Genomic DNA, 72,089 nt, shown 5'->3' on the forward strand with positions numbered 1-72,089 from the left:
TCGACTGGCCGCTAGGGACAGGCTCCAAAAGGGAGCAGAATCTCATCATTGAGCCCCATGTTAAAATGCCCATCTTTACAGTAGAAAGAAAGAAAGAAAAAACATGTTTACAGCCTGGTACAAATTGTGGTTTTGGTCTATATATCTCATTTTGCTCTTCATGACAACTGTGAGGGGACGAATTTTGTTTCTCTCATTGCCTTTTATTACATAAAGCATCATTAAAGGGGGTGTGATGGTGGTCCAGTGGTCTATACCATAGAACTCATGTGCAGAAGGTTGCTGGTTCAATTCCAGCGGCCACCACCAAGTGTCACTGTTGGGGATGACATTGCATTATAACCAACTTGACTTACAACTAACTAGTAAAGTAACGGCATTACTTTTCAAATTTACAACTAAATATCCAACTTACTTTTTCCACATTCATTTCATTGACAGCTCTCCTGCCCCCATGTTGACAAAAATAAGTGCAGAGGCGTTGTGCGGAAACATCATGCTTATTGTAGTTCTAGACTAAATGTCAGCATTTATTTCTCTCACTTGCACAATAAACATTCTGTACTCCTCAAAATTAATAACATCAGTCAGATAAAAAAAAATCCCAATTTTTTTTGTTTTTGTTGCATGAATCGATTAATCAACCTCAGTCCTGATCAAAACTACTAATTGTGGGTTTTCTTTCTTTAAATCCAGGATTTGTACTCTTTAATTGACAGTGATTTGGGGAAGAAGAAAAACCCACACAAAAATCACTTATTTTCAATATAAAAAGTGATTGTGGACTGGATATATATATATATATGCATTCTTCCGTATTTAATCATGCATTCTGATTGTTGGTGGTTTTCCCTGTTGGGCAGAGGTAAAATGTGTCATTTTTACTGTTGATCACCAGGTGGCACCATTAACCCTTTAGATAGACCTGTGCAACAAAAAAAAAGAAGCTTAGTTTCTGGCTTTTATATGGAGTATAACAGCATATAAATGAGGGAGAGAAAAAATAAAATCTGATGCTGCACAAAAACTAACAATGCATCAAAGCCACTGTTGATACTAATCTTTCACATGTCCAAGACTGCGAGGAAAGGTTAAAACAATAAAATTAGTAATTTTGTTCCCCCCCCCCCCAATCAGTGACATCATTTGTGAATTTGGCAATTAAAGAGTAAAAAATCCAGATTTTTTGTTTTTTTTTAAACATTTAGTAGTTTTGATCAGGACTGAGGTTGATTAACAGATTTATTCAATTCAATTCAATTCAAATTGATTTGTATAGCGCTTTTCACGATACATATCGTTTCAAAGCAGCTTCACAGAAAATGCATCTGCATTACAATTGAAATTGATTTGTACATGTTATGCATTTCAGAAATGCACATATACAAAGCACACAGATTAGCTAACTATCTATTATTAATCAATACAATAACTATGGCACAGAAATAAGAATACATGTTGTTAATGAATAGGGTATAGAGATGAGCATGAGTGCGTGCGTGTTGATGCAGAGCTGTGTCATCTGAAGTCCTCGCAGGAGTTGAGTCGTCTCTTCACAGGTGGTGGTCATCTGAAGTCTTTACGAGAAGCTGGATCCAGACTGGAGCTGACGGACTCTCTAGTTACCTCGGGATGGGCGTCGCGAGATAAAACAGAACAGAAAAATAATTAGCGTAGCTGCTGTTCAAGGCATTAAGTAAAGATGATCATGTGCATTGATACAACTACAGAGTACAAGGTTAGGAGATGCATCATGTGAATGAAAGAGATGCGTCTTTAATCTAGATTTAAACTGGAGGATTGAGTCTTAGCCCCGAACATTATTAGGAAGGCTAGCCCATAGTTTAGGTGCCAAATATGAAAACGTTCTTCCTCCTTTAGTTGACTTGGATATCCTCGGTATTACCAGAAGCCCAGAGTTTAGTGATCTTAAAGATCGTGATGGGTTATAAAGGCGATAGAAGATCAGTTAAATACACAGGAGCTAAACCATTTAGGGCCTTATAGGTCAGTAGCAATACTTTATAATTGATCTGTACGAAACTTAACAGGTAACCAGTGTAGAGATGTTAGAATTGGTGTTGTGTGATCATATTTTCTTGACCTAGTAAGAACTCTAGCAGCTGCATTTTGGACTAATTGTAGCTTGTTTATTGAGGAGGCAGGACAGCCAGCTAGTAGTGCATTACAGTAATCTAGTCTAGAGGTCATAAATGCATAAACTAACTTTTCTGCATCAGAGACAGATAGCATGTTTCGTAGCTTAGCGATGTTTCTGAGGTGGAAGAAGGCTGTTTTTATAGTATTTGAAATATGATTTTTTTCAAAAGACAAGTTGCTGTCTAATAGAACACCCAAGTCTTTAACTGTAGCAGATGAAGTAACAGTACGTCCTTCTAAATGTCAATTATAATTTAAGAGATTCTGTGTACCAGTTTTTGGTCCAATAAGTAATACCTCAGTCTTATCTGAATTTAGGAGGAGAAAATTACAGGTCATCCAATATTTTATATCTTTAATAACACTCTGTTAGCTTGGATAATTTAGAGATTTCATCTGGTCGTGCTGAAATATATAACTGAGTCTCACCGGCATAACAGTGGGAACTAATGTCATGTTTTCTTATAATATTACCAAGTGGCAGCATATATAAACAGTGAGGAAAACAAGTATTTGAACACCCTGCTATTTTGCAAGTTCTCCAACTTAGAAATCATGGAGGGGTCTGAATTTGTCATCGTAGGTGCATGTCCACTGTGAGAGACATAATCTAAAAAAAAATTTAAAAAAAAAATCCAGAAATCACAATGTATGATTTTTTAACTATTTATTTGTATGATACAGCTGAAATTAAGTATTTGAACACCTGAGAAAATCAATGTTAATATTTGGTACAGTAGCCTTTGTTTGCAATTACAGAGGTCAAACGTTTCCTGTAGTTTCTCACCAGGTTTGCACACACTGCAGGAGGGATTTTGACCCACTCCTCCACACAGATCTTCTCTAGATCAGTCAGGTTTCTGGCCTGTCGCTGAGAAACACGGAGTTTGAGCTCCCTCCAAAGATTCTCTATTGGGTTTAGGTCTGGAGACTGGCTAGGCCACGCCAGAACCGTGATATGCTTCTTACAGAGCCACTCCTTGGTTATCCTGGCTGTGCGCTTCGGGTCATTGTCAGGTTGGAAGACCCAGCCTCGACCCATCTTCAATGCTCTAACTGAGGGAAGGAGGTTGTTGCCAAAAAATCTCGCAATACATGGCCCCGGTCATCCTCTCCTTAAAACAGTGCAGTCGCCCTGTCCCATGTGCAGAAAAACACCCCCAAAGCATGATGCTACCACCCCCGTGCTTCACAGTAGGGATGGTGTTCTTGGGATGGTACTCATCATCATTCTTCTTCCTCCAAACACGTTTAGTGGAATTATGACCAAAAAGTTCTATTTTGGTCTCATCTGACCACATTACTTTCTCCCATGACTCCTCTGGATCATCCAAATGGTCATTGGCAAACTTAAGACGGGCCTGGACATGTGCTGGTTTAAGCAGGGGAACCTTCCGTGCCATGCATGATTTCAAACCATGACGTCTTAGTGTATTACCAACAGTAACCTTGGAAACGGTGGTCCCAGCTCTTTTCAGGTCATTGACCAGCTCCTCCCGTGTAGTTCTGGGCTGATTTCTCACCTTTCTTAGGATCATTGAGACCCCACGAGGTGAGATCTTGCATGGAGCCCCAGTCCGAGGGAGATTGACAGTCATGTTTAGCTTCTTCCATTTTCTAATGATTGCTCCAACAGTGGACCTTTTTTCACCAAGCTGCTTGGCAATTTCCCCGTAGCCCTTTCCAGCCTTTTGGAGGAGTACAATTTTGACTCTAGTGTCTTCGGACAGCTCTTTGGTCTTGGCCATGTTAGTAGTTGGATTCTTACTGATTCTATGGGGTGGACAGGTGTCTTTATGCAGCTAACGACCTCAAACAGGTGCATCTAATTTAGGATAATAAATGGAGTGGAGGTGGACATTTTAAAGGCAGACTAACAGCTCTTTGAGGGTCAGAATTCTAGCTGATAGACAGGTGTTCAAATACTTATTTGCAGCTGTATCATACAAATAAATAGTAAAAAAAAAAAAAAATCATACATTGTGATTTCTGGATTTTTTTTTTTTTCAGAGATTATGTCTCTCACAGTGGACATGCACCTACGATGACAATTCCAGACCCCTCCATGATTTCTAAGTGGGAGAACTTGCAAAATAGCAGGGTGTTCAAATACTTACTTTCCTCACTGTATATATATATATATATATATATATATATATATATATATATATATATATATATATATATATATATATATATATATATATATATATTGAGAAAAAACAGAGGGCCTAACACAGATCCTTGCGGCACTCCATAATTTACAGACGTTATCTTAGACTGTTCCCTGTTTAAATAGACAAATTGGTAACGCTCTGATAGATACGATCTAAACCACTTTAATGCCCATCCCTGAATGCAAGTGTAATTTTGTAGACGATCTAAGAGTATTTTATGATCTATGGTGTCGAATGCTGAACTAAGATCAAGTAAAACTAGTATTGAGCCTTGGTCAGCAGCTAAGAGTAAGTCATTTGTGATTTTAACGAGCGCAGTTTCTGTGCTATGATGGGCTCTGAATCCAGACTGAAATTTTTCATCGGTAACGTTTTCTTGCAAGTAAGAGCATAATTGAGCAGACACCATTTTTTCTGGTATTTTAGACAGAAATGGAAGATTTGAAATAGGTCTGTAATAGTCATTAGGTTTAAGCCAGGTTTCAGTCAGACATAGTAAATTAAAGCTATTATCTGTGATCATTTCATTTACAATAACTGCTTTAGGTGCGAGCGATCGAATGTTAAGGAGACCTAGTTTTAGAGAATGTTTTTGTTCATTTCTTTCAAGATTATCTGGTTTGATAATGATCAGATTTTCTCTAGATCCTATTGAGGATTTTGACCTAAATATTCGTGGAACAGACACAGTTTCTACACAATGCACTACAGAACAAGAACTGTCAAGTGTAGTTTGACTTACTAGTCATACGGTGCGTAGCGTCTAGGAGATGTTGTCGGACAGAAGATCCGCGCCGATCCTGCCGGGGTGCAGGCCATCAGCACGGAAAAGCCTTGGCCGCTCCCAGAAAAGATTCCAATTATTTACAAAGAGACAATAACCATTCATTTAGAGCAAATAGTCTACTGAACCTTTCATGCCCTCGTCTGTATGTGGGAAGCGGTCCGGACACGACGATCCTCGTCGCGGGTGATGTTCTGCGTACAGTCTCGATCCGGCTCCTGAAGTCTGTCTTCAGAACCTCCGTCTGCCGCAGCCTGGTGTCGTTCAGCCCCGCGTGAAGCACAACAGCACCGATGCTCTCGTCGCCATTCATAATTGCCGGTACCTGCGCAGCGGCATCGAGAACACGAGCACCAGGAAAACAGTGACTGCGCACCTTACCTTTAGCCGAGGCGGCATGTACATGCCGGACAACGGTGATCACAGCGTCGCGTTCCGTCTCGAGAAGTCGGGTGGAGAAAAAAACATTTATGCAAAAAAGAAAAGAAAAAAATATTCATCTGATACATTTTTACAGCAGTTTAATTTAGTGGACTTTTGCCATCCCAAACATAACGAAAGGGTCGTGAATTTGAACAATGCTCAAGGGTTAATAGTTATTGTTATTTTTAATATATATATATATATTTTTTTTTTTAAATATGTCCATATAGCTTTTATAAACTTTATTTTAGAGCAGTGGTTCTCAAAGTGTGGTACTCAGGCTCCCTCTAGTGGTATGCAGAGGAATCACTAAATTAAAGTCGCTGTAAAGACGATTCTAAAATTTGTTTCTGTACTAAACACATTATAAATGTTAGAAATGTATTGCTGAAACACGTTACAAACACTGTGAACTGTGTTGTACTAAAAAGGTGGCTCGATGACGCACTGCAGCCACTGAGCCTGGCCCCTCCCCTAACACCATAACAACTAACGTCATTCGCATCAGGTCGCCCGTTCAATCGCGCGTTGCTGTCACTACCGTTAGTTACTACAGCCTACAGTTAGCTAGCTAGTTATGCCTTCATCGTGTAAATGCATATTACCTAACTGTAAAACCTATAAAAAGCTTATAAATCCAAATCGCTGATATCAAGAAGAGGTGGATTCATTTTGTGAACAGCTACCTTGAACACCACCAACACCTGCCTCTGCAGTGATCGTTTTACACCGGATAGTTTTACAAACGTTCATCGGAGACAACTGGGATTCACTGATAATCCGCTGCCGGACTGACACAGGACTTCATCCGCCCGTCCCGCCAACATCTGGTGCCATCATTGCAGTTCGTGCCAGTGGTGGCCAGTTGTCTTGTGTGCTTCTTACCGCTGCTTTCCCGCTAGTGGGCGTGGTTTCAGCGCAGACAGTGTTTATAATTTAAATTTGGCACACATTTAATGATACATTTTTTCTGTGGTGTGACAAACTCAGAACAAATATTGAATTTTGACTTTAAATATAAATTAATGTTAAAACAATACATTTTAATTGTATCTTTATTTGAGTAAAGTTTTTTTTTTTTTTTTACATTTAAGTACATTACAGTTTTAATTAAACTTTTAGATTAACACAATTTAATTTAATCATTATTTAATTATTTGATTTACCTGTATGTAAGCACAGTGCAGTGTTAATGTACAAACTGTGCATTTACAGTGTTAAAGTGGCTGACAACAAAAAAATATTCCTATTAGGATGGAACTGCCTCTTTTTTGAACTGTGCAGAGCTGTAGCTGAATAGTAAGGCCTACTACACTACTGTATTTTAATGTTGGTCATTATGGTGGTACTTGGTATAAAAAGTTTGAGAACCACTGTTTTAGAGCATCAGGTCGAATTCAAATGAGAAATGTTGCTCTGGCAGCAAGCAAAAAAACACAGTAATTATTTAAGAGTTATTTTATAATGTAAGGGAGAGGGACAACACCTGCGACGTGTGCATGTGGTCCGGCTGCAACAGCATGAACTCTCTCACCCGAATGATTTTAACTGTAGCTAATTTAATAAAATAAAATAAATGCGTATGTATTTAAATACAAAAGGTAAGGGAGAGGACAGGCCAGATCATCCATCATACAAGCAAGGAGATTTGCGCTATCCCATCCATATTTGCTTGCAGGGAGAACGTGGGGGTCCTGATGCATCTGCATAAAGTCCCTTACCAGAACACATTGTATTTTCGCCGAGTATATAAACCCCGGTAATTAGCTCTGTTTCTCGTTGACGGTAACATACAACTTAGCCTGCGACTTTTACACGTTTGATATACTTGCACCAATCAAATATAGACATATGAAACATAACAGGAATGCAAATTCTACGTTTATTTGCTTAATATGCCGTTTTCAAATCCACAACGGTCCTATTACCCATAATGCTTTGCGGCTTATGCAAACACGCAGCCTCGCTATTGGCGCAAGCGTAGTGATGACGAATACGAAGCAGAAAAATGGACAAAGATTCTTTAGCTTTTGTGAAGTTAGTTCAACTCTTTCGAGTGTACTACCACACATGTCCGACTAGTCTTGGGGCTGGTCCCACACTGCTGTGGTTAGAGGGGTCGGCGCACCATGCGATCAACTCCTAAATCCAAACGCTCTCGCGCCGCGTTGACTCGCTGACTAGTTGGCGCTGGGCCAGCGACAGACGCGCTCGTCACATATACAACAACTATCCACGGTTTTCAACCGCGTGTTTATTATAGGTTTCAGACATTTATTAAATATACATAAGTAGCAGCAAACCAATACAGGTGTAGAGTTTGTAAAATACATGCCGATGTCTATAAAAGCAGTAAAAACAACCCCTGTTCCATTATACTTAGACAACGAGTTTTATTCATATCAGATACACATTGTGTAAGTAACTTTAAAGTTTCCTCTATTCTTCTCCCAGTTCACCGGCCACTTACTTTCATGTATTTCGGCAGAAGTGGATGTAATGTAAATTCAATAGATCCGATTCTCAACAGCTCCAATAACGCGATCGTTGTGATTAAACAACAAAACACACCAACTGTAATAACTTGCGAGAGACAGATCTGTTCAAGACGGTTCTTTTAGTCCGGGATATCAGCGGCAAGCGCTGCAGTGCACTTGATGGCATCACAGGCGGATTCACCTACACCCAGCGGCAACGAGGCAACCTCCCCCCGGCCATGAAGCCAATACGGAAGTGACCCAGACTGCAATTCATCGACTGGCCGCTAGGGACAGGCTCCAAAAGGGAGCAGAATCTCATCATTGAGCCCCATGTTAAAATGCCCATCTTTACAGTAGAAAGAAAGAAAGAAAAAACATGTTTACAGCCTGGTACAAATTGTGGTTTTGGTCTATATATCTCATTTTGCTCTTCATGACAACTGTGAGGGGACGAATTTTGTTTCTCTCATTGCCTTTTATTATATAAAGCATAATTAAAGGGGGTGTGATGGTGGTCCAGTGGTCTATACCATAGAACTCATGTGCAGAAGGTTGCTGGTTCAATCCCAGCAGCCACCACCAAGTGTCACTGTTGGGGGTGACATTGCATTATAACCAACTTGACTTACAACATAATATTACTTTTTACAACTAACTAGTAGAGTAACGGCATTACTTTTCAAATTTACAACTAAATATCCAACTTACTTTTTCCACATTCATTTCATTGACAGCTCTCCTGCCCCCATGTTGACAAAAATAAGTGCAGAGGCGTTGTGCGGAAACATCATGCTTATTGTAGTTCTAGACTAAATGTCAGCATTTATTTCTCTCACTTGCACAATAAACATTCTGTACTCCTCAAAATTAATAACATCAGTCAGATAAAAAAAATCCCAATTTTTTTTGTTTTTGTTGCATGAATCGATTAATCAGCCTCAGTCCTGATCAAAACTACTAAATGTGGGTTTTTTTTCTTTAAATCCAGGATTTGTACTCTTTAATTGACAGTGATTTGGGGAAGAAGAAAAACCCACACAAAAATCACTTATTTTCAATATAAAAAGTGATTGTGGACTGGATATATATATATATGCATTCTTCCGTATTTAATCATGCATTCTGATTGTTGGTGGTTTTCCCTGTTGGGCAGAGGTAAAATGTGTCATTTTTACTGTTGATCACCAGGTGGCACCATTAACCCTTTAGATAGACCTGTGCAACAAAAAAAAGAAGCTTAGTTTCTGGCTTTTATATGGAGTATAACAGCATATAAATGAGGGAGAGAAAAAATTAAATCTGATGCTGCACAAAAACTAACAATGCATCAAAGCCACTGTTGATACTAATCTTTCACATGTCCAAGACTGCGAGGAAAGGTTAAAACAATAAAATTAGTAATTTTGTTGTTTCCCCCCCAATCAGTGACATCATTTGTGAATTTGGCAATTAAAGAGTAAAAAATCCAGATTTTTTTTTTTTTTTGTAAACATTTAGTAGTTTTGATCAGGACTGAGGTTGATTAACAGATTTATTCAATTCAATTCAATTCAAATTGATTTGTATAGCGCTTTTCACGATACATATCGTTTCAAAGCAGCTTCACAGAAAATGCATCTACATTACAATTGAAATTGATTTGTACATGTTATGCATTTCAGAAATGCACATATACAAAGCACACAGATTAGCTAACTATCTATTATCAATCAATACAATAACTATGGCACAGAAATAAGAGTACATGTTGTTAATGAATAGGGTATAGAGATGAGCATGAGTGCGTGTGTGTGTGTTGATGCAGGGCTGTGTCATCTGAAGTCCTCGCAGGAGTTGAGTCGTCTCTTCACAGGTGGTGGTCATCTGAAGTCTTTACGAGAAGCTGGATCCAGACTGGAGCTGACGGACTCTCTAGTTACCTCGGGATGGGCGTCGCGAGATAAAACAGAACAGAAAAATAATTAGCGTAGCTGCTGTTCAAGGCATTAAGTAAAGATGATCATGTGCATTGATACAACTACAGAGTACAAGGTTAGGAGATGCATCATGTGAATGAAAGAGATGCGTCTTTAATCTAGATTTAAACTGGAGGATTGAGTCTTAGCCCCGAACATTATTAGGAAGGCTAGCCCATAGTTTAGGTGCCAAATATGAAAACGTTCTTCCTCCTTTAGTTGACTTGGATATCCTCTGTATTACCAGAAGCCCAGAGTTTAGTGATCTTAAAGATCGTGATGGGTTATAAAGGCGATAGAAGATCAGTTAAATACACAGGAGCTAAACCATTTAGGGCCTTATAGGTCAGTAGCAATACTTTATAATTGATCTATACGAAACTTAACAGGTAACCAGTGTAGAGATGTTAGAATTGGTGTTGATCATATTTTCTTGAACTAGTAAGAACTCTAGCAGCTGCATTTTGGACTAATTGTAGCTTGTTTATTGAGGAGGCAGGACAGCCAGCTAGTAGTGCATTACAGTAATCTAGTCTAGAGGTCATAAATGCATAAACTAACTTTTCTGCATCAGAGACAGATAGCATGTTTCGTAGCTTAGCGATGTTTCTGAGGTGGAGGAAGGCTGTTTTTATAGTATTTGAAATATGATTTTTTTCAAAAGACAAGTTGCTGTCTAATAGAACACCCAAGTCTTTAACTGTAGCAGATGAAGTAACAGTACGTCCTTCTAAATGTCAATTATAATTTAAGAGATTCTGTGTACCAGTTTTTGGTCCAATAAGTAATACCTCAGTCTTATCTGAATTTAGGAGGAGAAAATTACAGGTCATCCAATATTTTATATCTTTAATAACACTCTGTTAGCTTGGATAATTTAGAGATTTCATCTGGTCGTGCTGAAATATATAACTGAGTCTCACCGGCATAACAGTGGGAACTAATGTCATGTTTTCTTATAATATTACCAAGTGGCAGCATATATAAACAGTGAGGAAAACAAGTATTTGAACACCCTGCTATTTTGCAAGTTCTCCAACTTAGAAATCATGGAGGGGTCTGAATTTGTCATCGTAGGTGCATGTCCACCGTGAGAGACATAATCTAAAAAAATTTTTTTTTTTAAAAATCCAGAAATCACAATGTATGATTTTTTAACTATTTATTTGTATGATACAGCTGAAATTAAGTATTTGAACACCTGAGAAAATCAATGTTAATATTTGGTACAGTAGCCTTTGTTTGCAATTACAGAGGTCAAACGTTTCCTGTAGTTTTTCACCAGGTTTGCACACACTGCAGGAGGGATTTTGGCCCACTCCTCCACACAGATCTTCTCTAGATCAGTCAGGTTTCTGGCCTGTCGCTGAGAAACACGGAGTTTGAGCTCCCTCCAAAGATTCTCTATTGGGTTTAGGTCTGGAGACTGGCTAGGCCACGCCAGAACCTTGATATGCTTCTTACAGAGCCACTCCTTGGTTATCCTGGCTGTGCGCTTCGGGTCATTGTCATGTTGGAAGACCCAGCCTCGACCCATCTTCAATGCTCTGACTGAGGGAAGGAGGTTGTTGCCAAAAAATCTCGCAATACATGGCCCCGGTCATCCTCTCCTTAAAACAGTGCAGTCGCCCTGTCCCATGTGCAGAAAAACACCCCCAAAGCATGATGCTACCACCCCCGTGCTTCACAGTAGGGATGGTGTTCTTGGGATGGTACTCATCATCATTCTTCTTCCTCCAAACACGTTTAGTGGAATTATGACCAAAAAGTTCTATTTTGGTCTCATCTGACCACATGACTTTCTCCCATGACTCCTCTGGATCATCCAAATGGTCATTGGCAAACTTAAGACGGGCCTGGACATGTGCTGGTTTAAGCAGGGGAACCTTCCGTGCCATGCATGATTTCAAACCATGACGTCTTAGTGTATTACCAACAGTAACCTTGGAAACGGTGGTCCCAGCTCTTTTCAGGTCATTGACCAGCTCCTCCCGTGTAGTTCTGGGCTGATTTCTCACCTTTCTTAGGATCATTGAGACCCCACGAGGTGAGATCTTGCATGGAGCCCCAGTCCGAGGGAGATTGACAGTCATGTTTAGCTTCTTCCATTTTCTAATGATTGCTCCAACAGTGGACCTTTTTTCACCAAGCTGCTTGGCAATTTCCCCGTAGCCCTTTCCAGCCTTTTGGAGGAGTACAATTTTGACTCTAGTGTCTTCGGACAGCTCTTTGGTCTTGGCCATGTTAGTAGTTGGATTCTTACTGATTCTATGGGGTGGACAGGTGTCTTTATGCAGCTAACGACCTCAAACAGGTGCATCTAATTTAGGATAATAAATGGAGTGGAGGTGGACATTTTAAAGGCAGACTAACAGCTCTTTGAGGGTCAGAATTCTAGCTGATAGACAGGTGTTCAAATACTTATTTGCAGCTGTATCATACAAATAAATAGTAAAAAAAAAAAAAAATCATACATTGTGATTTCTGGATTTTTTTTTTTTTCAGAGATTATGTCTCTCACAGTGGACATGCACCTACGATGACAATTTCAGACCCCTCCATGATTTCTAAGTGGGAGAACTTGCAAAATAGCAGGGTGTTCAAATACTTACTTTCCTCACTGTATATATATATATATATATATATATATATATATATATATATATATATATATATATATATATATATTGAGAAAAAACAGAGGGCCTAACACAGATCCTTGCGGCACTCCATAATTTACAGACGTTATCTTAGACTGTTCCCTGTTTAAATAGACAAATTGGTAACGCTCTGATAGATACGATCTAAACCACTTTAATGCCCATCCCTGAATGCCAGTGTAATTTTGTAGACGATCTAAGAGTATTTTATGATCTATGGTGTCGAATGCTGAACTAAGATCAAGTAAAACTAGTATTGAGCCTTGGTCAGCAGCTAAGAGTAAGTCATTTGTGATTTTAACGAGCGCAGTTTCTGTGCTATGATGGGCTCTGAATCCAGACTGAAATTTTTCATCGGTAACGTTTTCTTGCAAGTAAGAGCATAATTGAGCAGACACCATTTTTTCTGGTATTTTAGACAGAAATGGAAGATTTGAAATAGGTCTGTAATAGTCATTAGGTTTAAGCCAGGTTTCAGTCAGACATAGTAAATTAAAGCTATTATCTGTGATCATTTCATTTACAATAACTGCTTTAGGTGCGAGCGATCGAATGTTAAGGAGACCTAGTTTTAGAGAATGTTTTTGTTCATTTCTTTCAAGATTATCTGGTTTGATAATGATCAGATTTTCTCTAGATCCTATTGAGGATTTTGACCTAAATATTCGTGGAACAGACACAGTTTCTACACAATGCACTACAGAACAAGAACTGTCAAGTGTAGTTTGACTTACTAGTCATACGGTGCGTAGCGTCTAGGAGATGTTGTCGGACAGAAGATCCGCGCCGATCCTGCCGGGGTGCAGGCCATCAGCACGGAAAAGCCTTGGCCGCTCCCAGAAAAGATTCCAATTATTTACAAAGAGACAATAACCATTCATTTAGAGCAAATAGTCTACTGAACCTTTCATGCCCTCGTCTGTATGTGGGAAGCGGTCCGGACACGACGATCCTCGTCGCGGGTGATGTTCTGCGTACAGTCTCGATCCGGCTCCTGAAGTCTGTCTTCAGAACCTCCGTCTGCCGCAGCCTGGTGTCGTTCAGCCCCGCGTGAAGCACAACAGCACCGATGCTCTCGTCGCCATTCATAATTGCCGGTACCTGCGCAGCGGCATCGAGAACACGAGCACCAGGAAAACAGTGACTGCGCACCTTACCTTTAGCCGAGGCGGCATGTACATGCCGGACAACGGTGATCACAGCGTCGCGTTCCGTCTCGAGAAGTCGGGTGGAGAAAAAAACATTTATGCAAAAAAGAAAAGAAAAAAATATTCATCTGATACATTTTTACAGCAGTTTAATTTAGTGGACTTTTGCCATCCCAAACATAACGAAAGGGTCGTGAATTTGAACAATGCTCAAGGGTTAATAGTTATTGTTATTTTTAATATATATATATATATTTTTTTTTTTAAATATGTCCATATAGCTTTTATAAACTTTATTTTAGAGCAGTGGTTCTCAAAGTGTGGTACTCAGGCTCCCTCTAGTGGTATGCAGAGGAATCACTAAATTAAAGTCGCTGTAAAGACGATTCTAAAATTTGTTTCTGTACTAAACACATTATAAATGTTAGAAATGTATTGCTGAAACACGTTACAAACACTGTGAACTGTGTTGTACTAAAAAGGTGGCTCGATGACGCACTGCAGCCACTGAGCCTGGCCCCTCCCCTAACACCATAACAACTAACGTCATTCGCATCAGGTCGCCCGTTCAATCGCGCGTTGCTGTCACTACCGTTAGTTACTACAGCCTACAGTTAGCTAGCTAGTTATGCCTTCATCGTGTAAATGCATATTACCTAACTGTAAAACCTATAAAAAGCTTATAAATCCAAATCGCTGATATCAAGAAGAGGTGGATTCATTTTGTGAACAGCTACCTTGAACACCACCAACACCTGCCTCTGCAGTGATCGTTTTACACCGGATAGTTTTACAAACGTTCATCGGAGACAACTGGGATTCACTGATAATCCGCTGCCGGACTGACACAGGACTTCATCCGCCCGTCCCGCCAACATCTGGTGCCATCATTGCAGTTCGTGCCAGTGGTGGCCAGTTGTCTTGTGTGCTTCTTACCGCTGCTTTCCCGCTAGTGGGCGTGGTTTCAGCGCAGACAGTGTTTATAATTTAAATTTGGCACACATTTAATGATACATTTTTTCTGTGGTGTGACAAACTCAGAACAAATATTGAATTTTGACTTTAAATATAAATTAATGTTAAAACAATACATTTTAATTGTATCTTTATTTGAGTAAAGTTTTTTTTTTTTTTTTACATTTAAGTACATTACAGTTTTAATTAAACTTTTAGATTAACACAATTTAATTTAATCATTATTTAATTATTTGATTTACCTGTATGTAAGCACAGTGCAGTGTTAATGTACAAACTGTGCATTTACAGTGTTAAAGTGGCTGACAACAAAAAAATATTCCTATTAGGATGGAACTGCCTCTTTTTTGAACTGTGCAGAGCTGTAGCTGAATAGTAAGGCCTACTACACTACTGTATTTTAATGTTGGTCATTATGGTGGTACTTGGTATAAAAAGTTTGAGAACCACTGTTTTAGAGCATCAGGTCGAATTCAAATGAGAAATGTTGCTCTGGCAGCAAGCAAAAAAACACAGTAATTATTTAAGAGTTATTTTATAATGTAAGGGAGAGGGACAACACCTGCGACGTGTGCATGTGGTCCGGCTGCAACAGCATGAACTCTCTCACCCGAATGATTTTAACTGTAGCTAATTTAATAAAATAAAATAAATGCGTATGTATTTAAATACAAAAGGTAAGGGAGAGGACAGGCCAGATCATCCATCATACAAGCAAGGAGATTTGCGCTATCCCATCCATATTTGCTTGCAGGGAGAACGTGGGGGTCCTGATGCATCTGCATAAAGTCCCTTACCAGAACACATTGTATTTTCGCCGAGTATATAAACCCCGGTAATTAGCTCTGTTTCTCGTTGACGGTAACATACAACTTAGCCTGCGACTTTTACACGTTTGATATACTTGCACCAATCAAATATAGACATATGAAACATAACAGGAATGCAAATTCTACGTTTATTTGCTTAATATGCCGTTTTCAAATCCACAACGGTCCTATTACCCATAATGCTTTGCGGCTTATGCAAACACGCAGCCTCGCTATTGGCGCAAGCGTAGTGATGACGAATACGAAGCAGAAAAATGGACAAAGATTCTTTAGCTTTTGTGAAGTTAGTTCAACTCTTTCGAGTGTACTACCACACATGTCCGACTAGTCTTGGGGCTGGTCCCACACTGCTGTGGTTAGAGGGGTCGGCGCACCATGCGATCAACTCCTAAATCCAAACGCTCTCGCGCCGCGTTGACTCGCTGACTAGTTGGCGCTGGGCCAGCGACAGACGCGCTCGTCACATATACAACAACTATCCACGGTTTTCAACCGCGTGTTTATTATAGGTTTCAGACATTTATTAAATATACATAAGTAGCAGCAAACCAATACAGGTGTAGAGTTTGTAAAATACATGCCGATGTCTATAAAAGCAGTAAAAACAACCCCTGTTCCATTATACTTAGACAACGAGTTTTATTCATATCAGATACACATTGTGTAAGTAACTTTAAAGTTTCCTCTATTCTTCTCCCAGTTCACCGGCCACTTACTTTCATGTATTTCGGCAGAAGTGGATGTAATGTAAATTCAATAGATCCGATTCTCAACAGCTCCAATAACGCGATCGTTGTGATTAAACAACAAAACACACCAACTGTAATAACTTGCGAGAGACAGATCTGTTCAAGACGGTTCTTTTAGTCCGGGATATCAGCGGCAAGCGCTGCAGTGCACTTGATGGCATCACAGGCGGATTCACCTACACCCAGCGGCAACGAGGCAACCTCCCCCCGGCCATGAAGCCAATACGGAAGTGACCCAGACTGCAATTCATCGACTGGCCGCTAGGGACAGGCTCCAAAAGGGAGCAGAATCTCATCATTGAGCCCCATGTTAAAATGCCCATCTTTACAGTAGAAAGAAAGAAAGAAAAAACATGTTTACAGCCTGGTACAAATTGTGGTTTTGGTCTATATATCTCATTTTGCTCTTCATGACAACTGTGAGGGGACGAATTTTGTTTCTCTCATTGCCTTTTATTATATAAAGCATAATTAAAGGGGGTGTGATGGTGGTCCAGTGGTCTATACCATAGAACTCATGTGCAGAAGGTTGCTGGTTCAATCCCAGCAGCCACCACCAAGTGTCACTGTTGGGGGTGACATTGCATTATAACCAACTTGACTTACAACATAATATTACTTTTTACAACTAACTAGTAGAGTAACGGCATTACTTTTCAAATTTACAACTAAATATCCAACTTACTTTTTCCACATTCATTTCATTGACAGCTCTCCTGCCCCCATGTTGACAAAAATAAGTGCAGAGGCGTTGTGCGGAAACATCATGCTTATTGTAGTTCTAGACTAAATGTCAGCATTTATTTCTCTCACTTGCACAATAAACATTCTGTACTCCTCAAAATTAATAACATCAGTCAGATAAAAAAAATCCCAATTTTTTTTGTTTTTGTTGCATGAATCGATTAATCAGCCTCAGTCCTGATCAAAACTACTAAATGTGGGTTTTTTTTCTTTAAATCCAGGATTTGTACTCTTTAATTGACAGTGATTTGGGGAAGAAGAAAAACCCACACAAAAATCACTTATTTTCAATATAAAAAGTGATTGTGGACTGGATATATATATATATGCATTCTTCCGTATTTAATCATGCATTCTGATTGTTGGTGGTTTTCCCTGTTGGGCAGAGGTAAAATGTGTCATTTTTACTGTTGATCACCAGGTGGCACCATTAACCCTTTAGATAGACCTGTGCAACAAAAAAAAGAAGCTTAGTTTCTGGCTTTTATATGGAGTATAACAGCATATAAATGAGGGAGAGAAAAAATTAAATCTGATGCTGCACAAAAACTAACAATGCATCAAAGCCACTGTTGATACTAATCTTTCACATGTCCAAGACTGCGAGGAAAGGTTAAAACAATAAAATTAGTAATTTTGTTGTTTCCCCCCCCAATCAGTGACATCATTTGTGAATTTGGCAATTAAAGAGTAAAAAATCCAGATTTTTTTTTTTTTTTGTAAACATTTAGTAGTTTTGATCAGGACTGAGGTTGATTAACAGATTTATTCAATTCAATTCAATTCAAATTGATTTGTATAGCGCTTTTCACGATACATATCGTTTCAAAGCAGCTTCACAGAAAATGCATCTACATTACAATTGAAATTGATTTGTACATGTTATGCATTTCAGAAATGCACATATACAAAGCACACAGATTAGCTAACTATCTATTATCAATCAATACAATAACTATGGCACAGAAATAAGAGTACATGTTGTTAATGAATAGGGTATAGAGATGAGCATGAGTGCGTGTGTGTGTGTTGATGCAGGGCTGTGTCATCTGAAGTCCTCGCAGGAGTTGAGTCGTCTCTTCACAGGTGGTGGTCATCTGAAGTCTTTACGAGAAGCTGGATCCAGACTGGAGCTGACGGACTCTCTAGTTACCTCGGGATGGGCGTCGCGAGATAAAACAGAACAGAAAAATAATTAGCGTAGCTGCTGTTCAAGGCATTAAGTAAAGATGATCATGTGCATTGATACAACTACAGAGTACAAGGTTAGGAGATGCATCATGTGAATGAAAGAGATGCGTCTTTAATCTAGATTTAAACTGGAGGATTGAGTCTTAGCCCCGAACATTATTAGGAAGGCTAGCCCATAGTTTAGGTGCCAAATATGAAAACGTTCTTCCTCCTTTAGTTGACTTGGATATCCTCTGTATTACCAGAAGCCCAGAGTTTAGTGATCTTAAAGATCGTGATGGGTTATAAAGGCGATAGAAGATCAGTTAAATACACAGGAGCTAAACCATTTAGGGCCTTATAGGTCAGTAGCAATACTTTATAATTGATCTATACGAAACTTAACAGGTAACCAGTGTAGAGATGTTAGAATTGGTGTTGATCATATTTTCTTGAACTAGTAAGAACTCTAGCAGCTGCATTTTGGACTAATTGTAGCTTGTTTATTGAGGAGGCAGGACAGCCAGCTAGTAGTGCATTACAGTAATCTAGTCTAGAGGTCATAAATGCATAAACTAACTTTTCTGCATCAGAGACAGATAGCATGTTTCGTAGCTTAGCGATGTTTCTGAGGTGGAGGAAGGCTGTTTTTATAGTATTTGAAATATGATTTTTTTCAAAAGACAAGTTGCTGTCTAATAGAACACCCAAGTCTTTAACTGTAGCAGATGAAGTAACAGTACGTCCTTCTAAATGTCAATTATAATTTAAGAGATTCTGTGTACCAGTTTTTGGTCCAATAAGTAATACCTCAGTCTTATCTGAATTTAGGAGGAGAAAATTACAGGTCATCCAATATTTTATATCTTTAATAACACTCTGTTAGCTTGGATAATTTAGAGATTTCATCTGGTCGTGCTGAAATATATAACTGAGTCTCACCGGCATAACAGTGGGAACTAATGTCATGTTTTCTTATAATATTACCAAGTGGCAGCATATATAAACAGTGAGGAAAACAAGTATTTGAACACCCTGCTATTTTGCAAGTTCTCCAACTTAGAAATCATGGAGGGGTCTGAATTTGTCATCGTAGGTGCATGTCCACCGTGAGAGACATAATCTAAAAAATTTTTTTTTTTTAAAAATCCAGAAATCACAATGTATGATTTTTTAACTATTTATTTGTATGATACAGCTGAAATTAAGTATTTGAACACCTGAGAAAATCAATGTTAATATTTGGTACAGTAGCCTTTGTTTGCAATTACAGAGGTCAAACGTTTCCTGTAGTTTTTCACCAGGTTTGCACACACTGCAGGAGGGATTTTGGCCCACTCCTCCACACAGATCTTCTCTAGATCAGTCAGGTTTCTGGCCTGTCGCTGAGAAACACGGAGTTTGAGCTCCCTCCAAAGATTCTCTATTGGGTTTAGGTCTGGAGACTGGCTAGGCCACGCCAGAACCTTGATATGCTTCTTACAGAGCCACTCCTTGGTTATCCTGGCTGTGCGCTTCGGGTCATTGTCATGTTGGAAGACCCAGCCTCGACCCATCTTCAATGCTCTGACTGAGGGAAGGAGGTTGTTGCCAAAAAATCTCGCAATACATGGCCCCGGTCATCCTCTCCTTAAAACAGTGCAGTCGCCCTGTCCCATGTGCAGAAAAACACCCCCAAAGCATGATGCTACCACCCCCGTGCTTCACAGTAGGGATGGTGTTCTTGGGATGGTACTCATCATCATTCTTCTTCCTCCAAACACGTTTAGTGGAATTATGACCAAAAAGTTCTATTTTGGTCTCATCTGACCACATGACTTTCTCCCATGACTCCTCTGGATCATCCAAATGGTCATTGGCAAACTTAAGACGGGCCTGGACATGTGCTGGTTTAAGCAGGGGAACCTTCCGTGCCATGCATGATTTCAAACCATGACGTCTTAGTGTATTACCAACAGTAACCTTGGAAACGGTGGTCCCAGCTCTTTTCAGGTCATTGACCAGCTCCTCCCGTGTAGTTCTGGGCTGATTTCTCACCTTTCTTAGGATCATTGAGACCCCACGAGGTGAGATCTTGCATGGAGCCCCAGTCCGAGGGAGATTGACAGTCATGTTTAGCTTCTTCCATTTTCTAATGATTGCTCCAACAGTGGACCTTTTTTCACCAAGCTGCTTGGCAATTTCCCCGTAGCCCTTTCCAGCCTTTTGGAGGAGTACAATTTTGACTCTAGTGTCTTCGGACAGCTCTTTGGTCTTGGCCATGTTAGTAGTTGGATTCTTACTGATTCTATGGGGTGGACAGGTGTCTTTATGCAGCTAACGACCTCAAACAGGTGCATCTAATTTAGGATAATAAATGGAGTGGAGGTGGACATTTTAAAGGCAGACTAACAGCTCTTTGAGGGTCAGAATTCTAGCTGATAGACAGGTGTTCAAATACTTATTTGCAGCTGTATCATACAAATAAATAGTAAAAAAAAAAAAAAATCATACATTGTGATTTCTGGATTTTTTTTTTTTTCAGAGATTATGTCTCTCACAGTGGACATGCACCTACGATGACAATTTCAGACCCCTCCATGATTTCTAAGTGGGAGAACTTGCAAAATAGCAGGGTGTTCAAATACTTACTTTCCTCACTGTATATATATATATATATATATATATATATATATATATATATATATATATATATATATATATATTGAGAAAAAACAGAGGGCCTAACACAGATCCTTGCGGCACTCCATAATTTACAGACGTTATCTTAGACTGTTCCCTGTTTAAATAGACAAATTGGTAACGCTCTGATAGATACGATCTAAACCACTTTAATGCCCATCCCTGAATGCCAGTGTAATTTTGTAGACGATCTAAGAGTATTTTATGATCTATGGTGTCGAATGCTGAACTAAGATCAAGTAAAACTAGTATTGAGCCTTGGTCAGCAGCTAAGAGTAAGTCATTTGTGATTTTAACGAGCGCAGTTTCTGTGCTATGATGGGCTCTGAATCCAGACTGAAATTTTTCATCGGTAACGTTTTCTTGCAAGTAAGAGCATAATTGAGCAGACACCATTTTTTCTGGTATTTTAGACAGAAATGGAAGATTTGAAATAGGTCTGTAATAGTCATTAGGTTTAAGCCAGGTTTCAGTCAGACATAGTAAATTAAAGCTATTATCTGTGATCATTTCATTTACAATAACTGCTTTAGGTGCGAGCGATCGAATGTTAAGGAGACCTAGTTTTAGAGAATGTTTTTGTTCATTTCTTTCAAGATTATCTGGTTTGATAATGATCAGATTTTCTCTAGATCCTATTGAGGATTTTGACCTAAATATTCGTGGAACAGACACAGTTTCTACACAATGCACTACAGAACAAGAACTGTCAAGTGTAGTTTGACTTACTAGTCATACGGTGCGTAGCGTCTAGGAGATGTTGTCGGACAGAAGATCCGCGCCGATCCTGCCGGGGTGCAGGCCATCAGCACGGAAAAGCCTTGGCCGCTCCCAGAAAAGATTCCAATTATTTACAAAGAGACAATAACCATTCATTTAGAGCAAATAGTCTACTGAACCTTTCATGCCCTCGTCTGTATGTGGGAAGCGGTCCGGACACGACGATCCTCGTCGCGGGTGATGTTCTGCGTACAGTCTCGATCCGGCTCCTGAAGTCTGTCTTCAGAACCTCCGTCTGCCGCAGCCTGGTGTCGTTCAGCCCCGCGTGAAGCACAACAGCACCGATGCTCTCGTCGCCATTCATAATTGCCGGTACCTGCGCAGCGGCATCGAGAACACGAGCACCAGGAAAACAGTGACTGCGCACCTTACCTTTAGCCGAGGCGGCATGTACATGCCGGACAACGGTGATCACAGCGTCGCGTTCCGTCTCGAGAAGTCGGGTGGAGAAAAAAACATTTATGCAAAAAAGAAAAGAAAAAAATATTCATCTGATACATTTTTACAGCAGTTTAATTTAGTGGACTTTTGCCATCCCAAACATAACGAAAGGGTCGTGAATTTGAACAATGCTCAAGGGTTAATAGTTATTGTTATTTTTAATATATATATATATATATTTTTTTTTAAATATGTCCATATAGCTTTTATAAACTTTATTTTAGAGCAGTGGTTCTCAAAGTGTGGTACTCAGGCTCCCTCTAGTGGTATGCAGAGGAATCACTAAATTAAAGTCGCTGTAAAGACGATTCTAAAATTTGTTTCTGTACTAAACACATTATAAATGTTAGAAATGTATTGCTGAAACACGTTACAAACACTGTGAACTGTGTTGTACTAAAAAGGTGGCTCGATGACGCACTGCAGCCACTGAGCCTGGCCCCTCCCCTAACACCATAACAACTAACGTCATTCGCATCAGGTCGCCCGTTCAATCGCGCGTTGCTGTCACTACCGTTAGTTACTACAGCCTACAGTTAGCTAGCTAGTTATGCCTTCATCGTGTAAATGCATATTACCTAACTGTAAAACCTATAAAAAGCTTATAAATCCAAATCGCTGATATCAAGAAGAGGTGGATTCATTTTGTGAACAGCTACCTTGAACACCACCAACACCTGCCTCTGCAGTGATCGTTTTACACCGGATAGTTTTACAAACGTTCATCGGAGACAACTGGGATTCACTGATAATCCGCTGCCGGACTGACACAGGACTTCATCCGCCCGTCCCGCCAACATCTGGTGCCATCATTGCAGTTCGTGCCAGTGGTGGCCAGTTGTCTTGTGTGCTTCTTACCGCTGCTTTCCCGCTAGTGGGCGTGGTTTCAGCGCAGACAGTGTTTATAATTTAAATTTGGCACACATTTAATGATACATTTTTTCTGTGGTGTGACAAACTCAGAACAAATATTGAATTTTGACTTTAAATATAAATTAATGTTAAAACAATACATTTTAATTGTATCTTTATTTGAGTAAAGTTTTTTTTTTTTTTTTACATTTAAGTACATTACAGTTTTAATTAAACTTTTAGATTAACACAATTTAATTTAATCATTATTTAATTATTTGATTTACCTGTATGTAAGCACAGTGCAGTGTTAATGTACAAACTGTGCATTTACAGTGTTAAAGTGGCTGACAACAAAAAAATATTCCTATTAGGATGGAACTGCCTCTTTTTTGAACTGTGCAGAGCTGTAGCTGAATAGTAAGGCCTACTACACTACTGTATTTTAATGTTGGTCATTATGGTGGTACTTGGTATAAAAAGTTTGAGAACCACTGTTTTAGAGCATCAGGTCGAATTCAAATGAGAAATGTTGCTCTGGCAGCAAGCAAAAAAACACAGTAATTATTTAAGAGTTATTTTATAATGTAAGGGAGAGGGACAACACCTGCGACGTGTGCATGTGGTCCGGCTGCAACAGCATGAACTCTCTCACCCGAATGATTTTAACTGTAGCTAATTTAATAAAATAAAATAAATGCGTATGTATTTAAATACAAAAGGTAAGGGAGAGGACAGGCCAGATCATCCATCATACAAGCAAGGAGATTTGCGCTATCCCATCCATATTTGCTTGCAGGGAGAACGTGGGGGTCCTGATGCATCTGCATAAAGTCCCTTACCAGAACACATTGTATTTTCGCCGAGTATATAAACCCCGGTAATTAGCTCTGTTTCTCGTTGACGGTAACATACAACTTAGCCTGCGACTTTTACACGTTTGATATACTTGCACCAATCAAATATAGACATATGAAACATAACAGGAATGCAAATTCTACGTTTATTTGCTTAATATGCCGTTTTCAAATCCACAACGGTCCTATTACCCATAATGCTTTGCGGCTTATGCAAACACGCAGCCTCGCTATTGGCGCAAGCGTAGTGATGACGAATACGAAGCAGAAAAATGGACAAAGATTCTTTAGCTTTTGTGAAGTTAGTTCAACTCTTTCGAGTGTACTACCACACATGTCCGACTAGTCTTGGGGCTGGTCCCACACTGCTGTGGTTAGAGGGGTCGGCGCACCATGCGATCAACTCCTAAATCCAAACGCTCTCGCGCCGCGTTGACTCGCTGACTAGTTGGCGCTGGGCCAGCGACAGACGCGCTCGTCACATATACAACAACTATCCACGGTTTTCAACCGCGTGTTTATTATAGGTTTCAGACATTTATTAAATATACATAAGTAGCAGCAAACCAATACAGGTGTAGAGTTTGTAAAATACATGCCGATGTCTATAAAAGCAGTAAAAACAACCCCTGTTCCATTATACTTAGACAACGAGTTTTATTCATATCAGATACACATTGTGTAAGTAACTTTAAAGTTTCCTCTATTCTTCTCCCAGTTCACCGGCCACTTACTTTCATGTATTTCGGCAGAAGTGGATGTAATGTAAATTCAATAGATCCGATTCTCAACAGCTCCAATAACGCGATCGTTGTGATTAAACAACAAAACACACCAACTGTAATAACTTGCGAGAGACAGATCTGTTCAAGACGGTTCTTTTAGTCCGGGATATCAGCGGCAAGCGCTGCAGTGCACTTGATGGCATCACAGGCGGATTCACCTACACCCAGCGGCAACGAGGCAACCTCCCCCCGGCCATGAAGCCAATACGGAAGTGACCCAGACTGCAATTCATCGACTGGCCGCTAGGGACAGGCTCCAAAAGGGAGCAGAATCTCATCATTGAGCCCCATGTTAAAATGCCCATCTTTACAGTAGAAAGAAAGAAAGAAAAAACATGTTTACAGCCTGGTACAAATTGTGGTTTTGGTCTATATATCTCATTTTGCTCTTCATGACAACTGTGAGGGGACGAATTTTGTTTCTCTCATTGCCTTTTATTATATAAAGCATAATTAAAGGGGGTGTGATGGTGGTCCAGTGGTCTATACCATAGAACTCATGTGCAGAAGGTTGCTGGTTCAATCCCAGCAGCCACCACCAAGTGTCACTGTTGGGGGTGACATTGCATTATAACCAACTTGACTTACAACATAATATTACTTTTTACAACTAACTAGTAGAGTAACGGCATTACTTTTCAAATTTACAACTAAATATCCAACTTACTTTTTCCACATTCATTTCATTGACAGCTCTCCTGCCCCCATGTTGACAAAAATAAGTGCAGAGGCGTTGTGCGGAAACATCATGCTTATTGTAGTTCTAGACTAAATGTCAGCATTTATTTCTCTCACTTGCACAATAAACATTCTGTACTCCTCAAAATTAATAACATCAGTCAGATAAAAAAAATCCCAATTTTTTTTGTTTTTGTTGCATGAATCGATTAATCAGCCTCAGTCCTGATCAAAACTACTAAATGTGGGTTTTTTTTCTTTAAATCCAGGATTTGTACTCTTTAATTGACAGTGATTTGGGGAAGAAGAAAAACCCACACAAAAATCACTTATTTTCAATATAAAAAGTGATTGTGGACTGGATATATATATATATGCATTCTTCCGTATTTAATCATGCATTCTGATTGTTGGTGGTTTTCCCTGTTGGGCAGAGGTAAAATGTGTCATTTTTACTGTTGATCACCAGGTGGCACCATTAACCCTTTAGATAGACCTGTGCAACAAAAAAAAGAAGCTTAGTTTCTGGCTTTTATATGGAGTATAACAGCATATAAATGAGGGAGAGAAAAAATTAAATCTGATGCTGCACAAAAACTAACAATGCATCAAAGCCACTGTTGATACTAATCTTTCACATGTCCAAGACTGCGAGGAAAGGTTAAAACAATAAAATTAGTAATTTTGTTGTTTCCCCCCCAATCAGTGACATCATTTGTGAATTTGGCAATTAAAGAGTAAAAAATCCAGATTTTTTTTTTTTTTTGTAAACATTTAGTAGTTTTGATCAGGACTGAGGTTGATTAACAGATTTATTCAATTCAATTCAATTCAAATTGATTTGTATAGCGCTTTTCACGATACATATCGTTTCAAAGCAGCTTCACAGAAAATGCATCTACATTACAATTGAAATTGATTTGTACATGTTATGCATTTCAGAAATGCACATATACAAAGCACACAGATTAGCTAACTATCTATTATCAATCAATACAATAACTATGGCACAGAAATAAGAGTACATGTTGTTAATGAATAGGGTATAGAGATGAGCATGAGTGCGTGTGTGTGTGTTGATGCAGGGCTGTGTCATCTGAAGTCCTCGCAGGAGTTGAGTCGTCTCTTCACAGGTGGTGGTCATCTGAAGTCTTTACGAGAAGCTGGATCCAGACTGGAGCTGACGGACTCTCTAGTTACCTCGGGATGGGCGTCGCGAGATAAAACAGAACAGAAAAATAATTAGCGTAGCTGCTGTTCAAGGCATTAAGTAAAGATGATCATGTGCATTGATACAACTACAGAGTACAAGGTTAGGAGATGCATCATGTGAATGAAAGAGATGCGTCTTTAATCTAGATTTAAACTGGAGGATTGAGTCTTAGCCCCGAACATTATTAGGAAGGCTAGCCCATAGTTTAGGTGCCAAATATGAAAACGTTCTTCCTCCTTTAGTTGACTTGGATATCCTCTGTATTACCAGAAGCCCAGAGTTTAGTGATCTTAAAGATCGTGATGGGTTATAAAGGCGATAGAAGATCAGTTAAATACACAGGAGCTAAACCATTTAGGGCCTTATAGGTCAGTAGCAATACTTTATAATTGATCTATACGAAACTTAACAGGTAACCAGTGTAGAGATGTTAGAATTGGTGTTGATCATATTTTCTTGAACTAGTAAGAACTCTAGCAGCTGCATTTTGGACTAATTGTAGCTTGTTTATTGAGGAGGCAGGACAGCCAGCTAGTAGTGCATTACAGTAATCTAGTCTAGAGGTCATAAATGCATAAACTAACTTTTCTGCATCAGAGACAGATAGCATGTTTCGTAGCTTAGCGATGTTTCTGAGGTGGAGGAAGGCTGTTTTTATAGTATTTGAAATATGATTTTTTTCAAAAGACAAGTTGCTGTCTAATAGAACACCCAAGTCTTTAACTGTAGCAGATGAAGTAACAGTACGTCCTTCTAAATGTCAATTATAATTTAAGAGATTCTGTGTACCAGTTTTTGGTCCAATAAGTAATACCTCAGTCTTATCTGAATTTAGGAGGAGAAAATTACAGGTCATCCAATATTTTATATCTTTAATAACACTCTGTTAGCTTGGATAATTTAGAGATTTCATCTGGTCGTGCTGAAATATATAACTGAGTCTCACCGGCATAACAGTGGGAACTAATGTCATGTTTTCTTATAATATTACCAAGTGGCAGCATATATAAACAGTGAGGAAAACAAGTATTTGAACACCCTGCTATTTTGCAAGTTCTCCAACTTAGAAATCATGGAGGGGTCTGAATTTGTCATCGTAGGTGCATGTCCACCGTGAGAGACATAATCTAAAAAATTTTTTTTTTTTAAAAATCCAGAAATCACAATGTATGATTTTTTAACTATTTATTTGTATGATACAGCTGAAATTAAGTATTTGAACACCTGAGAAAATCAATGTTAATATTTGGTACAGTAGCCTTTGTTTGCAATTACAGAGGTCAAACGTTTCCTGTAGTTTTTCACCAGGTTTGCACACACTGCAGGAGGGATTTTGGCCCACTCCTCCACACAGATCTTCTCTAGATCAGTCAGGTTTCTGGCCTGTCGCTGAGAAACACGGAGTTTGAGCTCCCTCCAAAGATTCTCTATTGGGTTTAGGTCTGGAGACTGGCTAGGCCACGCCAGAACCTTGATATGCTTCTTACAGAGCCACTCCTTGGTTATCCTGGCTGTGCGCTTCGGGTCATTGTCATGTTGGAAGACCCAGCCTCGACCCATCTTCAATGCTCTGACTGAGGGAAGGAGGTTGTTGCCAAAAAATCTCGCAATACATGGCCCCGGTCATCCTCTCCTTAAAACAGTGCAGTCGCCCTGTCCCATGTGCAGAAAAACACCCCCAAAGCATGATGCTACCACCCCCGTGCTTCACAGTAGGGATGGTGTTCTTGGGATGGTACTCATCATCATTCTTCTTCCTCCAAACACGTTTAGTGGAATTATGACCAAAAAGTTCTATTTTGGTCTCATCTGACCACATGACTTTCTCCCATGACTCCTCTGGATCATCCAAATGGTCATTGGCAAACTTAAGACGGGCCTGGACATGTGCTGGTTTAAGCAGGGGAACCTTCCGTGCCATGCATGATTTCAAACCATGACGTCTTAGTGTATTACCAACAGTAACCTTGGAAACGGTGGTCCCAGCTCTTTTCAGGTCATTGACCAGCTCCTCCCGTGTAGTTCTGGGCTGATTTCTCACCTTTCTTAGGATCATTGAGACCCCACGAGGTGAGATCTTGCATGGAGCCCCAGTCCGAGGGAGATTGACAGTCATGTTTAGCTTCTTCCATTTTCTAATGATTGCTCCAACAGTGGACCTTTTTTCACCAAGCTGCTTGGCAATTTCCCCGTAGCCCTTTCCAGCCTTTTGGAGGAGTACAATTTTGACTCTAGTGTCTTCGGACAGCTCTTTGGTCTTGGCCATGTTAGTAGTTGGATTCTTACTGATTCTATGGGGTGGACAGGTGTCTTTATGCAGCTAACGACCTCAAACAGGTGCATCTAATTTAGGATAATAAATGGAGTGGAGGTGGACATTTTAAAGGCAGACTAACAGCTCTTTGAGGGTCAGAATTCTAGCTGATAGACAGGTGTTCAAATACTTATTTGCAGCTGTATCATACAAATAAATAGTAAAAAAAAAAAAAAAATCATACATTGTGATTTCTGGATTTTTTTTTTTTTCAGAGATTATGTCTCTCACAGTGGACATGCACCTACGATGACAATTTCAGACCCCTCCATGATTTCTAAGTGGGAGAACTTGCAAAATAGCAGGGTGTTCAAATACTTACTTTCCTCACTGTATATATATATATATATATATATATATATATATATATATATATATATATATATATATATTGAGAAAAAACAGAGGGCCTAACACAGATCCTTGCGGCACTCCATAATTTACAGACGTTATCTTAGACTGTTCCCTGTTTAAATAGACAAATTGGTAACGCTCTGATAGATACGATCTAAACCACTTTAATGCCCATCCCTGAATGCCAGTGTAATTTTGTAGACGATCTAAGAGTATTTTATGATCTATGGTGTCGAATGCTGAACTAAGATCAAGTAAAACTAGTATTGAGCCTTGGTCAGCAGCTAAGAGTAAGTCATTTGTGATTTTAACGAGCGCAGTTTCTGTGCTATGATGGGCTCTGAATCCAGACTGAAATTTTTCATCGGTAACGTTTTCTTGCAAGTAAGAGCATAATTGAGCAGACACCATTTTTTCTGGTATTTTAGACAGAAATGGAAGATTTGAAATAGGTCTGTAATAGTCATTAGGTTTAAGCCAGGTTTCAGTCAGACATAGTAAATTAAAGCTATTATCTGTGATCATTTCATTTACAATAACTGCTTTAGGTGCGAGCGATCGAATGTTAAGGAGACCTAGTTTTAGAGAATGTTTTTGTTCATTTCTTTCAAGATTATCTGGTTTGATAATGATCAGATTTTCTCTAGATCCTATTGAGGATTTTGACCTAAATATTCGTGGAACAGACACAGTTTCTACACAATGCACTACAGAACAAGAACTGTCAAGTGTAGTTTGACTTACTAGTCATACGGTGCGTAGCGTCTAGGAGATGTTGTCGGACAGAAGATCCGCGCCGATCCTGCCGGGGTGCAGGCCATCAGCACGGAAAAGCCTTGGCCGCTCCCAGAAAAGATTCCAATTATTTACAAAGAGCAGCTTCTGTTCATTACACCACGACAATAACCATTCATTTAGAGCAAATACTGAACCTTTCATGCCCTCGTCTGTATGTGGGAAGCGGTCCGGACACGACGATCCTCGTCGCGGGTGATGTTCTGCGTACAGTCTCGATCCGGCTCCTGAAGTCTGTCTTCAGAACCTCCGTCTGCCGCAGCCTGGTGTCGTTCAGCCCCGCGTGAAGCACAACAGCACCGATGCTCTCGTCGCCATTCATAATTGCCGGTACCTGCGCAGCGGCATCGAGAACACGAGCACCAGGAAAACAGTGACTGCGCACCTTACCTTTAGCCGAGGCGGCATGTACATGCCGGACAACGGTGATCACAGCGTCGCGTTCCGTCTCGAGAAGTCGGGTGGAGAAAAAAACATTTATGCAAAAAAGAAAAGAAAAAAATATTCATCTGATACATTTTTACAGCAGTTTAATTTAGTGGACTTTTGCCATCCCAAACATAACGAAAGGGTCGTGAATTTGAACAATGCTCAAGGGTTAATAGTTATTGTTATTTTTAATATATATATATATATATTTTTTTTTTTAAATATGTCCATATAGCTTTTATAAACTTTATTTTAGAGCAGTGGTTCTCAAAGTGTGGTACTCAGGCTCCCTCTAGTGGTATGCAGAGGAATCACTAAATTAAAGTCGCTGTAAAGACGATTCTAAAATTTGTTTCTGTACTAAACACATTATAAATGTTAGAAATGTATTGCTGAAACACGTTACAAACACTGTGAACTGTGTTGTACTAAAAAGGTGGCTCGATGACGCACTGCAGCCACTGAGCCTGGCCCCTCCCCTAACACCATAACAACTAACGTCATTCGCATCAGGTCGCCCGTTCAATCGCGCGTTGCTGTCACTACCGTTAGTTACTACAGCCTACAGTTAGCTAGCTAGTTATGCCTTCATCGTGTAAATGCATATTACCTAACTGTAAAACCTATAAAAAGCTTATAAATCCAAATCGCTGATATCAAGAAGAGGTGGATTCATTTTGTGAACAGCTACCTTGAACACCACCAACACCTGCCTCTGCAGTGATCGTTTTACACCGGATAGTTTTACAAACGTTCATCGGAGACAACTGGGATTCACTGATAATCCGCTGCCGGACTGACACAGGACTTCATCCGCCCGTCCCGCCAACATCTGGTGCCATCATTGCAGTTCGTGCCAGTGGTGGCCAGTTGTCTTGTGTGCTTCTTACCGCTGCTTTCCCGCTAGTGGGCGTGGTTTCAGCGCAGACAGTGTTTATAATTTAAATTTGGCACACATTTAATGATACATTTTTTCTGTGGTGTGACAAACTCAGAACAAATATTGAATTTTGACTTTAAATATAAATTAATGTTAAAACAATACAATTTAATTGTATCTTTATTTGAGTAAAGTTTTTTTTTTTTTTTTACATTTAAGTACATTACAGTTTTAATTAAACTTTTAGATTAACACAATTTAATTTAATCATTATTTAATTATTTGATTTACCTGTATGTAAGCACAGTGCAGTGTTAATGTACAAACTGTGCATTTACAGTGTGGCTGACAACAAAAAAATATTCCTATTAGGATGGAACTGCCTCTTTTTTGAACTGTGCAGAGCTGTAGCTGAATAGTAAGGCCTACTACACTACTGTATTTTAATGTTGGTCATTATGGTGGTACTTGGTATAAAAAGTTTGAGAACCACTGTTTTAGAGCATCAGGTCGAATTCAAATGAGAAATGTTGCTCTGGCAGCAAGCAAAAAAACACAGTAATTATTTAAGAGTTATTTTAAAATGTAAGGGAGAGGGACAACACCTGCGACGTGTGCATGTGGTCCGGCTGCAACAGCATGAACTCTCTCACCCGAATGATTTTAACTGTAGCTAATTTAATAAAATAAAATAAATGCGTATGTATTTAAATACAAAAGGTAAGGGAGAGGACAGGCCAGATCATCCATCATACAAGCAAGGAGATTTGCGCTATCCCATCCATATTTGCTTGCAGGGAGAACGTGGGGGTCCTGATGCATCTGCATAAAGTCCCTTACCAGAACACATTGTATTTTCGCCGAGTATATAAACCCCGGTAATTAGCTCTGTTTCTCGTTGACGGTAACATACAACTTAGCCTGCGACTTTTACACGTTTGATATACTTGCACCAATCAAATATAGACATATGAAACATAACAGGAATGCAAATTCTACGTTTATTTGCTTAATATGCCGTTTTCAAATCCACAACGGTCCTATTACCCATAATGCTTTGCGGCTTATGCAAACACGCAGCCTCGCTATTGGCGCAAGCGTAGTGATGACGAATACGAAGCAGAAAAATGGACAAAGATTCTTTAGCTTTTGTGAAGTTAGTTCAACTCTTTCGAGTGTACTACCACACATGTCCGACTAGTCTTGGGGCTGGTCCCACACCGCTGTGGTTAGAAGGGTCGGCGCACCATGCGATCAACTCCTAAATCCAAACGCTCTCGCGCCGCGTTGACTCGCTGACTAGTTGGCGCTGGGCCAGCGACAGACGCGCTCGTCACATATACAACAACTATCCACGGTTTTCAACCGCGTGTTTATTATAGGTTTCAGACATGTATTAAATATACATAAGTAGCAGCAAACCAATACAGGTGTAGAGTTTGTAAAATACATGCCGATGTCTATAAAAGCAGTAAAAACAACCCCTGTTCCATTATACTTAGACAACGAGTTTTATTCATATCAGATACACATTGTGTAAGTAACTTTAAAGTTTCCTCTATTCTTCTCCCAGTTCACCGGCCACTTACTTTCATGTATTTCGGCAGAAGTGGATGTAATGTAAATTCAATAGATCCGATTCTCAACAGCTCCAATAACGCGATCGTTATGATTAAACAACAAAACACACCAACTGTTATAACTTGCGAGAGACAGATCTGTTCAAGACGGTTCTTTTAGTCCGGGATATCAGCGGCAAGCGCTGCAGTGCACTTGATGGCATCACAGGCGGATTCACCTACACCCAGCGGCAACGAGGCAACCTCCCCCCGGCCATGAAGCCAATACGGAAGTGACCCAGACTGCAATTCATCGACTGGCCGCTAGGGACAGGCTCCAAAAGGGAGCAGAATCTCATCATTGAGCCCCATGTTAAAATGCCCATCTTTACAGTAGAAAGAAAGAAGGAAAAAACATGTTTACAGCCTGGTACAAATTGTGGTTTTGGTCTATATATCTCATTTTGCTCTTCATGACAACTGTGAGGGGACGAATTTTGTTTCTCTCATTGCCTTTTATTATATAAAGCATAATTAAAGGGGGTGTGATGGTGGTCCAGTGGTCTATACCATAGAACTCATGTGCAGAAGGTTGCTGGTTCAATCCCAGCGGCCACCACCAAGTGTCACTGTCGGGCGTGACATTGCATTATAACCAACTTGACTTACAACATAATATTACTTTTTACAACTAACTAGTAAAGTAACGGCATTACTTTTCGAATTTACAACTAAATATCCAACTTACTTTTTCCACATTCATTTCATTGACAGCTCTCCTGCCCCCATGTTGACAAAAATAAGTGCAGAGGCCTTGTGCGGAAACATCATGGTTATTGTAGTTCTAGACTAAATGTCAGCATTTATTTCTCTCACTTGCACAATAAACATTCTGTACTCCTCAAAATTAATAACATCAGTCAGATAAAAAAAAAATCCCAATTTTTTTTGTTTTTGTTGCATGAATCGATTAATCAACCTCAGTCCTGATCAAAACTACTAAATGTGGGGTTTTTTTTTCTTTAAATCCAGGATTTGTACTCTTTAATTGACAGTGATTTGGGGAAGAAGAAAAACCCACACAAAAATCACTTATTTTCAATATAAAAAGTGATTGTGGACTGGATATATATATATATGCATTCTTCCGTATTTAATCATGCATTCTGATTGTTGGTGGTTTTCCCTGTTGGGCAGAGGTAAAATGTGTCATTTTTACTGTTGATCACCAGGTGGCACCATTAACCCTTTAGATAGACCTGTGCAACAAAAAAAAAGAAGCTTAGTTTCTGGCTTTTATATGGAGTATAACAGCATATAAATGAGGGAGAGAAAAAATAAAATCTGATGCTGCACAAAAACTAACAATGCATCAAAGCCACTGTTGATACTAATCTTTCACATGTCCAAGACTGCGAGGAAAGGTTAAAACAATAAAATTAGTAATTTTGTTTTTTCCCCCCCAATCAGTGACATCATTTGTGAATTTGGCAATTAAAGAGTAAAAAATCCAGATTTTTTTTTTTTTTTAAACATTTAGTAGTTTTGATCAGGACTGAGGTTGATTAACAGATTTATTCAATTCAATTCAATTCAAATTTATTTGTATAGCGCTTTTCACGATACATATCGTTTCAAAGCAGCTTCACAGAAAATGCATCTACATTACAATTGAAATTGATTTGTACATGTTATGCATTTCAGAAATGCACATATACAAAGCACACAGATTAGCTAACTATCTATTATTAATCAATACAATAACTATGGCACAGAAATAAGAATACATGTTGTTAATGAATAGGGTATAGAGATGAGCATGAGTGCGTGTGTGTGTGTGTTGATGCAGGGCTGTGTCATCTGAAGTCCTCGCAGGAGTTGAGTCGTCTCTTCACAGGTGGTGGTCATCTGAAGTCTTTACGAGAAGCTGGATCCAGACTGGAGCTGACGGACTCTCTAGTTACCTCGGGATGGGCGTCGCGAGATAAAACAGAACAGAAAAATAATTAGCGTAGCTGCTGTTCAAGGCATTAAGTAAAGATGATCATGTGCATTGATACAACTACAGAGTACAAGGTTAGGAGATGCATCATGTGAATGAAAGAGATGCATCTTTAATCTAGATTTAAACTGCAGGATTGAGTCTTAGCCCCGAACATTATTAGGAAGGCTAGCCCATAGTTTAGGTGCCAAATATGAAAACGTTCTTCCTCCTTTAGTTGACTTGGATATCCTCGGTATTACCAGAAGCCCAGAGTTTAGTGATCTTAAAGATCGTGATGGGTTATAAAGGCGATAGAAGATCAGTTAAATACACAGGAGCTAAACCATTTAGGGCCTTATAGGTCAGTAGCAATACTTTATAATTGATCTATACGAAACTTAACAGGTAACCAGTGTAGAGATGTTAGAATTGGTGTTGTGTGATCATATTTTCTTGACCTAGTAAGAACTCTAGCAGCTGCATTTTGGACTAATTGTAGCTTGTTTATTGAGGAGGCAGGACAGCCAGCTAGTAGTGCATTACAGTAATCTAGTCTAGAGGTCATAAATGCATAAACTAACTTTTCTGCATCAGAGACAGATAGCATGTTTCGTAGCTTAGCGATGTTTCTGAGGTGGAAGAAGGCTGTTTTTATAGTATTTGAAATATGATTTTTTTTCAAAAGACAAGTTGCTGTCTAATAGAACACCCAAGTCTTTAACTGTAGCAGATGAAGTAACAGTACGTCCTTCTAAATGTCAATTATAATTTAAGAGATTCTGTGTACCAGTTTTTGGTCCAATAAGTAATACCTCAGTCTTATCTGAATTTAGGAGGAGAAAATTACAGGTCATCCAATATTTTATATCTTTAATAACACTCTGTTAGCTTGGATAATTTAGAGATTTCATCTGGTCGTGCTGAAATATATAACTGAGTATCACCGGCATAACAGTGGGAACTAATGTCATGTTTTCTTATAATATTACCAAGTGACAGCATATATAAACAGTGAGGAAAACAAGTATTTGAACACCCTGCTATTTTGCAAGTTCTCCAACTTAGAAATCATGGAGGGGTCTGAATTTGTCATCGTAGGTGCATGTCCACTGTGAGAGACATAATCTAAAAAAATTTTTTTTTTAAAAATCCAGAAATCACAATGTGTGATTTTTTAACTATTTATTTGTATGATACAGCTGAAATTAAGTATTTGAACACCTGAGCAAATCAATGTTAATATTTGGTACAGTAGCCTTTGTTTGCAATTACAGAGGTCAAACGTTTCCTGTAGTTTCTCACCAGGTTTGCACACACTGCAGGAGGGATTTTGGCCCACTCCTCCACACAGATCTTCTCTAGATCAGTCAGGTTTCTGGCCTGTCGCTGAGAAACACGGAGTTTGAGCTCCCTCCAAAGATTCTCTATTGGGTTTAGGTCTGGAGACTGGCTAGGCCACGCCAGAACCTTGATATGCTTCTTACAGAGCCACTCCTTGGTTATCCTGGCTGTGCGCTTCGGGTCATTGTCATGTTGGAAGACCCAGCCTCGACCCATCTTCAATGCTCTGACTGAGGGAAGGAGGTTGTTGCCAAAAAATCTCGCAATACATGGCCCCGGTCATCCTCTCCTTAAAACAGTGCAGTCGCCCTGTCCCATGTGCAGAAAAACACCCCCAAAGCATGATGCTACCACCCCCGTGCTTCACAGTAGGGATGGTGTTCTTGGGATGGTACTCATCATCATTCTTCTTCCTCCAAACACGTTTAGTGGAATTATGACCAAAAAGTTCTATTTTGGTCTCATCTGACCACATGACTTTCTCCCATGACTCCTCTGGATCATCCAAATGGTCATTGGCAAACTTAAGACGGGCCTGGACATGTGCTGGTTTAAGCAGGGGAACCTTCCGTGCCATGCATGATTTCAAACCATGACGTCTTAGTGTATTACCAACAGTAACCTTGGAAACGGTGGTCCCAGCTCTTTTCAGGTCATTGACCAGCTCCTCCCGTGTAGTTCTGGGCTGATTTCTCACCTTTCTTAGGATCATTGAGACCCCACGAGGTGAGATCTTGCATGGAGCCCCAGTCCGAGGGAGATTTTCTAATGATTGCTCCAACAGTGGACCTTTTTTCACCAAGCTGCTTGGCAATTTCCCCGTAGCCCGTTCCAGCCTTTTGGAGGAGTACAATTTTGACTCTAGTGTCTTCGGACAGCTCTTTGGTCTTGGCCATGTTAGTAGTTGGATTCTTACTGATTCTATGGGGTGGACAGGTGTCTTTATGCAGCTAACAACCTCAAACAGGTGCATATAATTTAGGATAATAAATGGAGTGGAGGTGGACATTTTAAAGGCAGACTAACAGCTCTTTGAGGGTCAGAATTCTAGCTGATAGACAGGTGTTCAAATACTTATTTGCAGCTGTATCATACAAATAAATAGTTTTAAAAAAAATCATACATTGTGATTTCTGGATTTTTTTTTTTTTTTCAGAGATTATGTCTCTCACAGTGGACATGCACCTACGATGACAATTTCAGACCCCTCCATGATTTCTAAGTGGGAGAACTTGCAAAATAGCAGGGTGTTCAAATACTTACTTTCCTCACTTATATATATATATATATATATATATATATATATATATATATATATATATATATATATATATATATATATATATATATATATATATATATATATATATATATATATATTGAGAAAAAACAGAGGGCCTAACACAGATCCTTGCGGCACTCCATAATTTACAGACGTTATCTTAAGCCCTATTCGGACGGGATTAGTTTAACATGGGGAGGTGGGGGTAAAGTAATTATTACCAGAGGTTCTCTGTGATTTTAGTCCCGTCCGAATGTGCCATCTCGGTAATCATTACGGACAATGTCAGTAAAGATTACGGAGACTTTTACCTTCTGTAAAAAGGTCCGGAAAAATGACCTTGGGTAAAACTAATCCCGTTCGAATAGACCCGGTGTAAAAATGTACGGTAAAATTCCATCATTTCCTGTTTAAAAGTAGTTTTGGCTCGTTTTGCAAGCATGGAAGCGCTTGAAGAAGCACTCGGTTTCGTTGTAGGTGGTGGGACCAGTCCCGCCGCTTTGATGCCCTAAGCGCGATCACTTTACGATGCCCGCAGTGGCGGCGTTCGCGAATTTTGCAGAGCCGCGGGAGGGTAGAGAGAGCATTTTCTTGTGGTGCTCCCCGGAGCACTTGGTGCCCTACGCGCAGCGCGTGATGGTAGCGGCGTCACTGGGTGGGACAACTCTGTGGCAAACCTCCAGTATTTTCCGCATACAATTTAAAGCAACAATAAGATCGAAAGCACTTTTTAGAGGCACAACACTTCTTTTAGCTTTAGGTAAGCGTCTATTACCAATACCATCCAAACAGAATCGTTAGACTGGACCTAAATGTTTATGTTTATATATATATATATATATACACACACACACACACACACACATATATATTGTGTGTTTGCTCACGTGAAAACAGGAAGCAACGCACAGGACGACAAGGAGGTTACGTTGGTGCGTAAAGCGAGTTACCCCTCCCAATTCTGCTAGTTTTACTGAGATGTCTTATCCCGTGCGAATTGGCCATTAATATTACAGACGTCCTGAGGTAAAATTACTTTACCCCCACCTCCCCATGTTAAACTAATCCCGTCCGAATAGGGCTTTAGACTGTTCCCTGTTTAAATAGACAAATTGGTAACGCTCTGATAGATACGATCTAAACCACTTTAATGCCCGTCCCTGAAAGCCAGTGTAATTTTGTAGACGATCTAAGAGTATTTTATGATCTATGGTGTCGAATGCTGAACTAAGATCAAGTAAAACTAGTATTGAGCCTTGGTCAGCAGCTAAGAGTAAGTCATTTGTGATTTTAACGAGCGCAGTTTCTGTGCTATGATGGGCTCTGAATCCAGACTGAAATTTTTCATCGGTAACGTTTTCTTGCAAGTAAGAGCATAATTGAGCAGACACCATTTTTTCTGGTATTTTAGACAGAAATGGAAGATTTGAAATAGGTCTGTAATAATCATTAGTTTTAAGCCAGGTTTCAGTCAGACATAGTAAATTAAAGCTATTATCTGTGATCATTTCATTTACAATAACTGCTTTAGGTGCGAGCGATCGAATGTTAAGGAGACCTAGTTTTAGAGAATGTTTTTGTTAATTTCTTTCAAGATTATCTGGTTTGATAATGATCAGATTTTCTCTAGATCCTATTGAGGATTTTGACCTAAATATTCGTGGAACAGACACAGTTTCTACACAATGCACTACAGAACAAGAACTGTCAAGTGTAGTTTGACTTACTAGTCATACGGTGCGTAGCGTCTAGGAGATGTTGTCGGACAGAAGATCCGCGCCGATCCTGCCGGGGTGCAGGCCATCAGCACGGAAAAGCCTTGGCCGCTCCCAGAAAAGATTCCAATTATTTACAAAGAGCAGCTTCTGTTCATTACACCACGACAATAACCATTCATTTAGAGCAAATAGTGAACCTTTCATGCCCTCGTCTGTATGTGGGAAGCGGTCCGGACACGACGATCCTCGTCGCGGGTGATGTTCTGCGTACAGTCTCGATCCGGCTCCTGAAGTCTGTCTTCAGAACCTCCGTCTGCCGCAGCCTGGTGTCGTTCACCCCCGCGTGAAGCACAACAGCACCGATGCTCTCGTCGCCATTCATAATTGCCGGTACCTGCGCAGCGGCATCGAGAACACGAGCACCAGGAAAACAGTGACTGCGCACCTTACCTTTAGCCGAGGCGGCATGTACATGCCGGACAACGGTGATCACAGCGTCGCGTTCCGTCTCGAGAAGTCGGGTGGAGAAAAAAAATTTATGCAAAAAAGAAAAGAAAAAAATATTCATCGGATACATTTTTACAGCAGTTTAATTTAGTGGACTTTTGCCATCCCAAACATAACGAAAGGGTAGTGAATTTGAACAATGCTCAAGGGTTAATAGTTATTGTTATTTTTTATATATATATATATATATTTTTTTTTAAATATGTCCATATAGCTTTTATAAACTTTATTTTAGAGCAGTGGTTCTCAAAGTGTGGTACTCAGGCTCCCTCTAGTGGTATGCAGAGGAATCACTAAATTAAAGTCGCTGTAAAGACGATTCTAAAATTTGTTTCTGTACTAAACACATTATAAATGTTAGAAATGTATTGCTGAAACACGTTACAAACACTGTGAACTGTGTTGTACTAAAAAGGTGGCTCGATGACGCACTGCAGCCACTGAGCCTGGCCCCTCCCCTAACACCATAACAACTAACGTCATTCGCATCAGGTCGCCCGTTCAATCGCGCGTTGCTGTCACTACCGTTAGTTACTACAGCCTACAGTTAGCTAGCTAGTTATGCCTTCATCATGTAAATGCATATTACCTAACTGTAAAACCTATAAAAAGCTTATAAATCCAAATCGCTGATATCAAGAAGAGGTGGATTCATTTTGTGAACAGCTACCTTGAACACCACCAACACCTGCCTCTGCAGTGATCGTTTTACACCGGATAGTTTTACAAACGAATTACAAATTTAATTTAATCATTATTTAATTATTTGATTTACCTGTATGTAAGCACAGTGCAGTGTTAATGTACAAACTGTGCATTTACAGTGTTAAAGTGGCTGACAACAAAAAAATATTCCTATTAGGATGGAACTGCCTCTTTTTTGAACTGTGCAGAGCTGTAGCTGAATAGTAAGGCCTACTACACTACTGTATTTTAATGTTGGTCATTATGGTGGTACTTGGTATAAAAAGTTTGAGAACCACTGTTTTAGAGCATCAGGTCGAATTCAAATGAGAAATGTTGCTCTGGCAGCAAGCAAAAAAAACAGTAATTATTTAAGAGTTATTTTAAAATGTAAGGGAGAGGGACAACACCTGCGACGTCCCGTGTGCATGTGGTCCGGCTGCAACAGCATGAACTCTCTCACCAGAATGATTTTAACTGTAGCTAATTTAATAAAATAAAAGAAATGCATATGTATTTAAATACAAAAGGTAAGGGAGAGGACAGGCCAGATCATCCATCATACAAGCAAGGAGATTTGCGCTATCCCATCCATATTTGCTTGCAGGGAGAACGTGGGGGTCCTGATGCATCTGCATAAAGTCCCTTACCAAAGCACATTGTATTTTCGCCGAGTATATAAACCCCGGTAATTAGCTCTGTTTCTCGTTGACGGTAACATACAATTTAGCCTGCGACTTTTACACGTTTGATATACTTGCACCAATCAAATATAGACATATGAAACATAACAGGAATGCAAATTCTACGTTTATTCGCTTAATATGCCGTTTTCAAATCCACAACGGTCATATTACCCACAATGCTTTGCGGCTTATGCAAACACAGCCTCGCTATTGGCGCAAGCGTAGTGATGACGAATACGAAGCAGAAAAATGGACAAAGATTTTTAGCTTTTGTGAAGTTAGTTCAACTCTTTCGAGTGTACTACCACACATGTCCGACTAGTCTTGGGGCTGGTCCAACACCGCTGTGGTTAGAGGGGTCGGCGCACCATGCGATCAACTCCTAAATCCAAACGCTCTCGCGCCGCATTGACTCGCTGACTAGTTGGCGCTGGGCCAGCGACAGACGCGCTCGTCACATATACAACAACTATCCACGGTTTTCAACCGCGTGTTTATTATAGGTTTCAGACATTTATTAAATATACATAAGTAGCAGCAAACCAATACAGGTGTAGAGTTTGTAAAATACATGCCGATGTCTATAAAAGCAGTAAAAACAACCCCTGTTCCATTATACTTAGACAACGAGTTTTATTCATATCAGATACACATTGTGTAAGTAACTTTAAAGTTTCCTCTATTCTTCTCCCAGTTCACCGGCCACTTACTTTCATGTATTTCGGCAGAAGTGGATGTAATGTAAATTCAATAGATCCGATTCTCAACAGCTCCAATAACGCGATCGTTGTGATTAAACAACAAAACACACCAACTGTAATAACTTGCGAGAGACAGATCTGTTCAAGACGGTTCTTTTAGTCCGGGATATCAGCGGCAAGCGCTGCAGTGCACTTGATGGCATCACAGGCGGATTCACCTACACCCAGCGGCAACGAGGCAACCTCCCCCCGGCCATGAAGCCAATACGGAAGTGACCCAGACTGCAATTCATCGACTGGCCGCTAGGGACAGGCTCCAAAAGGGAGCAGAATCTCATCATTGAGCCCCATGTTAAAATGCCCATCTTTACAGTAGAAAGAAAGAAAGAAAAAACATGTTTACAGCCTGGTACAAATTGTGGTTTTGGTCTATATATCTCATTTTGCTCTTCATGACAACTGTGAGGGGACGAATTTTGTTTCTCTCATTGCCTTTTATTATATAAAGCATAATTAAAGGGGGTGTGATGGTGGTCCAGTGGTCTATACCATAGAACTCATGTGCAGAAGGTTGCTGGTTCAATCCCAGCAGCCACCACCAAGTGTCACTGTTGGGGGTGACATTGCATTATAACCAACTTGACTTACAACATAATATTACTTTTTACAACTAACTAGTAGAGTAACGGCATTACTTTTCAAATTTACAACTAAATATCCAACTTACTTTTTCCACATTCATTTCATTGACAGCTCTCCTGCCCCCATGTTGACAAAAATAAGTGCAGAGGCGTTGTGCGGAAACATCATGCTTATTGTAGTTCTAGACTAAATGTCAGCATTTATTTCTCTCACTTGCACAATAAACATTCTGTACTCCTCAAAATTAATAACATCAGCCAAATGCAAAAACAGGAATACTATGCAAACCTCCAATAATTAAATGTTAAATAAAACAACTATTTTTTTATGCATTTAATCTACCTTTATATTTCATTTGCCAATGTCTTGCTGCTGACCTTTGATGATGAAAATTACTAGATTTTTTGTTTTTACTGGTAAAACTTTTTTCTCCTGCATCAGTATTCTACCATTCTCCAGAATGGCAGCACAGCAGAGCTGCGCCCTCTACTGTTGCGTGAATTAGCATTTTTACCTCAGCCTGGGGCTTATTATTTCAGTTTTGGTATGAAGAGGTCTTTACAAAAATATAACTTTTTTGTTATAAAAAACAAACAAAAACAAGCCCAGCCCAGGTGAGAAAAAGTAACTAAGTAACTCAATTAGTTACTTTTTAAGGGAGTAACGCAATATTGTAATGCATTACTTTTCAAAGTATCTTTCCCCAACCTTGAGCAAGGCACTTTACTCCATGTTGCTCCAGGGGGATTGTCCCTGTAATAAGGGCACTGTAAGTCGCTTTGGATAAAAGCGTCTGCCAAATGCATAAATGTAAATGTAAGGGCGTGGCCACTTTGAGTGACAGGTGGATTATCGTTTGTCTGCTGTCTGTCAGTCATCACGTCACCTCAGCTCCACTCACGTCCCGCCTTTTTGCCCATTTTCTGTTATCCGGGAGTGACACGCTGCCAAGATGGCAGACCCTAGTTTACGCTTCAAAACTGCTCTTCAGAATCCTGGGGGACGTCACGGACACTACGTCCATATTTTTGTACAGTCTATGGTATGCGCGCCCAACAACAACTTCTTCTTTGCTGCTGTTAAGCCAAGTCGAACAGCATTAGATTGCCCCCTATCACTCTAAAAAAAAAAAGGTTCTATATTGCACCAAAAATAGTTCTTGGCTCGTAATCATAGGGGAACCTTTTTTAGTGCTATATAGCACCAATTTTGGTGCTTCAGTGGTTCTTCAGCGGTTCTTCAGAGGTTCTTCAGCGGTTCTTCAGCGGTTCTTCAGAGGTTCTTCACCGGTTCTTTGACTAAGGTGCTATATAGCACCTCTGAAGAACCGCTGAAGAACCACTGAAGCACCAAAATTGGTGCTATATAGCACTAAAAAAGGTTCCCCTATGATTACGAGCCTTTTTTTTTAGAGTGTACGCGTCAATCCACAAGAGCTCACTCTATTTCAGCCTCCGAAATATCAGATATGTCATGCTAGTAAACATATGTCTGAATATTTTTAGCAAAAAAGGAGAAATTAGATAAAATCACACCATCAGTCATACAGCACTATTGTGACAGCGGACCGGGTGTCACTTGACACAAGCAATGACGCAATAAGGTGACCGTGTTTTTTTTTTTTTTTTTACTGTTTGTGGCTGTTTTTGCCCTATTGACTTCCATTATGACATTTTTTGATTGCAAAGCCACGACACCATGAAAACAACTTTTGTTATCTCGTGATCACGAGAAAACAAGACAGAAAAAAAATATTATCCATGGCCGTATGGGGCTTCTGTAGGATTTAGACAAACTGAGACAGTCAAAAAGCGTTAGGTTGTGCCTCATTTAGTGGACTATATTAGTGGAGTAATGTAGGGAATAGTGAATGAGGGTATACATTTGAACAGCTGTATTTAAAAAAAAAAATGTTTTATTGAAAGTAAACAGATTTACACACAAAATAGGCATTAAACAAACAGTAACAATTAATAAAATTCCAAGAAGCAGACATAGATGCAAATTACATGTAACAACAATGAATTCTCAAATCAAACAATCAAGAAAGGTCAGAAAAAAATAAAATACATAAATAAAGACTAACATTTATAGAAACAAGTAGGTTCTTGCAAGGGGTAGTTACAAGGAGCTATATTGTACATAGCTCATTTAAGAAATCAGCAACTCTGATAGCTTTTTCATTTGAAAGTGTGTGAAGTGAAGTAGCAAAGTAAAATGAGGGAAAGAGGGCGGGATTTTCAAAAATCTACATTTATGAATGAAGTGTTTACCAAGTTCAAACAGGTTATTAATCAAAAAGTATTGTGAACAATCTTTTTAAGTACACCAAATTTAATTAGCTTGTATGGGGATTTATACATGTAATAATACATGACAGTTTACTTTATAATTGAGGCCAAAACCATTTCGAATAATTGCAAGAAAAAAAAAAATATGCTCAGTGGTTTCAATATCAGTTTCACAAAATTGACAAGAGTTTTCGTCAATATCAAATTTAGATTTGATAAATTCTTTAGATGGGTATATATCATTGATTATTTTAAAATGAAGTTCTTTCACCTTAGGGAGACATGGAAAAGCAAGATAACTCTTCACTTCTTCCGGGTTAAAATCTTTGAAAATGTAGTAACGTTTAATTCTATTCGGATGAAGTTTATCAATGAAGATATTTCTAATATATTTGTTGTTACATCTATAATCTTTAATAGACAGTTCACCCAGACATGGAGAGGGAAGAGAGAATGATACAGAGTGGCCTAGTATGAAAGAATCCCTTTCACCAATAATACCATGTTTTTTGGTAACTTACAACTGTGAAAAACTCTTTAGGATGACATACAAATCCATGTTTCAAACAAAAATCATTGTAATTAAGAAACATTTGAACAGCTGTGGTCTCAGGTCACGCAGCATCGCACGTCATCAGTTGTGTCAGAATGCCCTGTGACATCATCATTGACCACAATGCTCTTATTATGACTCTAGAAGCTATATAATTTGCAACTAACACAATTTAACTTTAACCAAGAACCATACTAACTCAAATGTTTATAACCTGCATACTGTTTAAGTAATAAGACTTTTAATCAAGCTTTGATGAATGAATTACCCGTTCTAGAAGTTGGGCTACGAGTTTAACATTACCCATCTAAAATGAACTACAGTTACATCATCCAAGACCATCATCCATGCAGCAAATCTCTTGATCACCACACCTGCTCTAATCATCTCGGGTTTTAACCGATCATATAAGGAAAACTGACAGGATCACATGAAGAGTTTGCTTGCTTGTTGATGGTCGACTGGTTGTTCGCGCTGTGTGAAGTAAACTACTAAAGCAGGCATTAGGCCTTTAAAATAAAAGTCCCTTTGCAAGGATTTACAACGACCACTGGGGGCAGCCACGTGTTACTTACTGATGAAAGCAGCAAACTTGTGTTACTTACTGATGAAAGCAGCAAACTTGTGTTACTTACTGATGAAAGCAGCAAACTTGTGTTACTTACTGATGAAAGCAGCAAACTTGTGTTACTTACTGATGAAAGCAGCAAACTTGTGTTACTTACTAATGAAAGCAGCAAACTTGTGTTACTTACTGATGAAAGCAGCAAACTTGTGTTACTTACTGATGAAAGCAGCAAACTTGTGTTACTTACTGATGAAAGCAGCAAACTTGTGTTACTTACTGATGAAAGCAGCAAACTTGTGTTACTTACTGATGAAAGCAGCAAACTTGTGTTACTTACTGATGAAAGCAGCAAACTTGTGTTACTTACTGATGAAAGCAGCAAACTTGTGTTACTTACTGATGAAAGCAGCAAACTTGTGTTACTTACTGATGAAAGCAGCAAACTTGTGTTACTTACTGATGAAAGCAGCAAACTTGTGTTACTTACTGATGAAAGCAGCAAACTTGTGTTACTTACTGATGAAAGCAGCAAACTTGTGTTACTTACTAATGAAAGCAGCAAACTTGTGTTACTTACTGATGAAAGCAGCAAACTTGTGTTACTTACTGATGAAAGCAGCAAACTTGTGTTACTTACTGATGAAAGCAGCAAACTTGTGTTACTTACTAATGAAAGCAGCAAACTTGTGTTACTTACTGATGAAAGCAGCAAACTTGTGTTACTTACTGATGAAAGCAGCAAACTTGTGTTACTTGAAAGCAGCAAACTTGTTTTCCTCTTCATCGTTCAAAATTAAAAGTTCTTAATGTTTGAAAACTATATTTAAATCCGGTTTAAAATCGTATATGTAAAAATGCATGTACATGATCACAGTCATTTAGCACACAGATTTATCCAGTGACTGAAGAAAAATAAGGGCAAGACCAAACACTACAATATTGAATTTCAAGCGTAATGCACAGTACAAACGCAACACAACAATGGAAAAGTAAACAGTGTGTTTTAGTGTTTTATTTATAAAATACTTAATTCAATTCAAATCCATTGGTATCGTGCTTTTTACATTCTAAGGCACTGCTCTTACTGTTTTGGAATGATCTATAATCTCAAACCAATCAAAACAATGTTACAGGGGGACAAATAAGAATTATTATAATTATTATGAAAAATTACAGCATTCTAGTTTAGTATTGTAAGATGAGAACATCCAAAATTGAGTGATGTGATGAGGAATATTCTATTGACGGCTGAAGTTAGAGATGTTGCGTTGATAGGATATTTTTGAGCTACTGGACCTCAAGAAGGAAGTCATCCCATGTTGTGGGTGGAAACACAATGTTCAGTGCAAAAAAATAAGTTTGTTTTTTTAATCACTCTTTTTTGCTTTTCCGCTTTGATCTAAAACAGCAACGCATTATGAAGAATTTGGACATTTTAAAACAGACGTAGAGGACTACAGTCAGGATAGCGAAAAGAAAAGCGAACACATCCAGACAGTGGTACTGGTACCAGGTAAGGTTGTGCGCTTCTACACGCAGGTGTTTAGCACCTTTATTACGCATGACGAACTCAATCCAGAACACCGACTCATCCAAAGGCTTCATTGGTCTGTCATGATGAATCCTGGACAGACGTGTTGCATTCTCTTTATACCTGCGGAGATGCAGACAAATAATGTAATACTATATCTGTGTATACTGTGTCTATGTTATGCAATGCCACCAGTGTAAATCAAATGATATGAGTGACTTACGAGGGGTCATTAATGACGGCGTTGAGTCCATCCACCAGCTCTTGCGGCTGCATGGTCTTGATGCTGTCCATGACAACTGCAACCCCTTTGGCCTTCATATGAGCCAAATTATCTGGCTGGTCACCAAACAAGGGGATCCCGACCATAGGAACGGCATGATATATGGCCTCATATATGCCATTAGTGCCTCCATGAGTGATAAACGCTCTGGTTTTAGGGTGGCCTGAAACAGAAGACCAGAAGGGGACAGTTTATTGTGCAAACTCCCAATGCTCCCAATGGGGTCTAACACTATTTCATGCATTCTGACTTATTTACACTGTTAAAGAGTTGGATTCTCATGCTAAACATGGACAAAATTTCAAAATACGAGTTGGACGTATTTCTGTGCCAAATACACTCCTTCAGGATTCAAATAAGTTTTTCGAGCAGAAACTGTGTGTGTTATGTACCCTTTTACAATTAGCTTCATGTTTTTTTTTAAAGCAGCACTAGGTAGGTTTTGCTCTCGGGGTCCCCCTACAGTTGGGAAACAGTATTGTCCTCTACTACTGTCGTAAACTGTCATTCTACATCAGGGGATGCATCGCACATGCATTTATTGACATGACAACCATGATAGCCCTGAACACTGCAGGAGGAGTTCACCTGTCTATGGAGTTCACATGCAGGCGTTCTGCTTGCGTCGCGTGTTAAATGTCTTCATCCCAGGTACAGTGGAATATGTTTCAGCATGTCATATGAATATAATTTCATGGGTTTTATTTTTTTTCAAACGCCAAATGATCGCGAGGCTCACGTTTACAAGCCAGCGTCATTATAGTAGCCTAGTCTATTGGTTACCGTTTTACAGAATCTATATGATACTTCAGTTCAATGTTTGAGTGGTAGGAAATAACCATATATCGTCAATATTATAATATCAAGCTACCATAGATGAATCTGCAAATTTGAAAAATCGATTTGCATTATAGCTTGAGGCAAGACAAATAAACACATATCACAGACATGTTAGGTATCCTAAAATATGATTTTGTACGTCTTATGTATTTACTTGCAAGAATGTAGCCCCTCCTCCTCCAGCTCACGCCCACGAGCAAACGCTGGCCCAATGTTGATCCTCGTCCTGCCTTTAATCCGATCACTTTCTCGTTTCCTCTTTTTGCTTTCCTCCGACAAAACCTTTGCTTTCTTATTTTTCTGTGCTGCTTCGGCCATGACTATAACAATCGGCAAACAAATGATAGTTGGGCTCGCACGTCCGAATTTAAGGAAGTGGGGGTGGTGGTGGAAGTGACGTATATGCCGTAAAGCAGTCGCATTTTGTAGTTCTTTTTTTTCTCGGGTTACTACCCGAAACCCGAAGTTTAAAAGTACGATTAAAAACGATACAGACCCCGTCAGGCTATGGCAGACGTGTCATTCAACCTATTGTAAGTCGATGTCTCATCACAAGAGTCTTGAAAATATATTATAAAGGTTGAAAAGTTACCTAGTGCTGCTTTAAACCCACTGCTGACCCCATTTACACCCACTATCAGAGTGTTAATGTTTAATCATTTTCATATTTTTATTTATTTTTTATTTAAAAAATATATCTATAAAAAGTTGCATACAATCATAAATTATAATACTAACCCAATAAATCATTCTGAGGGATCCACTTATAGATTCTGGTGTTTCCACCAAGAGTATCTGGCTTCTCTCCACCGTATCGCCATAAGACCTGCAACACACGTGCACAAACACACTCTCGACTGATCAGTGTATGATGACAAAGGGTGCGTCTCAATCAGCTCCATAGTTCAGTAGTCAGGGCACTGATCAGGGAGTCGGCCATTTTAATCGCAGAATCCTACAAGTGCACTGAAACATTTGCACTCTAAAAAGTCCCACAAAGCACAGTCAAAACCAGGGAGCATCGATGCTCACTATTGTCCTTTAACGGAAGTTCTGAAAAGCATAAGAGCCAACTTAATACACAATAATACGGTTGTTTAAAAAAAAAAAATACAAACCATTGAACACAATCTAGCTAACATTATCATTTATTTATGGCTGAAATGTTGCACGTATATGTAACAAGTAAAGTATTTAACATAATTTCCTTTAAATAATAACATTAAAATATATTGTCAGAAAGATATCAGCTCTGCTGTTGTTGATAAATACCAGTAGTGATGTTATACAAGTTATACAATAATGTATGTTATACAACGTTGTCATGTTGCCGAAAATAGATTATTCAGTGTCCTAATGTGTAGCGAGTCCTTACTAGTGCCCAAATTTGTGTACATAATATATACATTACTAGTTACTTCTTACAAATAGTAACTGAGTTAGTAACTGAGTTACATCATTATAAAAGTAACTAATTACCAGGGAAAGTAATTACAGCGTTACTTTTGTTTAGTTTTTTTCTCAAATGTTCAAATATGTCAAATAACTTGGATGCCCCCAATATTAGATATGTTAAATGAATGAATAGGACACTAAATAGAACATTAATGTACACTATTGTAATGTTGCTGTGGGACAATGTGAGAGACAACTATCAAATTCAATGCATTATTGTAAATATTATCAGTAGGCCTACTATAGTGTAAATATTGTGTAAATATTATCAGTAGGCCTACTATACTTTCCTTTGGTAGTGGAGCTCACGTTATCACCTGGGTTTTTAGCCACTAATTTTGTGGCATATGATGATGTGAGGCGCTTCAGAATCACTTGCCACCGGCGTGGAGAGACTCTTTCTTCCTGGGCATAAGTTGCACGTTACATAAATATTCTTACCTTTCACCTCAACGAGGGAAAAGTAGAGCTTATACTTCCAGTTTGCGAAAGCTACCTTTGAAGTCGTTGGACCATCGCTGAATGTGCATATGCATGTGCGTCATAGGTGTGTGTGTGTGTGTGTGTGTGTGTGTGTGTGTGTGTGTGTGTGTGTGTGTGTGTGAACCATAGACCGTGAAAAAAATAGGTGTAAACTCAATCTATCAACTTCAACCTTGTCTACCACCCACCGATAATCATCAGTTATGTGTACCACCGCACCCACCCCCAACACGCCTGGCTGGTGCGCGCGCACACGCACACACACACACACACACACACACACACACACACACACACACACACACACACACACACACACACACACACACACACACACACACACGTTGCAGGTCCACAGAGCCTGTTCGGATGAAAAGCGCTTCAATGAGCTCAATTATAGTAACGCGACTAACGCCACATTTTTTTCCCTCAGTAACGCTAACGGCGTTGTAACGGGAGAAACAGTAATTTGTTTGATTACTCGTTACTGAAAAAAATAATTCCGTTAGTAACGACGTTTATCTGTAACGCCGTTATTCCCATCACTGCTGATACACGACCTAGGAAGCTGATAGAGACACACCTAATGAGATTATAGAAAATCAATAGGCTACATGAGTAAATGTGAAACTGTAATGAGAACTGAACTGTGAACAACGAAACTACTTTCCCCTCATTAAAATAACATAGAGAAGCAGTGCTTATGTGTTCATGATATTTGGGTGGAACAGATGTAAGAATGATCAGTTACCTTCTGTGGGATCTGTGCCAGTGCAGAGGCGATCCTATTGCTCGTCTCTTTGGGCATTTTGTCTATCAAAGACCCCAGAGAGAAGACCACAATCCCATCATCCCCTGAGCTCTGTACAAACTCCTCCATGTCCTACACATAAAAAGACATCATGAACTTGGTGTGAAAAGTGACTGCATAATATACATTTTTGCAAATTCTCAAATTTGTCAAAAATAATGGCGACACGACCAGTGTTATTTGATAACCCAAGGTAACTGCCCATTCACACGAAGGACTAGAACTTTAAAGTTTTAATAATAATTCTAATTCTATGAGAATAGGGAAGTCCACATCACAGCAATGGATAGCCAATCAGAACCCAATCGACTTTAAAGAGCATGAGCATTTAAAGAATCAGATGACCGGTTATCCAGAACTGAATCCATTCAGAACTATTTGAAATCATGATAACTCTCTTGGACTTATGATTCAAGTCATACGTTTTATGTAATTCAAATGTTCGATTAACAGCAAAGGGGCAGAATGTTAAAAAAACAAACAAAACAAAAAAAACAAGACAGACGCACCTTGGGTAATGGCTTGGCAGGGGTGCAGTGAAGCCCTCCAATGTATTTGAAGTTGGGCAGGAATGGCCGTGGAAACTCAAAATCCCAGAAGGTTCGGATTAACCAGATATCAGCTTTACCCATCATCTCACAATAGGAAGTGGGCCGACCTGAAACGAGGATGTTAAATACAAGATAAGCTCTTTCAACAGCATTTGTGGCATGTTGATTACCACTGAAAATAATTTCAATTTGTTCCTCAGATGAAACAAAATGTGTTTACAGTAAGGCACTTTAAAGGGAACCCCTTTTTACAAGATGTAAGGTGTCTCAGGTGTCCCCAGAATGTGAAGTTTCAGCTCAAAATACCCCACAGATCATTAATTATACAATGTTGTAAATGCTAATTTTTGAGTTGAAGCAAAAATATGCAGTTTTGTGCACGTATCTTTAAATGCAAATGAGCTGCCGCTTTCCAGAAGAGGGCGGAGCCTGTACAGCTCATGCATCAGATACTCTGCCAAAAACAAAACATCTGTTTGGTTTTAATTATCATATCTATAGTGGCCACGCTCACGTGACATTGCAGTTCTTCGTCATCATGAAAGTTAATTATTTGCATGCATTTTAAAGGCATAACTGTTTAAACTTCTGATATGGTTTTCTGAGCGCACCAAGCGGCAACCTCCCGCAGTTTCTCTCTGGAAGCCAATACGGAAGTGACATAGACTGCAATTCATCGACTGACCACTAGAGACAGGCTCCAGAAGGGAGCAGAATCTCATTGAGCTCCATGTTAAAATGCCCAACTTTACAGCAGAAAAACACATGTTTACAGCCTGGTACAAATTGTGGTTTTGGTCTATATATCTAATTTTGCCCTTCATGACAACTGTGAGTGGGTGAATTGTTTTATAACTCATTCATTTAAATTACATAAAGCATTAAAGTTCTGCATAATTAAGGGCGTGGCCACTTTGAGTGACAGGCGGATAGCCATTTGTCTGCTGTCTGTTAAGGCCTGTTCACACCGCCTCGTGACTAAACAATGGGCGCCAATGTGAGTGTTCACACCGACGCGTAAAACGCCAGGCGTAAAAGCGCCATTTTTAAAAAAACGCCTCGGGTTCGTTTTTTTATTTTGACGCGGCGCGTTAAAAACTGGCCGACCAATGAGATCAGCGCTTTTGTTCACGTGCCTGGAGCTGCTGAAGTGACAGTAAAACACGACTTGGTGGCGCTCAAGCACAAAATCGGTCTTGCCGAGCACACATTGATACGAAGAAGAAGTAGTAAGTAGACAAAGAAGAAGATGGGCTGCTAATGCTGCTTGCCAGTTAGCAAAAAGTGTGTGAATGGTTTTGCCATAGACATAATATATCTGTGGTTTTGGCAAGCACGTAAATACTGTCTCTCCTCTCTCACTTTTTCTGTGTGAGAAGCGAGTGTCAGAAGCGTAAGTGCCGCAGCACCACCTTGTGTACCGGGAGCGCATCTACTGAATGTGCACGTTCACTCGGCGCAGCGCCAGTGGAAATCAGTGGAGTCAAGACGCGCCGAAAAACGTCACGAAAAACGCTGGCGATAAGCGTGTGCGATATTCGTCCCGGTGTGTACAGGCCTTTAGTCATCGTGTCACTTCAGCTCCGCCCACGTCCCCACTTTTTGCCCATTTTCTGTTATCCGGGAGTGACGCGAGATGACGCGCTGCCAAGATGGCAGACCCTACTTTACGCTTCAAAACTGCTCATCAGAATCCTATGGGTGACGTCAGACGGCCTGCCGTGCAAGTATGAAACTGATTTAGTATAGTTAGTATACTTAAAGGGATAGTTTACCCAAAAAAGTGAAAATTAGCCCATGATTTACCCACCCTCAAGCCATCCTAAGTGTATATATGAGATTCTTCTTTCAGACGAATACAATCAGAGTTAGATTTGAAAATGTTCTGGCTCTTCCAAGCTTTATAATGGCAGTGAATGGGAGTTGAGATTTTGAAGCCCAAAAAAGTGCATCCATCCATAATAAAAGTACTCCACACGGCTCCAGGGGATTAATAAAGGCCTTCTGAAGTGAAGCGATGGGTTTGTGCAAGAAAAATATCCATATTTAAAACTTAATAAACTAAAATAACTAGCTTCCCTCAGACGGCCTACGCAAGTCTGACGCAATGTATGACGTAGGATGTAGGAGTAGCGTAAGCTTTGACGCCTCTCGCAGTTCAAACAAATAAGGCTGGGCAACAAACTCAAGCCCCTCTTCTCTTATATCGAAATCCGAAATTTCTCTTTTAAATTTTCGTTCTAATTCTAATTCCTCTGTGCTTTCATGTTTGTCCCGTTCGAACTGCGAGAGGCGCGGGCGCTACACTTTTTCCGCAAGTTGAATACGGAAGGTTATTGACCAGAGGCTAGATAATTTACTTTATAATATGGATATTTTTCTTACACAAACGCATCGATTCGCTTCAGAAGGCCTTTATTAACCCCCCGGAGCTGTGTGGAGCAGTTATATGACAGACAGATCCACTTTTATGGACTTCAAAAACGATGCAACATTGACTGCCATTATAATGCTTGGATTAGCCAGGACAATTAGTCTAAAAGAAGAATGCCATATACACCTAGGATGACTTGAGGGTGAGGAAATCATGGGCTAATTTTCATTTTTGGGTGAACTAACACTTTAACTAGTAATTACATACCTGTAAGTTCACTTAACGAAAAACATATAGTTGTAAACTAGTTGTGTACACTAAAAAGTGGGCCAATTTAGTCCCAAGTAGTACTGCAATAGAACACTTACAAGTATACTACTAGTACATTGATATAGTATGCATAAAGTATACTTAAAAATATACTCAAACTTTACTAAAGGCACAATATGTAGTTTTTTGCCGCTAGAGGTCGCCTATTCAAAACAAAGGCATAGCTTGATGACGCAAAGTTTGAGAGCGGATTCATGGGAGATGTGGTCTTCACCTCACAGCTGGTGGAAAAGAATCGGGAAGGGACTTCATGGCAGAAATCCTGTTCATGGATGATATTTTTAGCATTACTGTAGTATGAAGCAGGGCTGAGTTCTGTGGGAGCTGAACAAGGCCACTGGAGCGATTGCTAATGAGAGACGAACGCAACAAACGGCTGGAGAGCAGTGGAACTTTTATTATGCCACAGTCGTAGCTTTCCACTTCTTCCGGTCAAGCGTATGTGGGTAACGAAGCTCTGTTCATTTATCATATTAGATACATTTGAGCGTGTTGAAAATGATGTAGCCTACTAACGTTACTCTGTGTGTTCACTCAACAACTACAATGAGACACATCGTAGCCAGTGCCCGCCCACTATGATGACTAGGCCCCCCCCAGTTTATTACACAAATATAATAATATTTATTAAATAACAGTTGTTTGAATAATTTTAACGTAATTACAAAATTATTATACCATCTCAAATACTAAAATAAATAAAATGTGTTTTTCTATGGTTTTTGCATAATGCTTGATGAGTTTGATTGACAGCTGTGTTAGGCAATTAGGTGTCATGTTCGCGCCTGTGAGTTCATGAAGTACCTATTTACTTAGCCTATAATTTGCAGTTGTGTGATAGATAAACAGCAGCAATGCAAAATTCTATAAAAAGGACTTTTAAAAACTTGCATTAAAGCTACACTATGTAACTTTTCCGTCCACTAGAGGTTGCCTGTTCAAAACAAAGGCGTAGTTTGTTAATGCCACGTTTGAGCGCAGAATCTTGGGACATGTGGTTTTCACCTCACAGCCGGTAGAAAAGAGTCAGGATAGGACTCGGGCAGAAATCATGTTCATGGATGCGATTATTAACATTACTGTAGTCTGAAGCAGAGCAGGACCGAGTGTTGTGGAGCTGAGCAAGGCAGCAGGAGCGATTGAAGAGCGGGACTTTTATTATGGCATAGTCGCCGGCGCCACTTCCTCTTTTCCAGTCATGAGTGTGAGGTAACGCAACTCTGTTTATCGTATTAGATATATCCGAGTGTGTTGAAAAGGAAGTTATGATGTTCTCTTGGCGGCTGCTATGACACTTGTTCACACTGCAGTGAGAGTAAAGCGTTTCTGCAGAATAAAACCGGAAACCGAGGGTAACGCAGATATGATGCAATCGACAGGCCACGCCCTCAAACGCATAGCTCACACGTCCCGGTTCCTTGGTTAAAATAGCAATTTCTCACGATTTACAAATAGTTGGAAACATTTGGGATATTCTAAGTACTCAACTGAACAAAATATATAACACTGGCCTAGTGGTTTCTGGATATTTTACTGCAAAAATCTTACATAGTTCACCTTTAACGCGGGAGAGAACCCATCCATCAGGTCGCAAGTAACAGTAAGACTGAACAACAGGGAACATGCTACCAGTGTCTGTCAGTCGTGATAGTGGTGGGGTTAAGGTGTGTGGCACAAAGTTGTACTCCTCGCTGTACTTCCTTTTCCCATCACATATCGGAAAGGCGTTTATTTTCAATTAAGAAAGGAAGAAAATATTCAAAAAGTGGAAAAAAGTGTCTAACTTTTGTTGTAACTGCTGCTCATGTTTTGTATGTGGACAGGTAGTAGCTACAGTTTGGGTTTATGTTGACAGTGACAAGTGTGAAAGCGCCCGCTCACTTTTGCCCAGGCCCAACCAAAAATAAAATTCTGCCTATACGCCACTGGTTGAGCTATATAACAATGATTCGTTTTCTGTCGATTAATGCAGGGGTTTTCAAACTTTATGATACCAAGGACCCCCAAATATGATGAACCTTTATGAGGGACCCCTTCCTAAAATCCATTTATTTTTATGTATGAAAAAACATTTAAACTGTTAAGTAGTAACTGATAAATAGGGTGACATTATAAAAACAACATAATGTTTCCCAACTTAAATTGGCTATTAATGTTGGATGTATAAACCTGAAGAAATTTTTTTAATTAAAAATTTTTTGTATAAGCAATTTTCACAATAACTGTATGTAAGCAGCTCACGTCCTGCGTTAAGGATACTACCTTACAGTCCCGGTGAGCAAGATAAAGGGGACTATAGTGAGAAAAACTCACTAGAAAGATACAAAGCAAACATATACTACAGTTCTGGAATGTATACGGCAAGAAAGGAGAGAAACATTTAGAAATGAAACAGTTAGAATATTCGGTAGACTTTATCTATTTTTGCTTTGTTTTTTATTGCTGAAATTTTCTGGGGACCCCTTAGAACCTTCTGGAGGACCCCTGGGGTATTAGTGTATCCAAACAGTTCCCCTGTCTAATAAAACATATAATATGTTTCATGGTGTTTCCGTGGTTTCTATAAAATAAAACTGCAAATCGATGGTAACTCTGGTATGATGTCATTCCTGGTAAAAAAAAAAAATGGGCTTGGTTCTCTACCTGGATTTAAACATTTTTGAAAACATCTGGGATAATGTAAGTACACAAGTCAACAAAATATAACACTGTTCTAGTGGTTTTGGGATATTTTAATCCAAAAATCTTACATATTGTGCCTTTAATAAAAGTGGGAAATATTAATACTTTTGTAACGGTTCCTTTAACTCACCAAAATATTCAGTGTAATAGTTGTCATATTTTTTCCAAGCAATAATGGCAAAAGCATCTTGAGAAAGGTAGAACAGCATATTGATGATTCGCTCTGTAAAGCTCATCTTGTCAGTGAGTTTACTCATGGCTCCAGGGACAAATGATGGTGGAGCTGGTATCTGACCACACATCCGCTCCGCGGTCTGAGCAATGGAGAATCGGAAGGTGTAAACCAAGGGAATGTCCAGCTCTTCAGCCACAATATCGCTGCATGGGTAGATCGGATCTGACAGAACAACATCGAACTTTCCATTCCGCAGTTTGTCCATCAATACAGGATATTTCAAAATGCCGTCACAGTATGACAGGGACATATCCTGAAGTTTGGAAGTAATCTTGTAGACTTTAATTTGAATCTGCAGCAAGTTTAACTGATCCATCTCATACATTGAGAAGTGCAGAAAATCCTCAAAGAAGTCTCGCATATCCTGTTCATCCATGGACACGTTAAAGGGCTGGTAGGAGAAGCGATCCGATTCTTTAGCTTTCATGAGGAGCGAGACATCCGGCACCAACACCGTGACATCGTGTCCCCTGTCAATCAATGTTTCCAACACAATCTTCAGATTGATCCAGTGACTGCCCTCAGTATACCAAACTAAAATATTCCCACATTCTGCAGGGCTGAACACAGTGAGTAAGAAAAGAAAACCGACTATGAGTCTCATGATTGCCAGCGAAAGTGTGTGATCAAAGTGTTCCGCCTCAACACGTACTAGCCTATACATTAACCAGTGCAAAGTCAAGGCGTTCATATACCAATAAAGTATTCAGGGGAAAAGCTATAGGCCGTTAAGGTAAAGCAAGTTCATACACGTAACTTTTATCGTCATTTGTGATTAATGCTGCCTTCACGTGCTAAAACAGCTAGGTCGTATTGTCTTGACATTAATGTAGTATTTACATGTAATAATCATATGAAGCGTATTGTATGTTTGGTACACAGCGAAAATAGCCTGCATTTGACTGAAATTAGGCTACAGAATCGTCAGAAGCGGACTATCTGGAATGTTTATGGTTGTCAGTGCATGGGACAAGTATATGATGTTGGTTTTAATAAGATTTTCCCAATAAATAGGCAAGAATAAACTGGTGTCCACCATGATTCCTGTTCACTCCGACAACAAAGCACTTGAATGCAACAAGCTCGTAATCACGACTTCTAAAGTGGGAATTAGGAAATTTCCGATAGCACGTGAAGGCAGCATAATACCTGGGGGAAAGTACCAACTATGTAGGCTACGGTGTATTTGTTCTACACTTGTTTGTGTATTCCAATTTCGCACAAAGGACCATGCAAGGGCCAATAAAGTTTATGGTTTTCCCCCTTTATATGGCTTTGCGCGTTCACTTTAAATGTAAGCAGAGTTGATTATCATTCATTTGAACGGGCAGAGCAGAGAGCACAGCTCCTGTGAGTTGTCACGTACATGGACCTTTATGGCAAGCCGTATTAGCATTTAATGCCCTTAGCCGCGTTTCCACCGAAATTACCCGGAACTATTTGTACCAGGAACTTTTTTTTACAGGAACTATTCCCCCCAATTTTAGTCCAGAGACGTGGGACTGCGCGCGGCTGTTCCTCCCAGTCAGAGACGGACAGGAATCATTTTTGCGCGACTTTCTGCAACAATAACGAGGAGATGCAAGCAGCGTTGCTTTTGGTAGTTATGTATTGTTTTAATAAAGAGGTCATTAACAAAACGGCGGAAAAGAGACGAGCACTGATACTAAAGCGTATTCTGAAAGCTTGTAAAGCTAGATTTAAAATAAGACGGCTGAGACGAACGCGCGCCATCAGACAAGAAAGAGCAAGACTGATATTTACTGAACGCAGAACGAACGAACCTCGCAAAAGACTTTTAAAAATGCTTGTTGAAATAAAATGCTGCGTGAGTTCAACCAATCAGCATGTTCAGAGCCCAAGTCCCACCCCCGAAAGTTCCCAAACTTTGAAAAAGTACTACCCCGGGAGCAGGGCCATTTGGAGGGGGAAATATTTACCCGGAGCTTCATTTAAACCCTGGTTCCCGCGGTCGAAACACACCGAGTACCACCCCAAAGTTCCTAGTTCTTCGGGAAAGTTCCTGCGGTGGAAACGCGGCTCTTGTCTGTACTCGGGGCTGGTTCTAGACATGTGCAGGCCCTAGGCAACATTTATGTTGGAGGCCCCTGGCACCACACCACTCAAAAAACAAATATGATTCCCAACGTTTTTATTTATGTATTTTTGGCAGCTACAACAGGGCTGTAAAAGCACACCTTAAAGAAAGAAAGAAAAAAAACTTTATTGCAGAAAAAAACATATAGGCTATGTTTTTGAACATTTATGGAGCAACAGATTTTGTGTGAAAATGAATCATAAAAGTGGTTTATTTTGTTTAAAAATCTTTTAAAAGGGTGGCGAGGGGGGCCTATTACCTCACACACGGGGAAAAAACCAGCATGGGGCAAGAGGAAAACACAGTACTGAAACAATACTCATTGTTACAATACTTTAGCTAAAATAATATGTTTTTAATAATATCTAAGTTAATACTTGTTCAAAACAATCACTTTAGCAAAGTTTGAACTATTTCCTGTTTATTTTGATAAATAAAATAATGAATTCTTGTTCAATAAATATGCTGTTAGTAAAAATATAGAAACAAAATCTGTTTAAAATGTAAAGATTCTGAAAGCATAGAAGGAGATCCCATAATAATTTAATATAGATTTACAGTAGTACCAATACATTATATTTTATTATATGATATGATTAATATCATATTTTAAATATGATGGTTTCAATGTGGTGAAAATATGGTGATTATCTCTAAGGTGGACACCCAACTTAATATACAATATTTACAATCTGAATGTATTATCATGTTAATTATTGTGCATTTAGCCCCAACAGCAGGGGTGCCCTTTACCCCAAATACCATATGTTTACATATTCTTCCTTTATTGAAACTCTGTTGCTTTAATTACCTTGAACAAAAGTGAAAAGTGCTACTTAAACCTACAACATTTTTAAAAACCTCAAATATTAGATCAAATTAGTGCAGAATCAACTTTGCGCTGCTGCCCGTGATCACGTCAAAGATCAGACAATTTGACTGGGGGCATTGACTGTGCATTGACTTGTACTTTGACTGAACTTTAAAGGGGACTCAAACCTCTTTTTAGTTGTGATATAGTGTCTCAGTCTAACATTACACTAAATACTACTACTACTACTACTACTAATAATAATAATAACAATAAAATAATGTTATATGTAATATAAATGTAATATTATTCCTATGACAGAGTAATAGCTAAAAAAATGCACTAAAAATAAATTAAGCTTTCATAATTAGTTTTGTCCTAATTACTATACACACGAGAGATAAATCTGAGCTTTTATTTTGACAGAAACTGCAGTCAAGCTTTTATTTTGGTGGAAAACACGTTCACAAACGCGTCTTCAAAAAATCTAGTGAAATGCTGTAATCGTCAACTATGCAAATGTGAAAATATTTCGTAACTGGTGCCCGCTACGTTCCCAAAATGCACGCACACTCTGGAGATTATCACATGATACGATCAGCTGACGGCTGTAATATGGAAAGTGTATGTTCCACAACTTCATCTAAACATTTTTCCCCATCAAATTTTCTGTAAAAAGCAATCCATACACTATAAGCGCCATTTCTTCTTGCCGCCATTTTGTCCGCCATGGGTACTTTTCTTATCAATTTGATTGGTCTAAAAAAGTGGGTGGGTCTTGACCCTAGTAGTAATTCTTACTTGTAAAAAATGCAATTACGTCGAGTATCACTGGAAACATTTTAAGCTAAAATGGCTTGCCATACTATTCAGTCCTGTTCCTTCATGGACCTCACACACTTATTTTATGGCTTTAGATTCACTGTATTGCAAGTCCTGAAGCTGTATTGCAAGACAGGACATTTCTGTCATTTTCTGGAGCTAGACAGAAGTATTAAAAAACTAACAACTATATATTTAAATTGTTTAGCAGCCCTGATAAGAAACAAAACAGATAATGATAAAAATGTTCTCATTATCTGCTTCGCGTTTACAGTTGACGTATCACCCAACACTTCTTTATTTCTAAATTAAACTGAACTTTTAGATTATGTACACACATCAGTATTTTAAGCCTACATCATATTTTAAAAGTTGCTGAAATTTCAAAATGACTAATTTAAAACAAAATATTAAACTAGATTCATACATTTTCTGCTTAACCGTAAAGCATTTCTCTTAAATTGTTATGTATCTAGGTTCATTCTTTTAAGCTGCAAGGGTCAGATAGCCCATACAGTCCAGGCTGTTATAAACTTTTATTATACATATGTTATCATTTAAAGTTACCCCCATCCCCCTGAACCAGTGAAAACTCTGCCCCACAGTTGAATCTAAAGATTTAATGAATGTCAAAGAAGCCATATTGAATTTCACACAAATGAAAATGTGAGGCATAGTCTACACATCTTTACAATCAATGGCATGCACTGTATTTTTCGGTGTAAAGTTGCAAATGCTGCGCATGTGTCACAGGGTGTTTTGGTGTTGGTTCATGTTCATTGTTCTTGGTTATGTTTTTAGTTTATCATGTTCATGTTATGTTTGAATGTCATGTTTCTAAGTTAGGCTGCGTCCCAATTCGCCTACTTATACTACGTTCTAAAAGTATGTACTCTTTTTGTGAAGAAAAAGTACATACTTTTGAGTGTGTAGAAGCTTCTCTACATCGTCATCTTTAACGGACTCTGTTCAGGGCTCCAGAGTGCGACTAAATGGTCGCATTTTGCGACTAAAATTTGAGAGTGTGCGACTGAATTTTAAATCCAGTCACACATGTGCGACCAGTAAATTTGCCTGCTGTCGGTACCGGAGAAATTAAGAAAATACACTTACTAATTATAATTGATAGACTTTATGTCTGGCAAATTCTATCTTTGCCAGCCGTTTCTATATGAGATAATATTAAACCATTTGTCCGTGATGCATTTTTGCTATTCGCAATCCAGAAGATAGAGAAAGCGAGCTCTCTCACGTGGAGCTTCGGCGAACACAACACCACAGTCAGCTTAATGAGTGACGATGGCCAATAACTAAACAAAAGTTTAGTCTGCTTAAACTTTAGGGATGTGCTGTGATATTAATCTAATTTTATTTTTGATTTTGGCTTCCAAGAATTATAAAATGATATGAGGTAAAACTATTCCTATAGCCGTGTTCAGTCGAGCGCTGTCATTTCTCCTTAAACCTAAACTTAACGTCAGATCAGTGATTGTTGTAAACTGCAGTCTCTACTGTTGCTAAACTGCGGGATGTGTTTGATAGTAAAGAGCTATTAAATGCACAATAATCCACGTAAGAGACGCTGTTTCCAACTTCAAGGCGGCGTGTGTGCTGCGAAATGGACCAACTTGCACTTAATATTTTAGGCTTCGTGTGCGCGTCTAAACCATCAAATAAACAAAAAATAGCCGGTGTCAAAATGACCGGATTGGAGAGTAGTTATTTTAACAGTTTATATCTTAAATGGGCGTAAATAGTTTGGAGAAATAGGAGAATATGATATTATTAGTTCTACATTCGATCGGTCTTAAAGGGGCAGCGTCTAATAAACCTGCTGATGATTGAGCCATTAATTCGAATCGAACAAAAGGCAAATAGAAAATATTCACATCTCTTGAATTAATAACTTTAGCTTTTATAAGCATTAATCTATCAATTTATACAGTGAAAACTATGCAACGTTATTTTACATTTCATTACTTTATTAGATTTCTTTGTAGGTTTGTTCTTTACTGTAATATTAATGTTAGCAGACCTTCTGAATGTCTGCACACTGGTCCATTTACAAATAGATGTTTTTGTTCAAACTTTGCGGTTTCTTTTGCTATAGATATTTTACTTTTCAGATTATAAAGCCATGTTAATTATGTTCTTAATTATGTTTTTTTTTTTCCATAAAAAAATAAAAATAAAGTATATTAAAAAGAACCGGTAAGAATACTGTTAAAGTACCGGATCGATAAGCAGTATCGGTAAGAGTAGTAATACCGTTAAAACCTTAACGATACCCATCCCTATTAGTAATACAGTGGAAATTAGTAGATTTGGTTAGCATGTTGATTTACGGTGTGCGCCCCTAAAATTTCTGGTTGTGCCCCTAAAATTTTCAGTTGGGGGCCACTGTGCTCCTAGTGAAAAAGGTTAGTCTGGAGCCCTGCTGTTACGTGCGTCCCGTCACCGTTTAAACTGCCCTGTCAATCATCGTCACAGTTAAAATCCTCCACTTTCAATTTAATTTCCTACCGTATCGGAGAGAAATGTAACGTTAGTCGCTCGTTGATCTGCCTTTCGTGGGTCTTTAATGCAGAGACTCCTCTCATGTGTTTGCAAAGTTAATGGCCAAACGTATCATTACAAAAGTTCTCAATGCTGCTGAAGGAGAAATATAATGTGGATAATATTGAATAAATATCTTTTCGTCAGGTTAAATACTGATAATTGCTCACTCAAACCACTTTATCTAATCCTCTCCACTTAACCGTCAGACTCGCGTAACCGTCATGTTTGTAGTTTTTTAGCACTTTTTATCCGCATTTGTAGTTCTAATAGAATCCTCGTCCATCTCGCAATGGGTTGTGGGTAATATCAGCCGTTAGAGTGCGCATCGATCTGCACTTCGGATTCTGACCGGAAATAGTAAACCATCCGGGAATCTTTGGAATACTTTTTTCAACATACTAAGATTTGGGACATACTAATTCTTTTTTCGAATACTATTTAGTACGGATAGTATGCGAATTGGGACGCAGTCTTAGTCTTGTCATTCACTTCCTGATTTTGTCATGTTTCATTGTCATGTGATTCCCATGCCCTCATGTGATCTTGTGTCTTGTCCTGTCATTGGTTCATTGTTTAATCACGGTTCACAGGTGTCACTTGTCTTGTCATTAGTCTGTGTGTATTTAGCCCTCATGTTTGCCACGTGTCTTCGTCTGTTATTGAATGTTGTAACCCGCTGTCGGTGAGTTCTGTTATAGATAAAGTGTTTTATAGTTTGTTTTTGCCAAGTCCTTGTTTTATGTTTTTGTTTGGAATAAAGCTGCATTTGGGTTCGCAACTTGCCTCTTCAGTGGATAAGTTGTTACAGCATGTACCTTCATGACCCTAGACAGTTGATCTTTACATGCCCCATGCTGCTCGCTTGAGCCAAAAAGCCTAATATCAACAAAAAAAGCACTAAACTCCAACTGAAAACTCTGTTGTACAAAATGTAACTTTTAATTAATTTGATCATACAATGATCAATAAATGAATTACAAAAAAGTGCATATTGATTCTATGCGTAAAATTTCAGTCTAAAAAATATATTTTAATTTTGTTTCATTTTGTAAGACTCAACATATTTAAAACAGCCAGAGCAAACTAACAAGGTTGCATTTTCACAGATGACCCTTAAATATACTATTACAAATGTGAACCTGGGTTTTGCAAATGTACAGTGTCAAATACTTAAACATGAATACCCAAGATTATTAACCAACCCAGGTTTGTAAAAAATAGTATGAAAGATTAAACAATTATGAATTTTTTAAAAACAATACTGAAGAAAAAACAGATGCCTTTATGTGTATACAAATAAAACATGAATAGTGTATTAATATGACATTCATATCGCTCCTATTTTTCAATCTAAAATAAATACAAGTAGATCAAATGTAAACATGTTTTTATTTAAATTCAAATAAAATCTGTGTAGGTGGGATGGTTGCATTATTTTTAGAATAAAATGCTGGTGAACCTGATTTCAATAAGAACCACATGTTCCTGGAGCAAAATTTTTGCTGATCCTGGAACAACATTCCAGTCCACCAATCAGATTTGAGGGACAAGTTTACAGTTTATGCCAAGTTTAGGCTTACAGCCAGAGCCAGGGTTAGGTGCTTCTACATCAGTGTCATTCACCATCATTTCCCTCTGATTTTAGGGATGGGTTATGGTTAGGTTTAGGACAAAATTTTTGGATAAGAATGTTGTTCTGGTATCAACAAAATATGTTGACCCAGGAACATGTCTTACTTGGCAAAATTACGGTGGCCGTTTGTAGTCACAGTCTTTTAAAATAAAATCTTCTGTCTTCCAATGACCACTAGGGGCCACAATGTATTGCTTACTGGTGTTGCATTATAAATAAGAGCCCAACTCAATAGCTAGAGCCCAAATATGCAGATATTAAAAGTTTCAAATGTAAATAATTTGAAAACATTTAAAAATTAATAAATCATACAGAATGTTCAAAGCAATGAAAAACACTATCACTCTTTTTTGCTTTTCCGCTTTGATCTAAAACAGCAACGCATTATGAAGAATTTGGACATTCTAAAACAGACGTAGAGGACTACAGTCAGGATAGTGAAAAGAAAAGCGAACACATCCAGACAGTGGTACTGGTACCAGGTAAGGTTGTGCGCTTCTACACGCAGGTGTTTAGCACCTTTATTACGCATGACGAACTCAATCCAGAACACCGACTCATCCAAAGGCTTCATTGGTCTGTCATGATGAATCCTGGACAGACGTGTTGCATTCTCTTTATACCTGCGGAGATGCAGACAAATAATGTAATACTATATCTGTGTATACTGTGTCTATGTTATGCAATGCCACCAGTGTAAATCAAATGATATGAGTGACTTACGAGGGGTCATTAATGACGGCGTTGAGTCCATCCACCAGCTCTTGCGGCTGCATGGTCTTGATGCTGTCCATGACAACTGCAACCCCTTTGGCCTTCATATGAGCCAAATTATCTGGCTGGTCAGCAAACAAGGGGATCCCGACCATTGGAACGGCATGATATATGGCCTCATATATGCCATTAGTGCCCCCATGAGTGATAAACGCTCTGGTTTTAGGGTGGCCTGAAACAGAAGACAAACATGGATAAATAAACAAGGAAAAGCAAAAGTCGTTGGGTCAGTTTATATGAAGCAAACTCCAAATTACACAACCAGACTCAAGAAGAATTTAAACAGAGAGAATAATAAACTGTTGTATAGTCATATAAGGGCTATAACAATAAAACGACAGGATCTTTTTTTTAACCCTTCGCCTAATTTACTTCCATTGTTACCTTTAGTCCTTTTTTTTTAACTATTGGTTTTTAAGCAAGATGCCTTTTTTTTAAATAATCTTTTCATATATATATATATATATATATATATATATATATATATATATATATATATATATATATATATATATATATATATATATATATATAAAAATTAAATATGAAAGTATTTGCATTTGTTTTAAAGTTGCATACAATCTCAAATTATAATACAAACCCAATAAATCATTCTGAGGGATCCACTTATAGATTCTGGTGTTTTCACCAAGAGTATCTGGCTTCTCTCCACTGGATCTCCATAAGACCTGCAACACACGTGCACAAACACACTCTCGACTGATCAGTGTATGATGACAAAGATATTATAAAGAAACACTACCTGAGTAAATGTGAATGTTCACATTGAATTGTGAAAAATGAAATACTTTCCCTCATTAAAATAACATAGAGAAGCAGTGCTTATGTGTTTATGATATTTGGGTGGAACAGATGTAAGAATGATCAGTTACCTTCTGTGGGATCTGTGCCAGTGCAGAGGCGATCCTATTGCTCGTCTCTTTGGGCATTTTGTCTATCAAAGACCCCAGAGTGAAGACCACAATCCCATCATCCCCTGAGCTCTGTACAAACTCCTCCATGTCCTACACATAAAAAGACATCATGAACTTATGATGTGAAAATTGACTCTGAAAAACTCATACCCATCTCAGGACTCGGTTGTTAAGCCAGTGCTTTAGTGGTCTCATATGCATCAATCTGAGCGGCGTTACTGCGGCTGTCATATGCCCCAGGAGCCTGTAGCCTGCTGTTTTCCCCCTGAACATTTACAGGCAGTTCAGCACCGGCGGAGCATGCTCGTTGGTGAGACAACCCGTCTCATTGACAGAGTGCAACTCCATACCGAGAAAAGAGATACTCTGCACGGGGAAAGCATGCTCTTTTCCTAGTTGACCTGAAGCCTCAGATGGCTGAGGTGCCTAAGCACTAGGTCTCTGTGTTCGCACAACAGATCTCGAGAGTGAGCTAGAATGAGCCTGTTGTCGAGATTTAAAATGCGAATGCTTACTTCCCTTAGCGGGGCAAGGGCAGCCTCCACGACTTTGGTAAAGACGTGGGGAGACAGGGACAGCCCAAAGGGGAGGACCTTGTACTGTTATGCCCGACCCTCAAAGGAAAACCAAAGAAAAGTTCTGTGTCGAGGTAGATTGCTGCAAACCAATCTTGGGGATGAATGCACGTGATGATGCACTTCCACGTTAGCATCTTAAACAAAAGCTTGGAAAGTGCCCAATTCAAGACACACAGATCCAAGATCAGTCGTAACCTAACACCTTTCTTGGGCACGATGAAGTAAGGGCTGTAAAACCCTGACCTCATCTCGGCTGCAATCTCCACGTGCAGGACAAGGATGTTTTTGCCTGCCACCGCTTGGACGCTTGGCGAACTTCATCACATAGCCGAGTATGAATGTCTATGCAAGCAAGCGGGACGGCCCCACCATTGAGGGAAGTGAGAGTGGAGGAGGTTGGGAAGCGGCTTTGGGCTGTAAAAGTTGCCTTCCACGACTTCTGAATCTCCTCATGCACTTCCGGGAAGAACCGTTGTGGCTGTGAACTGCATGCTGCACCCAGGATCCAATCATCCAACCGCGAGCGCTTGGGTCAAGGTGGAGGGTTCCACTCGATCCCGGTGCCCGCAGCGGCCCGGGCAAGCATGGTCGTCAACTCTGCATCATCTTCCTCTGCAGAGGACAATAGCCCACTCTCTGATGAAGCTATCGTCATCTGATCTCCACTCAGAGATCAGATGTCGATACGCTAGGTCCATGAGAAGGACTGCCATCATCCGGCAGTTTGATGGCACACAACACTGCAGAGGAGTGGGAGGTCCGTGGGGACTGACCCGGCAGAAGAGCTCCCACTGTAACCCTCAGGTCTCCCGTGCTCGTGGCTCTGCGTTGCTCTACTGTCATTTTCGTCAACAAATAAAAACGAGACGAAAATGTTAGGGAGGGACGATTAGGGAAGAGATCCAGTCAGAACTGATATCCTGTGTAACAGATGTGCACATTTGATTTGAACGTGCTGATCTAACTGCTGGAAAACACGGCGCTGTTGCGCGTTCTACAGACTCCGGCATCCCCAATCCAGCGCTCCAGAGCGGCTCACAATCAATGAATAGCGCACATTTATACCAGGCAATTGTTTATGAACTAATGCTGATGAATAATGACAATGTTTACTTTACGATGTTTATATAGTAATATGTTTTAGACGGTTATAACAATGCATATTTTACAACCCCAAATCAGAAAAAGTTGGGACAGTATGGAAAACGCAAATAAAAAAAAAAGAAGTGATTTTTAAATTTACTTTGACTTGTATTTCATTGCAGACAATATGAACACAAAATATTTCATGTTTTGTCTGGTCAACTTCATGTCATTTGTAAATATGCATCCTTTCCTGTCATTCAGACCTGCAACACATTTCAAAAAAAGTTGGGACAGTAAAGCATTTACCACTTTGTAATGTTGCCATTCCTTTTCACAACACTTAAAAGACGTTTAGGGACTGAAGACACCAAGTGATGAAGTGTTTCAGGTGTAATTTTGTCCCATTCTTCCTGCAAACAAGTCTTAAGGTGGGCAACAGTACGGGGTCTTCGCTGTCGCATTTTGCGCTTCATTTTGCGTACCCGTACCCTCTTCCTCCGCAGCCAGGACTTTGTAATGTGTGCAGAATGTGGTTTTGCATTGTCTTGTTGAAATATGCATGGACGTCCCTGGAAAAGATGTCTTTTTGAAGGCAGCATATTATGCTCCAAAATCTCTATGTACTTTTCAGCATTAATGATGCCTTCACAGAAGTGCAAGTTACCTTTGCCAAGGGCACTGACACAACCCCATACCATGACAGACCCTGGCTTTTGGACTTGTTGCTGGTAACAGTCTGGATGATCCTTTTCTTCTTTGGTCCGGAGCACACGGCGTCCATTCCTCCCAAAAAATACCTGAAATACTGATTCATCTGACCACAGTACACATTTCCACTGTGTGATGGTCCATCCCAGATGCCTCCGAGCCCAGAGAAGTCGACGGCACTTCTGGACACTGTTAACATAGGGCTTCCTTTTGGCACAGTACAGTTTTAACTGGCATTTGTGGATGTAACTACGTATTGTGGTACTTGACAAAGGTTTGCCAAAGTAGTCCTGAGCCCATGTGGTGATATCGCTTATAGATGAATGACGATTCTTGATGCAGTGCCGCCTGAGGGATCGGAGATCACGGTTGTTCAGCTTAGGCTTGCGCCCTTGTCCTTTACGCACTGAAATTCCTCCAGATTCCTTGAATCTTTTAATTATGTTATGCACTGTTGAATGTGAAATATCCAAATCTCTTCCTATCTTTCTCTGAAGAACATTGTTTTTAAACATTTCAATAATTTTCTCACGTATTTGTTGGCAAACTGGCGATCCTCTGCCCATCTTTGCTCCTAAAGGATTAGACCTTTCTTGGATGCTGCTTTTGTACCAAATCATAATTACAATCACCTGTTGACATCACCTGTTTCAAATCACATCATTATTTAACCATTTTACCTCATTACTAGCCCTAAATTGCTCCAGTCCCAACTTTTTTTGAAATGTGTTGCAGGTCTGAATGACAGGAAAGGATGCATATTTACAAATGACATGAAGTTGACCAGACAAAACATGAAATATTTTTTGTTCATATTGTCTGCAATGAAATACAAGTCAAAGTACATTAAGAAATCACTTCTTTTTTTTTTTTTTTTGCGTTTTCCATACTGTCCCAACTTTTTCTGATTTGGGGTTGTATCTCATCTGAAATTGAATGAGCAGCTGCAACTGCAACAAGGCGCAGACATTTAAAAATAAAAGTCCCTGTGTATTTCGAGCTTGTTTATCATTAAAAGTCATGCATTATATATTCGTTTTTGGTTATACAATAAACTGCATTTCATTTAATTCCCATTTAATTTATAGTTAGGAGGAAAGACCAGTATTTGACACATATTCAATAAAGTATCAGGGTTATAATAGTTAACTAAAACCATAAAAAAAACTTCATTACTTGAAATTAAATAAATGTAAACTGAAATTTAAAAAACAAATAAATAAACAATCTTATTTGAAGCTTTAGCTTAACCTGATATGTCCTACTGACTAAAACAGAAATACAAAGTTATAAAAACTATATAGCTGTTTTTAAAAAACAGACAAAAAAGTGAATTGAGCTCTCTTTCGTGTATTTTTAATGTCAAAAACAAAATGATGTCAAAATGTCAGTTCAAGTGACAGTCGGTTATGTAATGATTAATGTATTACAATTTAACTAAACTCATTCGATTTTAGGAGACTAAATCTACTGTAGATTTAGTCGACTAAAATCGTATGATATTTAGTCGACTAAAACTATACTAAAACTAAAAACAATTCAGGTGACTAAAATATGACTAAAACTAAATGGCATTTTAGTCAAAAGACTATGACTAAAACTAAATAAAGATTTGCTGTCAGAATGAACACTGATTAAAGATTAAAGGTGTAGTTCAACCCAAAAATGTGATCGTTTACTCACCCTAATATCATTCCAAACCTGAATGAATTTATTTCTGTGTAACATAAAAGAAAATCATTTGAGTCTGTTTTTTTTGTCCATACAATATTCAATGGTTGCCTATGGTTTGGTTGCCAACATTCTTCAAAATATCTTCTTTTGTGTTTCACGGAAGAGAGAAAGTCATACAGGTTTGGAATGATATGAGAGTGAGTAAATGATGACAGAATTTAAAAGCAGTAAATTTACTTTCCTGCGTCCTATCTCAAAATTAGTGCTTTACTGTCAAGTGCATTTATGTGTGACAAAAGTGCAATATTAAGTTTGTTATCTGCATTTGCAGTAAATTTGATAATATCCATAATTATTTGTCCCTGTCCTAGTTTTATGTAGTTACAATTTAAGGCCCTAACCCCAGCAAAAACATTCACGAGGAACTCATGGGCCGGGTTTGTCAGGGCCGAATTTTAGCCCCAGTCCAGCCCTGATGCAAGCTGCCATCTTATATACCCGAATGTACGGGGGAGTGGCTTGGCATGCAAATTCCACTCACCAATTCTAATGTCCGGTGATTCCTAGCGAGTCCCCATTTGTCAGTCGACATAACATAGTAGTGACTAACAGATGGGGAATGCAAGTTATCACTGTTCCAAGTGTATGTTTTAAGAAATTCAGATCTCCTATCTTCTTTATAACAGCAAATGAGGTAGAATCTTTAAAAAGACAAGACACACCTTGGGTAATGGCTTGGCAGGGGTGCAGTGAAGCCCTCCAATGAATTTGAAGTTGGGCAGGAATGGCCGTGGAAACTCAAAATCCCAGTAGGTTCGGATTAACCAGATATCAGCTTTACCCATCATCTCACAATAGGAAGTGGGCCGACCTGAAATGAGGAGTGCTTAATAGCTTTACACAAAAAGGTTTTTTTTAGACATGCTGGAGCACATATGATTCAAAGCTGTAAATGCCATATGAATAAGTCTGAAACCGTAGGAAAATTGAAGTATGACATGACAA

General features: G+C 39.2%; 2 protein-coding genes across 2 annotated transcripts in view; both read right to left on the bottom strand.

Moving 5' to 3' along the window:
• Nucleotides 1-46,815: 46,815 nt before the first annotated feature.
• LOC307125616 (UDP-glucuronosyltransferase 2C1-like) lies at nucleotides 46,816-59,601 on the bottom strand. The gene is made up of 6 exons (XM_079815616.1): nucleotides 57,302-59,601; nucleotides 51,744-51,892; nucleotides 51,175-51,306; nucleotides 49,224-49,311; nucleotides 47,586-47,808; nucleotides 46,816-47,485 (listed from the first exon to the last, which is right to left on the bottom strand). Exons 1-6 carry the CDS (start codon nucleotides 58,095-58,097, stop codon nucleotides 47,203-47,205), a joined length of 1,671 nt encoding a protein of 556 aa, XP_079671742.1. The 5' UTR covers nucleotides 58,098-59,601; the 3' UTR covers nucleotides 46,816-47,202.
• A 5,006-nt stretch (nucleotides 59,602-64,607) lies between these two features.
• Nucleotides 64,608-72,089, bottom strand: part of LOC307125618 (UDP-glucuronosyltransferase 2A2-like) — an 8,648-nt gene continuing 1,166 nt past the window's right edge. Inside the window, exons 2-6 of the mRNA XM_079815619.1 lie at nucleotides 71,807-71,955; nucleotides 66,997-67,128; nucleotides 66,705-66,792; nucleotides 66,053-66,275; nucleotides 64,608-65,952 (exon numbers count right to left, since the gene is read on the bottom strand). Of these exons, the coding sequence (XP_079671745.1) occupies nucleotides 65,670-65,952; nucleotides 66,053-66,275; nucleotides 66,705-66,792; nucleotides 66,997-67,128; nucleotides 71,807-71,955 (875 nt within the window). The 3' untranslated portion in view covers nucleotides 64,608-65,669. The remainder of the gene's footprint in view (nucleotides 65,953-66,052; nucleotides 66,276-66,704; nucleotides 66,793-66,996; nucleotides 67,129-71,806; nucleotides 71,956-72,089) is intronic.

This window comes from Gobio gobio (assembly GCF_949357685.1).
Source record: "Gobio gobio genome assembly, chromosome: 4".
NCBI classification, from domain to species: domain Eukaryota; kingdom Metazoa; phylum Chordata; class Actinopteri; order Cypriniformes; family Gobionidae; genus Gobio; species Gobio gobio.

Bases quoted from the DNA above. Each gene is read 5' to 3' on its own strand.
- LOC307125616 (XM_079815616.1), bottom strand. From the start codon at position 58,097: ATGAACGCCTTGACTTTGCACTGGTTAATGTATAGGCTAGTACGTGTT. The intron at 51,307-51,743 runs GTGCGTCTGTCT...TTTTATGTGTAG, and splicing joins CTGCCAAGCCATTACCCAAG to GACATGGAGGAGTTTGTACA. The intron at 49,312-51,174 runs GTAACTGATCAT...CGTGTGTTGCAG, and splicing joins TGGCACAGATCCCACAGAAG to GTCTTATGGCGATACGGTGG.